The 67,468-nt window shown below is 36.4% G+C and overlaps 1 protein-coding gene across 1 annotated transcript; it reads left to right on the forward strand.

Moving 5' to 3' along the window:
• Positions 1–11,515: 11,515 nt before the first annotated feature.
• LOC113470615 (peripheral plasma membrane protein CASK-like) lies at positions 11,516–17,435 on the forward strand. Its single transcript, XM_026829182.1, has 2 exons — positions 11,516–11,685; positions 17,291–17,435. The coding sequence occupies exons 1-2, from the start codon at positions 11,536–11,538 to the stop codon at positions 17,393–17,395; spliced, it is 255 nt and encodes an 84-aa protein (XP_026684983.1). The 5' UTR covers positions 11,516–11,535; the 3' UTR covers positions 17,396–17,435.
• The last annotated feature ends 50,033 nt before the right edge of the window (positions 17,436–67,468 follow it).

Consider the following 67,468-nt stretch of genomic DNA (forward strand, 5'->3'; position numbering starts at 1 on the left):
TATGGCTTCTCACTTAAATTTCTCGTGAAATGACGATTTTTAGCTGGATTCTGACAGAAAAATAATCAAATGGCCTAATAAGGTCAATCGTTCCACCACCTTAGGCCCTTTTCTCATTCTTCGACCCCCTTGGGACCGTTAATACATTATATCTGACCCATTTTGTGTCACGATGGAAAAAAAAGAGACATATACACAGCACATAATTTTATATTAGGTAGGTACACGTCTAAATGGGTTTAACCTGTCCATCAGAGTAACCCTATAGGAAATAATTTTGTCTCCCAGTATTTATAAATTGCACGAGCAAAGATTTATTGGAAATAATCTGTCCTCGTGGTTCTATATTACTTATACTGGATGTCCCAGAAGTTCTAGTAGGTAGGTACCCCTTAACTTTTGAACGACTGGAAATTTTTTGGATTCTGATTGAACTAAAGAAGGAGCCTATGGCTTCTCACTTAAATTTCTCGTGAAATGACGATTTTTAGCTGGATTCTGACAGGTAAAAATAATCAAATGGCCTAAGGTCAATCGTTCCACCACCTTAGGCCCTTTTCTCATTCTTCGACCCCCTTGGGACCGTTAATACATTATATCTGACCCATTTTGTGTCACGATGGGAAAAAAGAGACATATACACAGCACATAATTTTATATTAGGTACACGTCTAAATGGGTTTAACCTGTCCATCAGAATAACCCTATTTTACCCTATTAGGTTCAGTTGAATAAAATTGTGTAAACTTCTAAACATAAATTAAACCTACATATGCGTTTGTGGTTTAATGTTGAAATACCTAGTAGGTTTAGACCCGCGTATTTTAGTTATTTAGCCAACACCTGAGAGCAGCCTAAGACGCGTTTCGTTCTTGTGGTCAATCGTTCCACCACCTTAGGCCCTTTTCTCAATCTTCGACCCCCTTGGGACCGTTAATACATTATATCTGACCTATTTTGTGTCATGATGGGAAAAAAGAGACATATACACAGCACATAATTTTATATTAGGTAGGTACACGTCTAAATGGGTTTAACCTGTCCATCAGAGTAACCCTATTTTACCCTATTGGGTTCAGTTGAATAAAATTGTGTAAACTTCTAAACATAAATAAAACCTACATATGCATGCGTTTGTGCTTTAATGTTAAAATACCTAGTAGGTTTACACCCGCGTATTTTAGTTATTTAGCCAACACCTGAAAGCAGCCTAAGACGCTTTTCGTTCTTGTTGGAACTCCTCTCAATAAATCCTCCTTGTATAATATAATTTTCCTACATCTAAAACTTGTATTTTCATTTCGCTACAGGTACAGTTGAATAAAATTGTGTAAACTTCTAAACATAAATTAAACCTACATATGCGTTTGTGGTTTCATGTTGAAATACCTAGTAGGTTTAGACCCGCGTATTTTAGTTATTTAGCCAACACCTGAGAGCAGCCTAAGACGCGTTGAGCGTCGTGCCCTATAATAATGAAATTTCGAATTTTATTTAAAAATGATTAGGTTACAAAATAAAAATATTGTGCATATGGATTGGAAGTCCACCCTTAATTTCATTTCAATAAATATTTTATCATTCCCCCGTCAATGACTTTTTGTAAAGGCGCATTTTTGTAATCCCATCAGAAAATTTGTTTGAGAAATCAAGACATTAAGAACCTCCAAAATAAAAACATTCTCAAGTTGTAAGTATCAAGTGTTGTTGACTTGGAAGATCAAAAGGTTTACCTTTACGCTGTTGAGACATCACGAGAGGTGATATTTTTCGCGTGGCTCAATTAACTTTCAGATTCTTCAAGTTACATTCATACCTATGTATTTGAGATTTATATAATTTCATTTGTTTTCGCACAGGTTTAAAGAATGCAAACTGTATTAAAAGATTTCTCATTTGAACAAAAGCACAAGGAAAGCTCGTCTCGCTTTTGCTGTAGGTATCTAGATGTTTAAACTTTTCATACAATGAACATTTCTCAGCCCCTCTCAAAAGTCGCTTTTATTCCATTATTTTATTATTATTTCAACTTCATGAATTTCACATTATTGTTAAACAAAGCAAAAACTTTGATTTGTTCAATACAGCAGGTATAGATACTTTACCTTACTTCATGAATCAGGCTTATTAATCAGCAATAACTTATCGGCAGCAAATCTTGTGTACCGAAATAAAAAGTTGTCCGAATAAACTTTTGAATTTTCAACTTTGTTTTGCTATTTCTGAACCCTCTTGACGAAACAACTTCGTTAGTCTCTGATGTCTGGTAGAATCAAAGTACTTCACTTATGGAATTATTATTATTATTTTTTAATATGAACTTTGCAGTTCATACTTTGTTTGGGATATTCGATGAATTGAAGTTCCTGGTACTAGGAATATTTCCTATAAGTACCAGAGCTTCTCAGTTATTATTCCACTATTTGTACCTTGCCTTTTACTAGTATATGAAGTTCCAATACCGTTTACCTCAGCCATCCATTCTTAGTCTCCTGTGATTTATACATATCTGCACTATGTGGCAAAACAAAAGATAGAACAGCGGAAAATGAACGCTAGTACCCGTAATATTATAAGAACCTCTAATAACGACATATTGTTTCTACTTTGCAAGAACTTCTTACATTTCTGAAAATACTTGAGAAAAACGTCTCTTGTATAAACTCTTCGTTGTGTGTTCTTAGTAGAAACTTCGTTTATTACATTCTTTTCCGTCATAAAATTTTCTATAAAGTATGTTATGTTGGGTATGAAAAAGAACTGACTAATCCCCCTTCCACCCGCCATCTGCCATTTCTGTCTCTGGTTTTGTTCATCTTCTTCACTTTGACTCGAACAACCAAACTCCAAATCCGCGCTAACCACTACTCCACTGAGGTTGTGAGGATGACATAGGTAATACCTATACCAGTTTAACGTTACAAGTCAGAAGTTACAATCAAGATAAGAGAACAAAGCTGTCCTCGGTCGCACTGAGAAGAAAAGAAGGGCTGCTTTGCTTTGTTCCTAGTCCCTTGTCTTAATTAATAAAAATTAAAACAAACTCTCTAACTTCTCGTTGTACTGTCTAGTTTTCAGCGTTTTGTTTTCCCTGGGAAATTTCCCTTGCTCTGCAGGCGTCATTTAACACTTTTCCCATTTTTCTCTCATTTGCCTCCAAGTTTTAAAACGAGAAAACAGGTAGGAGAAAGAAAAAAATGAGATAGAGAGAGAGAAACAAATAATTTATTGTATCTTTATCATGTGTGTAGGAATAAGAACCGAAGTGATTGAATAACTTAATATTAAATTTGGCTTCTCTCGTTTAGCGGTTACTCATAGAACAATCCCAAAGTGAAAATGTGCATGGAAAATCTTAGAATACCTAGATCATGCGAGAAAATAAAAGTACCTCGTAATGCAATGAAAGGGGGGCTATATACGTATAATCGTTTCCAGCGCTAACTTCAATAACATGAGATACATTACTCTGTTCCTGAATCCTGATTGTAAAATGTCAGACAGACCCTAGTATATCACTTGCATGCGAGTCATTAGTGCAGGCTGAATGCAGTTGTTACACTATCAGCAGAGTTTCATCTAGGTGGAAGGAAAATCTTGCAATGCGGAGGTCAAATACATTTTCCCAAACAAACATCGGCTGTCAGACACAGTCATAAATTTATGATTCTTCAGGAAGTGGAGATACCTCTAAATTGGATTTGTTACTTCTATACAGGATGACTCGTACAGATATAAAGTTAAAGGTTGTATCATTTTATGTTTTTGAGCGTCTCTAAATTGGATTTGTTACTTCTATACAGGATGACTCGTACAGATATAAAGTTAAAGGTTGTATCATTTTATGTTTTTGAGCGTATTTTGAATATCTTTGCAGTAATGTACCTACATGAGAAATGTTTCTAAAAGAATTACAATTATTTGTATGCTTAGACTCAACTGGGTTAACACAAAGAGCGTTGAGTAATTCCTCTCCACTCTCAAATTAACAGGGAAATATTTTTTTCATAATATTCCTCAAGTGATAAATGGGGAAGTAACAAAAGTCATTAGTTAAATTACAAGATTTTTTTTCTTTCTTTTACATTTCTGGAAGAGGACAGCCTCTTCACTCTCAAATTAACAGGGAAATATTTTTTTCATAATAATCCTCAAGTGATAAATGGGGAAGTAACAAAAGTCATTAGTTAAATTACAAGATTTTTTTTTTTCTTTCTTTTACATTTCTGGAAGAGGACAGAAAAAAAAATCTCGCTTCTATTCCTTTTTTTCCTCTTTTAAATTCTTTCCTACAATATTGCAGTTCGTTCTTTTAAGGAAGAGGACAGAAAAAAAAATCTCGCTTCTATTCCTTTTTTTCCTCTTTTAAATTCTTTCCTACAATATTGCAGTTCGTTCTTTTAAGTTTTCATTTTTCAATTCCATTGTATGCTCCAACAAAAGAAACCCTCGCTTATAATAATATTTTACTTTCTACTTTCTGTATTTATCTTTCAAGTTAAATGGGAAAAGTATAGTTTTCCACGAGCTAGTTGGCCCTAGTATTTTTAGTTTTCGGATTATTATTTTTTTTTTTTTTAATTACTCTGATGAGGAATAAGGAATGCACGTGTGTGTAAACAGAGAAAATATTTGCTGACCATTCTTATTTTTCCAAAGCACCATAGTTTGTGGTGTTGAACCCCCATCCCAAAGATAATTATGTTTTAATGGCTCTTTTAATATTTCATCTACGAAGAAAAGCGAGAGACATGATTCAGTGGCACACGAAACTTGATTTAAAAGGGGCCATATATGTATTTCATGAAATACATATTTCATGCATATGTAATTTTCACCTTTTAATTTACAATGGTATTCAATTTGAGTCTCGGTCTAATCGTTGTCATATGCAATTTTCACCTTTTAATTTACAATGGTATTCAATTTGAGTCTCGGTCTAATCGTTGTAAATTCAGAGATATTTTTAAATACAATATGAATGAAATATAAGTAAAGGAAGTATTTTTTAGAAAGACGTAGGTGTTTTAAACGTGGCTTCCTAGCATATGTAATTTTCACCTTTTAATTTACAATGGTATTCAATTTGAGTCTCGGTCTAATCGTTGTAAATTTAGAGATATTTTTACTTATGAAATATAAGTAAAGGAAGTATTTTTTAGAAAGACGTAGGTGTTTTAAACGTGGCTTCCTATCCTTCAGAAATTTAAGCCCCTTTTAATACAATATGAATGAAATATAAGTAAAGGAAGTATTTTTTAGAAAGACGTAGGTGTTTTAAACGTGGCTTCCTATCCTTCAGAAATTTAAGCCCCTTTTCACATCCTCTCCGAGAGTACTTAAGCCATTCTCTCCTTTCCTATACTCTATGGCTCTTCACTTCCAGCACATTATTCTCTGTATACTGTATAGAAAACCGCATTGTTGATTCAGCTCGTTCGAGTGAAAAGAAAATTAGCATTAATTTGATAACGGGGCTCTTCAGCTTTCTGTTGTGACGCAGTGGGAATAGGGTGAAAAATCTTGAAAAAGTAGACTGGAAATTTGGAAAAAAAATGGACTGGAAAACCGGGAAAAGTCAGGGAATTTTATTTTTCCATTTTGGTAGACACCCTGTCGTGTGTGGAGGTTCATTACTCACAAAAACAAGAAGATAAGCATATAAAACTTCGATTTTATTCTGGAGATTAGGAATAGAAGCAAACTTAAAACGTCTTCCTCGTGAGATAACAGCCGTGAAAGTTTAGTGGTAAAACAAAACATGAGTAGTTTCACATGAGGCTGAGGGAAAAGCTAAGTATATTAGCTTAGAATGCTTAGATGAATCCTGTCATTGTAATGTTAATTTATTGCAATAGAAAGCATTATATCAATCAATCACATAAAGTCACATGTAACAGACTCTTGTCTTTGATGCTCTCTTGTGAAAACAAAGACCCGGGGGAAGTAGACACTCCAGTAAGTAAACAGAGAATTCTAATGCATCACATAAATTCACATGCAGTATTCAAAACAGACTCTTGTCTTTGATGCTCTCTTGTGAAAACAAAGACCCGGGGGAAGTAGACACTCCAGTAAGTAAACAGAGAACATCAATCAATCACATAAAGTCACATGTAGTATTCAAAACAGACTCTTGTCTTTGATGCTCTCTTGTGAAAACAAAGACCCGGGGGAAGTAGACACTCCAGTAAGTAAACAGAGAATTCTAATGCTTGATTGAAGACTCGGTAACTTTGTGAAGGTCCATTGTACCCATAGGATTTTATGGGAAACGAAACTACTTCACTTTTTTTGGCTTACTGTGCTGGCTTTGCCTGGTTGGAGGCATTTGTGGCCGTGCCTGGCCGGAGGACAATTGGACTTAGTGTGTTGCCCAAGATGATGTCTTCTTAACCTGAGAATTTCTAGAGTTGGAAACTGGAAAACTTGACTCACCTATTGATTTTCTTTTGATTGCAGGCGGTGCTCCAAGCTCATGACGTTGTGGCCCAGGAGATTTACGGTGAGGAGGCGGTGAGGGTGACCCCGCCCTGGCTTACTGTGCTGGCTTTGCCTGGTTGGAGGCATTTGTGGCCGTGCCTGGCCGGAGGACAATTGGACTTAGTGTGTTGCCCAAGATGATGTCTTCTTAACCTGAGAATTTCTAGAGTTGGAAACTGGAAAACTTGACTTTCTTTTGATTGCAGGCGGTGCTCCAAGCTCATGACGTTGTGGCCCAGGAGATTTACGGTGAGGAGGCGGTGAGGGTGACCCCGCCCCCCATTCATCCCTACTTGAACGGTTTCAAATTTACTCGGGGGACTCTGCTAAAGAAGATATTTTCACCAATTTCCCGATTTCAAATGAGCTATCCCGGTACCTTCTTACACAGTAGGTTCCCTGTTAATAATGTAATAGAAAGTAAAAAGTTGGGAGAAAAGCTCAAGTTGAGAAGGATGGGCTCAAATTTACTCGGGGGACACGGGGGACTAAAAAAGATATTTTCACCAAATTCCCGATTTTAAATGAGCTATTCCGGTACCTTCTTACACAGTAGGTTCCCTGTTAATAATGTAATAGAAAGTAAAAAGTTGGGAGAAAAGCTCAAGTTGAGAAGGATGGGGAACGATAGGAATGAGTGGGAAAGAATGGGAGGGGTAATAGATTATTGTTTTCGGAGTTTTACCAGCAAGTTTGGTTATTTTTCCTTGGCCTCTTCTGTGTTTTCGAAATGGTGTGCACTTTCCGAACTATAAAATTTCAAATCGTACATCTATACGCTAAAATTTGCTGTATTATCCAAAGATATTAAAATATCGGGTGTACAACAATAGAGGGTTAATGCATTTCTTAATGACCTATCAGATAAGACAAAATTGTGAGATCCAATTTTACAGTTGTCTGGTGCATTTCTTAATGACCTATCAGATAAGACAAAATTGTGAGATCCAATTTTACAGTTGTCTGGACTGAAATTACGTCAAAAAATTTCCTTGGGGTTTGAAGAGGCACCATTGAAACACAAGCAAGAAACACCCTTGATCTACTTTAGATACTTTTTTCGAACTGAAAAAAATAAACCAAAAAAGTTTTTCTTCTTTTATTAAATTTGATATTAAATATATGATCCGGATATGCAAAAGTGATAAGTCGGATTGGGAGTTATACGCCAGCAAATGTGAGATATACAGCTTTGACGTGCATGTTTTATGGATCTTCACTCAGACTGCAAGATACTCCTAGGAAGCACAAGTACTAAGTGTTCTGTTATTCATTCCAAGTTGTGATGTATGGAAAACAACTTACTGCTCTTGATGCAAGTAGATGAGAGGGCTAGGTATCTACTAAGTGTTCTGTTATTCATTCCAAGTTGTGATGTATGGAAAACAACTTACTGCTCTTGATGCAAGTAGATGAGAGGGCTAGGTATACTGCAATATATTCCTCTTTGTATATTTTTTTTCCTCTATTTAATATGCGGGAGCATGTTTCGACCTTAGTGTGAATCTCAGCATTACCAGCAACTGAAACCTTGGCACCAATTCCCTCCCTCCCTCCCTCCCTCCTCAAATTCTCCTATTTTGTAGAAGCCAGTTACCTAATTCTTATTCTTATCTTTGTACATTACCTAAGCCCTTTCACTTCACTCCCTGCCTCTCTTTCCCCTTGGCCTTTTTCTATGTTGGATGTACGTAAATGTTTGAACCATTTTTCAGAAGAGATCGAATAAATCGAGTGGACTGATAGATGAAAAGTTGAAAAGAAAAACGAAAAACAAAGAAAAGAAGAAAAGGGAAAAAGCGAGAGCCTATACCCTGTTCAATACAAATGAATAATACAAGACCGAAGTACTTAATTAAATATTTTGCGAAGAAAAGGGAAAAAGCGAGAGCCTATACCCTGTTCAATACAAATGAATAATACAAGACCGAAGTACTTAATTAAATATTTTGCCTGAAGAGATACGAGTACATATTTCTCCCTCTTGCTCCCTTTTATTCTGCAAGGTATTGATTTATTTCCTTGTAATTTTGCTTCAAGAGAAAATCTTTGGAAATCCTCTATTTAATATGCGGGAGCATGTTTCGACCTTAGTGTGAATCTCAGCATTACCAGCAACTGAAACCTTGGCACCAATTACTCAAATTTATTTATGTTTCTACTGGCGCTGCTTTTTATTCGATGGTCCTTAAGAGACCAAGGGCATCCTTTGCTTGTGTATAATTTGTATAAAGGCTGTAAAAGCTTCGTGAAAGTCTGCGAACTTCGGAAGTCGAACGGTTTCGGACTGCATGAAGGTCCATTGTACCCATAGGCCAGAGACTTTCGTCATATGAATTTGATGGCACATTCGTTCTCTTTTGACAAAATTTTTGATGGCAAATTCGAGGAAATCAGGCTGTATGTCAAGAGAAAATCTTTGGAAATTAAAATAGAATGAGCTAGATGTAAAAGAGAAACTCTCTCTCCCTCCGCTCACTTCTCTGCCTCTATTTTTAGAAGAAGGTAGGGGAAAGTGTGTAGAATGACGAAAAAGGCGATTGCCACATTTCTTGGAAAATCTCCTGAAGGGAGCAAGCAATAAACCTGTAATAAACATCTTATACCTACTTATTCGATGATGAAAGCTTTGTGCCTCTAAAAAAATGAAAGAAAATCCTACAGGTCGTAATCTTATGTAATCCAGAACTAGGAGGGAAGGCGCCGGGAAAGGGATGCCCAAGCACAAAAACTCACCCCCCAATTATCTTCTTTTTGAGCCGAGGCTTAAGCTTTTAGTCTCAGCTCTTGGGGCCTCTCCCTCCTTCTCCTACTCTCTTTTATCTCTTCCTCCCTCCCTCTTTCTCTTCCCGCTCTCCTTTTCTTTCTCCCTCCCTCACTCTTTGTTCTCCTCTTCCCTCCTCTCTCTCTCTCTTTTCCTCTCTCTCTCCCCCTGTTTCCTTCTTTCCTTTCTCCTTCTCTCACTCTTTCTTCCCCTCCTCTCTCTCTCTCTCTCTCTCTCGTCGATTATCTGACGCTCCGTTCGCATCAGCTGATACAATATTTATTCACTCGCTTTAACTTTCTACTGGGAAAACATTGCCGACACCTCACACTGAGGGGCTTATGGGAAGATTACGTGAAAAACAATGCTTTTGTACGAGTTTCCATTGAGACCATTTGGACTTGAGGAAAATAGAGGATATAGGTATCTTATATGAATGCCTGCTATTTTATCTTTGTATGCAACTATGCAATGTGCTCTACAAAAAATTGCCCATGCTTACCACTTGACTTTTTCTTGTCCTATCCTACTTTAACATCTTCGTATCTACCTATCTAGACGTGTATTCTTTCAATATAGTTTCTGTAATTTAATCTCCTCATTAATGAAGAAAGTATCCGGAGGAATTCTAAGATAATAAAAAGTAAAAACAAAAGAAGAAGCCTTTCTATACTAGACCATTTGGACTTGAGGAAAATAGAGGATATATTTTATATGAATGCCTGCTATTTTATCTTTGTATGAAACTATGCAATGTGCTCTACAAAAAAGTGTCCATGCTTACCACTTGACTTTTTCTTATCCTATCCTACTTTTAACATCTTCGTATCTACCTATCTAGACGTGTATTCTTTCAATATAGTTTCTCTAATTTAATCTCCTCATTAATGAAGAAAGTATCCGGAGGAATTCTAAGATAATAAAAAGTAAAAACAAAAGAAGAAGCCTTTCTATACTCTTTTCCTATACTTCAAAACCCTCAACCTATACAACCTAATGTAACCTAGGGATATCAGCGTGAACGACCTACTGCCCGTAGAGTTAAAGCGCTTTAAAGGAAAAAAAAAAGTCTCAAGTTTCATCTGCACTGTTCTACCTGATCTCCTGTGTCCCCCTGCTTTTCTCTCTATTCCTTCCTTCCACTCCTCTATTACGCCCACCACAATTGAATTCCTGGGTGTGAAACTTAGTCAACTCTCTTGGGATTTGTTCGGTAAAGTTTTTCCATTAAGGTGGTCCTTATTTGCCTCCCACGAGGTCGTTTACCTTCTATTCTTCCTACAATGATTTTGGGTAGGAGTGTTCCATTTCATCCACGGAGTATGTGACCAGCGCCCACCACAATTGAATTCCTGGGTGTGAAACTTAGTCAACTCTCTTGGGATTTGTTCGGTAAAGTTTTTCCATTAAGGTGACACTCCCATCCCTGTGTTGAGCTTTAGGTCATCCCATTATTCATGTATTGTGATTATTGATTGCTAACTCATACGACCACTCTGGATTGGCTGATATATTTAGTAGACCGGCCGTCGCGTCGCGTCAATCGATGTCGACTGAATCGTTCACACTGCCTCGTCAACATAGATTTATCTCGATCGATAGCCGGTCGACTATGTTTGGACACACCTTTACTGAGCGCCAGTTGTGTGTTATTCGAGTAGCTGGACTGCTTACAGGCCTCGTGCAATCCAAGGTAGCTCTATATTTCTTCAATAATGTCTCTCCACTTTGCTCTGTGTAGACCGGCCGTCGCGTCGTGTCAATCGATGTCGACTGAGTCGTTCACACTGCCTTGTCAACATAGATTTATCTCGATCGATGGCCGGTCGACTATGTTTGGACACACCTTTACTGAGCGCCAGTTGTGTTTATTCGAGTAGCTGGACTGCTTACAGGCCTCGTGCAATCCAAGGTAGCTCTATATTTCTTCAATAATGTCTCTCCACTTTGCTCTGTCTTGCGTTAGCCTCCTGATTGCCCCGTGTGTTGCTCCATTCCTTGATGTCATCCATCCATGTCCTTATCTGCCTCCCACGAGGTCGTTTACCTTCTATTCTTCCTACAATGATTTTGGGTAGGAGTGTTCCATTTCATCCACGGAGTATGTGACCAGCATATCGTAACTCTCTTTTCTTTATTATCCAGCCATTACAATCTACATTAATTTCTTTTTCCTCTGTTCCAGGGCATCACTCTCAAGATGAATGATGAAGGGAAGTGCATAGTGGCGCGCATCATGCAATCTACATTAATTTCTTTTTCCTCTGCTCCAGGGCATCACTCTCAAGATGAATGATGAAGGGAAGTGCATAGTGGCGCGCATCATGCATGGAGGTATGATACATCGTCAGGCCACACTGCATGTGGGAGATGAAATCAAAGAAATCAACGGCATACCTGTGGGCAATCAGAGTGTCAACGCATTGCAGAAAATATTGGTGAGTACCAATAGGAATAATAATAGTTCTTTTTTATACTGCTCGCATAGGACTGAAAAGTTCTTTTACTCAAGCAGTAGGCTATTACAAGACCCCGCCCCCCATTCATCCCTACTTGAACGGTTCGGATGATCCAGATGATCTGGACACACCCAATGGAGACATTGACATTGATAACGTGACCCGGGTCCGTCTTGTACAGTTCCAGAAAAACACCGACGAACCAATGGTAAGTTGCAGTGTTTATGTGTGTTGGTTTCTCCCGGGACTGAAGTTCTGAGAACCGCTTTGAGCTTAGACCCTAGATTCCTAGAATATCAAAAAAAAACTGATCTTCGAAAATTTTGGCCGAATAAATTACTTTCCTTCCTACGCAATAGAATATAGGATAAGGAAAGTACAAAAAGGCCAACACTTTTTGATTTTTTATTATTATTATTATTTTTTTTTTTAAGGATCAATTAAGTTAAGGCTCCCGGCTCCCAGGGATTCTCATCCATTCGGAATTTATTCATGGATTCGTGGACTTTTCGTGTGTAGACACCATTTATTTCATTTGACTCCATGAGACCATTTGGACTTGAGGAAAATAGAGGATATAGGTATCTTATATGAATGCCTGCTATTTTATCTTTGTATGCAACTATGCAATGTGCTCTACAAAAAATTGCCCATGCTTACCACTTGACTTTTTCTTGTCCTATCCTACTTTAACATCTTCGTATCTACCTATCTAGACGTGTATTCTTTCAATATAGTTTCTGTAATTTAATCTCCTCATTAATGAAGAAAGTATCCGGAGGAATTCTAAGATAATAAAAAGTAAAAACAAAAGAAGAAGCCTTTCTATACGCAGTGCAGAGAACATTACCTCGATTTCAAATGTTGCTCTATGTTTAGTAATGTTTATGTATATTATATTTTGATTCTAACTTTGTGTTGCCATGGCAACGTGTGCGAGGAGACTGCGGGGTCTGGAACGTGATGTATGGAATTGAAAAGAAAGAACATCAAAGTGTTACCGGAGTTATGATAATAGGTGGACGTGGGACTTTGAAGTTTTCCGCACAAATGACCCTTAATTAAGAACATGTACGAAGTTAAGGAAAGAGCTCTCTCTCCCTCCCACTCAAACAAATCTGGGTTGCTGAATGTCCAAAAAAGGGTCAAGGGGATGTTCACAATTTCAATGCAAGGTGCAAAATAAGTTGTAACATCAGGGATCAGGGTAATGAGAGGTATATTTTTCTGCTCCATTATTTGGAGTCTAAAGGGGTCGGCATTTAGCCAAGGAAAATTCCAGTTACCTATAAGTATATTTGTGTGTGCAACATATTGTATCGTGAATGATAAAGTTAAGTCCAATGTCTGGCCGTAACATACGATAGCGTGTAATATTGTATAAAGCTCACGGGGCTTCCTACATTACCTAATTAAAAATTTCGTAATCTTTTCTATGGGATTTTGCAAGTTTTCTATTTTCTAAAAGCTTGCTCTCATTCTTGACCCTTTGGATGGAGATGAGTTTAATTATCTCTCTCTCCCTTCCTCCCCAAATTCTCCTATTTTGTAGAAGCCAGTTACCTAATTCTTATTCTTATCTTTGTACATTACCTAAGCCCTTTCACTTCACTCCCTGCCTCTCTTTCCCCTTGGCCTTTTTCTATGTTGGATGTACGTAAATGTTTGAACCATTTTTCAGAAGAGATCGAATAAATCGAGTGGACTGATAGATGAAAAGTTGAAAAGAAAAACGAAAAACAAAGAAAAGGGAAAAAGCGAGAGCCTATACCCTGTTCAATACAAATGAATAATACATATGGAAGACCACATCTAACGTCTTCTAGAAATCTCTCTCCTTCATATTTATTTCCATATTTCTCCTTCGTTTCCTTTTTACATTATCTATTTTTGTAATATCCTTTACATAAGTTTGTATCTCTCTTCTCATAGGTACACCCATTTTCTGCTCTGTCATGAGTCTCGCATTATGTGTCAATCTGTCAATATTAGTGGATGTGTCACTTTAACTTTCCAAGGTACTTTCCAAGGTTTTAAATCAAATAGTTTGGGTATGTGTTACCTTTACTGCCGGAAGCTATGTAGGTATATCAAAATGGTGGATGTGCCATATCCTTTACATAAGTTTGTATCTCTCTTCTCATAGGTACGCCCATTTTCTGCTCTGTCATGAGTCTCGCAATATGTGTCAATCTGTCAATATTAGTGGATGTGTCACTTTAACTTTCCAAGGTTTTAAATCAAATAGTTTGGGTATGTGTTACCTTTACTGCGGGAAGCTATGTAGGTATATCAAAATGGTGGATGATGTGTCAATCTGTCAATATTAGTGGATGTGTCACGTTAACTTTCCAAGGTTTTAAATCAAATAGTTTGGGTATGTGTTACCTTTACTGCCGGAAGCTATGTAGGTATATCAAAATGGTGGATGTGCTACTTTTACGTCCTAAAGTCGGGTATAAGTGTATAACATTAGTTCATAATTTTAGATGTTTAGGAACCACTGCTCAAGATCATTTTGTCTTTCAGAATAGATGAAGTGTTGGAATTTCAATTTCTTCTTTTCTCTCTTTTAATCCTTTACTCCTTTCTAGTTTGGATCTCTACTCTCTCCTCGCTCTCTGGCTTGCAAACACATTCTTCAAATTTTTGTATAATTTAATTAAGTGTTTGCCATTTCGCCTTTGATATTGAGCTACTAACTAGTGAAGTATTTTCTCCTTTGATCTTTCTCCTGACCTTATCTAGATTCTCGTGTAACGTTGAAACATCCTTCCTTTCTGATCGTGAGATACATAAAAAAATAAGTATATTATAAGCTTCTGCACTTAGAGAGGCCAACGTATCTTGACACTCACATGGTCTCATTATCGTTTTAAACAGGAAGGCAACAAGGACTCGAGGGGCGAATTCCTTCGAACTTTATTACTATGGTTCATCCATTTGAATATGGCAGCAAGGATTCATCTAAAAAGTAGGCTACGTTGCCAAACGTGTCAAAGGTTCAACGGAAAAAGCGAGAGCCTATACCCTGTTCAATACAAATGAATAATACAAGACCGAAGTACTTAATTAAATATTTTGCCTGAAGAGATACATATTTCTCCCTCTTGCTCCCTTTTATTCTGCAAGGTATTGATTTATTTCCTTGTAATTTTGCTTCAAGAGAAAATCTTTGGAAATCTCTCTAGTTTAGTTTCCATTTAATCGTTGACATTGTAACATTTTTGATCAATCTAGAATCTAATGGGATCTCTCTTTTATGAGATGTTTTATCTCTCTAGTTTAGTTTCCATTTAATCGTTGACATTGTAACATTTTTGATCAATCTAGAATCTAATGGGATCTCTCTTTTATGACAAATCCTTTTTCTATGAAAACAACTCATAAATAATATTGTTCTAGTTCTTGTACTTTTTGACTCGTGAAGTTTCTTCCTAATGAGATATATTCGTACAAGCTTTTATCCTGCCTCGGTGGCGTAGTGGTCAAGACGCTCGCCTGGTAAACAGGAGGGCGTGGGTTCGATCCCAGCCGAGGCATGGAATTTTATCCTAAAAAAAGTTTGCACTGCACAGTATACGTCTAAAAACTAGCACAACCCGAAAATGCATTTTAATATGCTCGTTAAATTTAATGAAAATTACATTTTCTACTTTTTTCCTCCCATCAGATATGCTCCTTATTGTAGAGCTTTACTAATGAAGATAATGGCTGAACTTTTATGAAACGTTGTGCATTTGAAAAAAGTTTGCACTGCACAGTATACGTCTAAAAACTAGGTTACCACATTTTCTACTTTTTTCCTCCCATCAGATATGCTCCTTATTGTAGAGATTTACTAATGAAGATAATGGCTGAACTTTTATGAAACGTTGTGCATTTGAAAAAAGTTTGCACTGCACAGTATACGTCTAAAAACTAGCACAACCCGAAAATGCATTTTAATATGCTCGTTAAATTTAATGAAAATTCTTCAGTTTTCCCATATCCTGATAAAAGTGTAGGTGGGAATATTATTTGTTTTGGTACGTTTGATCATTTTATACCGATAGTGTTTATTCAGGTTATACTGATACTTTTCATTTATTGATCAAACATTGTTCGCCTTTGAACAGTCCTTTTAATGGACAGTTTTTGATTATTAAATTTTAAAAAAGTTTAATATCATCTCATGCATTCAAAATTTTATAGATTTTGCGAATCAAAAGGGTTAAACACATAATACCCTGTCCTTCCCATTCAATCCCTTTTTATTTCTGTCCTCTCTTTTTCCGCCTTTTCTCTTTTCCCTCCTTTCTTCTCCTTCTCCTCTCTACCCTTTCTTCCGTTGATCAAACATTATTCGCCTTTGAACCATCCTTTTAATGGACAGTTTTTGATTATTAAATTTTAAAAAAGTTTAATATCATCTCATACATTCAAAATTTTATAGATTTTGCGAATCAAAAGGGTTAAACACATAATACCCTGTCCTTCCCGTTCAATCCCTTTTTATTTCTGTCCTCTCTTTTTCCGCCTTTTCTCTTTTCCCTCCTTTCTTCTCCTTCTCCTCTCTACCCTTTCTTTCCGTTTCTTTTGTCTCAAGTATTAAAGTGCACTTTGTTGTTGGCACATGGCCATGTCATCTTGAGTCCTCATGTAGACATTTGTGTTTTGTTTATTCCAAGACCTATTCATTTGTAAAGCTTTAGGAACCTGCTAAGATGGAACATTGGAACACACTATGTTCATGAGTATTTCAAGATATTAGGGACATGATCAGAAAACCAGGTCACGATTTTTTATGTCATGAAAAGTAGAATAACCTAAAAATTGAAAACTTTATAAAGTGACAGATATAGGTATTAATTGAGCATTTACGAGTTTATTATTTGGATTTTAGAGTGCACTACATTCACTGTAAACAGTTGGAAAGAAATGAGAATAATTACCAATGCACTAGTGTTCATGAGTAAAGCCTGAAGAGGAAAGATTTGTTCATATGTATAGGAACCTGTGCGCCATTATGTATATTACCTAACTTTGCCATTGTAAGAAGAAAAAAAATGTCTCCTCCACCCTTTCAAAAAAGTTATTGGAAAAAAAAGTTGCCGAGTTGAGAGAGAAAAGAGAGAAAATCTGGGGTACAATGGGAATGGGGTATTCGCAGCATGACATCAGAATGATGCTCTCTGAAATCCGAAACAAAATGCGGGTCTTACTAATAGGATACGCAGAACTGGGGATCCCGGGGGAGGAAGGAAGGGAGGGGCACCCATTTTGTACAAAATTGAAATTCCCTTTCTTCAGCATAGATGCTTGGGGTGTTGTGTCCGTAGTCTCTTTTCTATGTTGTTCTCTTTTATGGAATTTTATTTGCTCTTTTTATTACTGGTATCCTTCTATCCTCGTTCTAATCCATTTTTCTTGAATTTAACATTGACATCGTATCAGTGGGAATTCAAGATGCCCTTCATTGAAGCTTTTATTTCGTTTAACGTTAAACAGAAAAGGAAAAGTCGTATTGAAAATCCTTTGTCCTCCAATATGTGCGTTTGTCATTTTACATACCTAACTGTGTTGAATATTTTGTTTGTTTCAGAGGGAAGCTCGAGGCTCGGTTACGTTCAAGATAGTTCCTTCATATCGAAGTGCACCCCCTCCCTGTGAGGTACAAGTAAGCCTTTTCTTTTCCTATTTGAGTTAGTTTGATTTTCAAAGTATAATAGAATTAATAATGTATGAATTTTTAGATTTACCCAAGTACGTACAGTCCAGCCTATAACAAGTATAGCACTTGTATTTTTTTATTAAAATTACCTACGCTTTCTTTTATAAATAAAGGAAGGACGGACTAAAAATTGAGCTCCTAGTCATATGTAGCTCCAATCTAGCAGCCCTATACTTACTTGTAATTAAATTATAGAATTAATAATATATGAATTTTTAGATTTACCCAAGTACGTACAGTCCAGCCTATAACAAGCATAGCACTTGTATTTTTTATTAAAATTACCTACGCTTTCTTTCATAAATAAAGGAAGGACGGACTAAAAATTGAGCTCCTAGTCATATGTAGCTCCAATCTAGCAGCCCTATACTTACTTGTAATTAAATTTATACATTCAATTGGTTACTTTCCATTACATTATGTGTGGGGAACATGTATAAGGTAATCAGAAAATATTGAAATCGGTCCAACTTTTCGGTATCGCAAAGAGGTGGGAATTTGAACGTACTTATATTTCCGTTTAGGGTCCCTTGAGTTCAAAGAAGTAACTTTTAGGCCATGTTCTTTACCTCTGTACGTAATATGTGTATTCCGAGGACTAGACTGTAACAATGTCGTAATCATTGTTCGCTCATTCGTCCATATACTAACAGTAGACATTGTTGCTTACTTGAGTGATCACCAGCGCCAAGCCTTTGTTATATTGTAAAAATGCCTTTGAACTAATGAATGCATAAAATTCTAGACATTGTTGCTTACTTGAGTGATCACCAGCGCCAAGCCTTTGTTATATTGTAAAAATGCCTTTGAACTAATGAATGCATAAAATTGGTAGTCAACTAATAGTCAATGACCATAGAGCCATAGACAATGACCATAGGGCCATAGACAAGAAAGCTATGATATGAGGTAGGAATAGAAAGTCGTGTGATGTTCATGACCATAGAGCCATAGACAATGACCATAGGGCCATAGACAAGAAAGCTATGATATGAGGTAGGAATAGAAAGTCGTGTGATGTTCACACTAGATTTTTGTCAGGTCCGTATTTCAAGATGCTCTGGGGTGAAATGAAATGCGAATTTTTTTCCATGCAAAAATAATTTACCCATATCTCATTTCTTAATTCAGCCCTGCTCAATACCCACACTGACTCTTATGTTCATACAAAGCCTCGTATTATTCATACCCATTGGTGTGGGCGTGTTCTACATATTGGGAATTCCATACCCTTGTATGCTATGCCGTAGTAATATATGAAAATCAAATGTGTGAAGTGAATTTTGAATGGAGCTTTGAATCTGTGGCTTTTAAGTTCTGGGAGGTGGGAATATTTTCCAACTTTGTGATGGAAATGAAGGAATGTGATGATGTGTTATGTTTTGATTGTACTGGTAGCCCTTTAAGTCCAAATGTACCAAAGCTCCCCAAGTTACCCTGTATGTTTTATAAACATTCTCTATCGGTAGCCCTTTAAGTCCAAATGTACCAAATTTCCCCAAGTTACCCTGTAAGTTTTATAAACATTCTCTATTTCATACCTGTGACCCAAAGTCCTGAACAGAAATTATTACTTCCTAATTATGTGCTAGAATATGTCGCTGGTAGCCCTTTAAGTCCAAATGTACCAAAGCTCCCCAAGTTACCCTGTATGTTTTATAAACATTCTCTATTTCATACCTGTGACCCAAAGTCCTGAACAGAAATTATTACTTCCTAATTATGTGCTAGAATATGTCGCTCCCATGTATGGTAACTATGTTATTAACATATTCATGGCAACGTGTTTTAGTTGCACTAAATTTTAGTTTAGCCATATACAAACTCATCAGCTTTCTATTCATTGTTTTAAAATTATGTTTCTCCTATTGAACGTAAATTATTTGACCACAGCTATGGCTGACCCATTTCTACATAAGCTTAGAGAGTGCAGGCACCTATGTCTATTACTCATCGAAGCTTTTGTGTTGGGTTTACCAATGTTTCTCTTTTAACCTTCACCCCCTTCATGTTCTTTCCATTGACCGATAGGCATTGAATATTCTCGAAAGGGTATAAATTTGGATGGAGCCTTGGAAACTGAAGAAGACAAAAGGGTAAAATGCGATCTTTTTATGAATTATCACGACGGAATAATGCTTTATAGGCTCAATAGGAAGGAAAAGGAGATTGGATGGATGAGACTGAGGGAGAGAGAGTGAAAAGGGAAGATGAAGAAGGGAAAGTAAATGTTTGAGTAATTTGGAAGTGTTTTGTACTCAATACCACAGACTACAGTTTTAGGTTTATATTACTCATAGAAGCTTTTGTGTTGGGTTTACCAATGTTTCTCTTTCAACCTTTACCCCCTTCATGTTCTTTCCATTGACCGATAGGCATTGAATATTCTCGAAAGGGTATAAATTTGGATGGAGCCTTGGAAACTGAAGAAGACAAAAGGGTAAAATGCGATCTTTTTTATGAATTATCACGACGGAATAATGCTCTATAGGCTCAATAGGAAGGAAAAGGAGATTGGATGGGTGAGATTGAGGGAGAGAGAGTGAAAGGGGAGAGAGAGAGAAAAGGGAAGATGAAGAAGGGAAAGTAAATGTTTGAGTAATTTGGAAGTGTTTTGTACTCAATACCACAGACTACCGCTCTATAGGCTCAATAGGAAGGAAAAGGAGATTGGATGGATGAGACTGAGGGAGAGAGAGAGAAAAGGGAAGATGAAGAAGGGAAAGTAAATGTTTGAGTAATTTGGAAGTGTTTTGTACTCAATACCACAGACTACAGTTTTAGGTTTTAGCCCATGATTTATTAGGAGCAGTGTTTAGCACTTGACAGAATATGAAGACCAATTTTCTCTCCTCCCCCTCCCTCTGTATCTCTTCCTAACCCACTCTGTTTTCTCACAAAAACTCTCGAACTTTAAAATATTAGGCTCCGATATGATCGACATTATACAGCTATACCAACCCTGACTTCGTCTTTTTTTATCTAATTTATTCAAAACAGATATTAAGTCTAAATCTCTAAATACCAAAATAAATTACCTAGTACCCCATGAGCGCTTTCTAAAATCCTATATTTTTTTTATCTTGACAAACGAGACTTTACGGAGCTTTCCAGAGTTTTATTTTATGTACGCTGAATTTAAATTGGCATTCAACCTCATAAATAGTACAGGCTTTAAATCTAACATCTAAAATAGCTTTTTAAGCCCCCTATTATAATGACCTTAAAGTGAACATTTGGTAGTAAAGATAATGATAAAATGAAAATTGGAAACAGGTCCTTTTAGCTCCTCATATCTACTAACACACAAAAAAAGTGAAACTTACAATCCTTTGTTGTTATTTTAACCAGGAGAGAACAGGGATTCTGTTAAGCAATTCTTGGGTTTTACTTTTACTTCATTTAATCTAATGGTTCTCGAATGATGAATCTTCTCTCCCTCCCGCCTCTCCACACTCAAACACACACTCTAGTTTTTCTCTCATTGGGTAATTTCCTTTTCATTTTCTGCCTTCTCCCCCCTCTTCATTTCAATTCCTCCTTCTCTCTTTTTTTACTCCGACTGATTTCTTTTCTTCGTATGTTTTTCTTTTTTCTTCACGCTCGCTCGCTCGCTTTTTTTTTTTTTTTTTTTTTTGATATAAAAGTAACCAGACTTACTTGACTATAGTACATAGTATACAGTACTTTATGTAAAATGTGAAAGTAGGGCGTGGAGTCCCATTAGTTCAACAGCTTGGGGTTATACAAGGACAATTTTAAGTGGAGCACTCCACTGCAATTTTGGCTAAAACGTATACTATTCGATTAAAAACCGACTCTAATGAGTTTAAATTTGAAATTAAATAACGCTTGGTTTTAATTAAATTATTTATCATGAACATGTCTCCCTCTATCCTCATTTCTATCTTTCTCACTCCTCTCCCCTCTTTCTTCATCCCCGCTTTCCTTTATTCCTCTTTTTCCTTCTTCTACGGTCACGTAGGACTGCGTTTTTCTTTAGGTTAATTTTAATTGAAAAGTGAAAGTGAAACACTCGGGTTTACATAAAGAATTAGCTCCTCAAGAAATGAGAAAGGAAAAGGAAGAGATTCAGAAGGCAAATGAAGAGCCGGAAGAGGAAGAAGAGAGATAGAATAGGGTTGAAAAAGGGCGAGGGAAAGCGAGGTAGACAGACATAGCGGATAAGATAAGGTTGGAGAGAGTAAGAAGAGAGACAGGAGAAAGAGAATAACAGGAACAGCGAATGAAGTAGGAGGTAGTAGAAAGGATACCTATAAAGAAAAGAGAGACATGAACCAGCGGAATAGAGAGAGAGAAATTAGTGACGGAAAGATGGTAGGAAGAAGGATGGTATTACAGGGGTATGCAGTGAGTATTACGGGTATTACAAAGCCGAGGGAAAGAGAAATATCATTTGACTTAAATTTGCATAAACAAAGAAGATGCCGTTTTCTCTTGACACATACAAATCACCTATTTGCTTTAGTTTTTAACCTTTGTAGCTTTGTACTTTGTGCGTTAAACTCCAGATTGAAATCTGACGAGACAGAGAGAGAGACAGACAGACAGAGGGAGAGAGATAGAGAGAAAAGATAGAGAAAGATGTATAGCTACAGAGAGAGGGAGAAGACTTTGAGCTTCAATAGTCTGTTCTAAAAAATAAAATGAGTACCTATGTACTTGTCTGAATAACTATGCTAGTTCTAAGAATCATTAGCAAGATAACGAGTAATGATACCCAATGTTTTCACTAGTACAGTGCTTGCTTACGCATACGGACCAACGGACCTGTTTGTTTGGAAAAGAATATAATTTAAATAATACGTACAATATTAGTACGAAAGTAGTCATAGATGGTGCATAGCTAGATATTTAGTATCTAGCTATGAAGAGGGGGGAGACCAAAACTGAGGTGGAGAGATAAGGTTGAGGAAGACTTGAGAGAGTTGGGGATGGCGAAGAGGCAATGGCGGAGTGGATAAAGGTGTGTAAGGATATACGTAGGTACCTATATGTATTTTATTCAAAACATATTCATAATTAAATTACAAAATTTTGTACAACCCTCGTCTCCTTTGAAAATCAAACCTCAACTTTCATCTTTAATAAGTCTTCTTGAATGTTGAAGCATTTTGCCTCCATACAGCATCAATTTTTCATGAGAAATTTTATCGTTATGATTTTATTTTTCCGTCATTCGCCTGTACCTATGTACATATTATCCTATTCATAACTTCAACCTTTCAGGAGAATTTAAGGGAAACGACGAATCACAAATTCCCTCTCTTTTTTTTCACAAATGCATGACTTTATTGACAAGGAAAGGACTCAAATACCCCGACACCTCAATCATTCTTCTTCTTCTCCTCCTCCTCAACATATTCATACACATAGGAAGCTACGGAGGAACACCAGATGAGTCCGAGAATCCCAAATCATCCGATTTGCATCCCAACCCAAAGAAACGAGAAAAACGCTCAGGTAGCTCAAGGACGCAACTCGGATATCACAGTCGGGACTCAAATCAGATCCCCCCGAAGCTACATAATACTGAAAAGTTGAAATCCTACTTGAACTTTCTTAATACGATGTTTTTGAAAAATTTAAATTTATTTGACGTCCCAACCCAAAGAAACGAGAAAAACGCTCAGGTAGCTCAAGGACGCAACTCGGATATCACAGTCGGGACTCAAGTCAGATCCCCCCGAAGCTAATACATAATACTGAAAAGTTGAAATCCTACTTGAACTTTCTTAATACGATGTTTTTGAAAAATTTAAATTTATTTGACGACGTATTTACCACAAATGCATGACTTTATTGACAAGGAAAGGACTCAAATACCCCGACACCTCAATCATTCTTCTTCTTCTCCTCCTCCTCCTCCTCCTCCTCCTCTTCCTCTTACCTTGTTGTGTTTGTCAGCTGAAATTATTATCCTCACCTTGCCTTTCGTTCTGTCGTTAAATTCGGCGGAGGTCGACAAAATGCATCCATTCGAGAAACTCCGCTCTAACTTGTTTTTGTCGTCAGTTCTTTGGGACCAGCTTGGAGAAGACTAACCAAAAGTCCTGAAATTTCGTACCTTTCTATTCCTTTCTCTAAAATAATCTTGTTCATGACTATTACAACTGTGGTCAAATTCTCAAATTATTTTGAGGGTAAAATTCCTGCTTGAGTGACATTTATTAGTACCAATCCTACCTACTTATAAAATTAAATATGACCAAAGAATAATAGTCTGAAGAAATACTTTCCTTCCTATAGGATAAGAAAAAAATACAAAAAAAATTGAAAAAAAAAAAAAAAATCTTGTTCATGTTCAGTCTTCATTATAACACACACGGTTCCATAAAAAAATTAGAGTTGATGTTTAAAGACAAAAGGTAACTTTATAAGGTAACGCTCTAAAACCAAAAGGTAACGCTCTACACTATGTGTTGAGATTATTCTAATGAGTTCTATCTTAGTAATACTACTGTAGTATGTTCCAGTATTGTCAGGCCATCACACAGGTATGTTACCTGTGATCCGCAAGGTTGACAACCTCCACCGTTGAAATATTGTCACCCACTTTGTGACGGGTGCGGGTGTCATGAATATCAATCATGTTGGCGTGACGTTAGGAACACGAAATTGGGGCAACCAGGCGCGCTCGCTCGAAACGTATTAATTCTAGAAAATAAATCAACGAATTTCAATATTTTTCGCCGTCGACAAATGAGAAAAAGCACTCCATCTCTTAAAGCACTCCATCTCTTAAAGCACTTCTTCATCTCTTCCCTCAGTTTCGTCTCTCTTTCTTTCGGATTTTTCTAATCTTTTTATCCTGCTTTCTATACGCAGTGCAGAGAACATTACCTCGATTTCAAATGTTGCTCTATGTTTAGTAATGTTTATGTATATTATATTTTGATTCTAACTTTGTGTTGCCATGGCAACGTGTGCGAGGAGACTGCGGGGTCTGGAACGTGATGTATGGAATTGAAAAGAAAGAATATCCAAGTGGTACCGGAGTTATGATAATAGGTGGACGTGGTACTTTGAAGTTTTCCGCACAAATGACCCTTAATTAAGAACGTGTACGAAGTTAAGGAAAGAGCTCTCTCTCCCTCCCACTCAAACAAATCTGGGTTGCTCAAAGTCCAAAAAAGGGTCAAGGGGATGTTCACAATTTCAATGCAAGGTGCAAAATAAGTTGTAACATCAGGGATCAGGGTAATGAGAGGTATTCTAAAAAGGACCTTTTCAAGTTTTCACACTTTTTAACTATTACTACAAGGAATAGTGAGAACGTAGCTTTGTATAGGTTCGTTATAGGTATGTATAACTTTTTGCTATTTGCTTCCTTGACCTTTTCCTTACCAATCTTTTTTGCTAGAATTTGTTGTTGTCAGCGGCGTACCCATACTTTAGGGATACACAATACCTATGGTTTATTGCACTTATCTGGTCGAACAGATTACCATAACGAAGTGCGGGAGTTCGATGTGCGCTAGATTTTAAAAAATATCTATCTACTACCAACGACTTTCAGTCTAAAAGTTTTAGATTTGTTGGTAATTTTCTCAATTCTCAAGACTTGAAAAAGAGTCACGGGACTTCCTACATTACCTAATTAAAAATTTCGTAATCTTTTCTATGGGATTTTGCAAGTTTTCTATTTTCTAAAAGCTTGCTCTCTTTCTTGACCCTTTGGATGGAGATGAGTTTAATTATCTCTCTCTCCCTTCCTCCCCAAATTCTCCTATTTTGTAGAAGCCAGTTACCTAATTCTTATTCTTATCTTTGTACATTACCTAAGCCCTTTCACTTCACTCCATCAAAGTGTTACCGGAGTTATGATAATAGGTGGACGTGGGACTTTGAAGTTTTCCGCACAAATGACCCTTAATTAAGAACATGTACGAAGTTAAGGAAAGAGCTCTCTCTCCCTCCCACTCAAACAAATCTGGGTTGCTGAATGTCCAAAAAAGGGTCAAGGGGATGTTCACAATTTCAATGCAAGGTGCAAAATAAGTTGTAACATCAGGGATCAGGGTAATGAGAGGTATCCTCTCCATCCAACACATCCTTGCCTGCCTCACACATGCCCACATCCGCTCCTCTTTGCCCTCACCTCCCTCCCTATTTGACGATGTTGAAGGGGTTGATTCTCTTTTCCTAATGAGAGGTATATTTTTCTGCTCCATTATTTGGAGTCTAAAGGGGTCGGCATTTAGCCAAGGAAAATTCCAGTTACCTATAAGTATATTTGTGTGTGCAACATATTGTATCGTGAATGATAAAGTTAAGTCCAATGTCTGGCCGTAACATACGATAGCGTGTAATATTGTATAAAGCTCACGGGGCTTCCTACATTACCTAATTAAAAATTTCGTAATCTTTTCTATGGGATTTTGCAAGTTTTCTATTTTCTAAAAGCTTGCTCTCATTGTCTCAAGTTTCATCTGCACTGTTCTACCTGATCTCCTGTGTCCCCCTGCTTTTCTGTCTATTCCTTCCTTCCACTCCTGTCTTCCCTCTACTTTCTCTCGTAATGTTCTCTGCCGTTGACACTTTCTAACAGATTTATGCAGAGTAAAGAGAGGTAGGTAAGGAAGTGATCTCTACTTTCTCTCGTAATGTTCTCTGCCGTTGACACTTTCTAACAGATTTATGCAGAGTAAAGAGAGGTAGGTAAGGAAGTGAAATTCCTCCCTCCCCAAATTCTCCTATTTTGTAGAAGCCAGTTACCTAATTCTTATTCTTATCTTTGTACATTACCTAAGCCCTTTCACTTCACTCGGACAAATGAGAAAAAGCACTCCATCTCTTAAAGCACTTCTTCATCTCTTCCCTCAGTTTCGTCTCTCTTTCTTTCAGATTTTTCTAATCTTTTTATCCTGACAGCCATCCTGAATTGACTACTGCATTATCTTCCTACGTTGAGGTTTTCGAAAGTTCTGTTCTGTGCGTGTATAACTGACTTTTTGAATGCTCTGTATGGTTGTATTTCGATTATTTCGAACAAAATGTTGAAGCTAAGAAATTTGAATTCTGTGCGTGTATAACTGACTTTTTGAATGCTCTGTATGGTTGTATTTCGATTATTTCGAACAAAATGTTGAAGCTAAGAAATTTGAAGTGCTCGTCCTTTAGGAACCTAATATCAACAAATCAACATAACTTTCACTTACACCTACCTACATAATTACACGAAACCAGGGAGTTATAATTTGATAAAATGGAGCTTTTTACTGTTAAAGAATTTATCCAAAGCATCTACTTAATCTTCAAAATTAAGTTTCTAATCTTACTTGTTATGCTTAAAAAAACGCACCTACCTACATAATTACACGAAACCAGGGAGTTATAATTTGATAAAATGGAGCTTTTTACTGTTAAAGAATTTATCCAAAGCATCTACTTAATCTTCAAAATTAAGTTTCTAATCTTACTTGTTATGCGTAAAAAAACTTTTGTCAAAACGCTGATGTTAACAAACTACGGAGTAAATACAAAGTTGAAAAGAGGTAATTTAGCTCGAAAAAAGTCGGTGCCGTAAATTTGAACAAATGAAATAAAAATAAACGATTCATATTATAGAAAAAGTAAAAAAACTTTTGTCAAAACGCTGATGTTAACAAACTACGGAGTAAATACAAAATTGAAAAGAGGTAATTTAGCTCGAAAAAAGTCGGTGCCGTAAATTTGAACAAATGAAATAAAAATAAACGATTCATATTATAGAAAAAAAAAATAAGGCAATTATACTCCCGGGAGCGAAAGAGAAACGTAAATAGCTTTGGGAAGTATAGCGTATAATGGCCGTATAATACCAAATGGAAGACCACATCTAACGTCTTCTAGAAATCTCTCTCCTTCATATTTATTTCCATATTTCTCCTTCGTTTCCTTTTTACTAAGGCAATTATACTCCCGGGAGCGAAAGAGAAACGTAAATAGCTTTGGGAAGTATAGCGTATAATGGCCGTATAATACCAAGTTAGCCGTACATGAAACAATTAATGGGGCATAATTCTTCTCCTAATGTGCTGGCTACATACAAAGGAGCTTTCCCATCTCCTATTCCCATTGTATGACCACAGGGTCATGTTAGCCCTGGGATACACTAAAGGGGTACGGTATGGAATGCATGAATTAGGATTGTGTTGTATTTCCTTTTCTATTGTGCATACTGCACATTTCAGGTAACTAGGAGAGGGTTTGTAGTTTTGTATGGCACTGAATTATATTGGTATGTATAATACCAAGTTAGCCGTATATGAAACAATTAATGGGGCATAATTCTTCTCCTAATGTGCTGGCTACATACAAAGGAGCTTTCCCATCTCCCATTCCCATTGTATGACCACAGGGTCATGTTAGCCCTGGGATACACTAAAGGGGTAGGTACGGTATGGAATACATGAATTAGGATTGTGCTGTATTTCCTTTTCTATTGTGCATACTGCACATTTCAGGTAACTAGGAGAGGGTTTGTAGTTTTGTATGGCACTGAATTATATTGGTATGCAGATGCAGAGTACAAATTGTTGCACATTTTGCAGATTATAGATTTAACTTTTACTGTGGAGTAAACTCTCTGACAAATGCTAAAATAGAGATAAGGTTCTTGCTTTTTTCACAATGATCTCAACACCGAAGAAACTTTTTTCTTCGTTAAGAATTAAAAGCTATAAAAGTTGTAGATACTGTACATACTACTTTCAAAGAACAATGAGGTAAAGATAAAGTTCTTGCTTTTTCCACAATGGTCATAACACCGAAGAAACTTTTTTTCTTCGTTAAGAATTAAAAGCTATAAAAGTTGTAGATACTGTACATACTACTTTCAAAGAACAATGAGGAGCTGAGCCGTAAAGTGTTTTTTACTTTCCTTATTAATGTTTGATCTCCATTTTTAATGTGTACAAATAACTTGAATCCTCTTTATTGTTGCTTATGAGTAATTATTGTGCCTTGTTCTATTCGGAAAGAGAAATTGAGATTTACGAGTCACAAGTTTGAGGTGGAATTTCTCATAGTTTCACTCTGACGAAAGGAACCTCAATTGTGTTTTGAGTGTCTGTCACAAATGTTGTTCCTGGATTTCGTACATCTTGCTAAATTTCATGACTTGGCTTGGATGTGAACCATCTACCTTGAAATTCAAAGTCCATTGGATCACAAATGTCAACAGCTTGCAACATCAGTGTGATTGTTACCTTTTGTATGAAAAGAAATGCTTGTAACAGAGTTTGAAAAGAGCTAATATTATTATAATAAGACCAAAATAAGTAACACTTGGTAAAACTTTCAATATGATAAGAAATGCTTGTAACAGAGTTTGAAAAGAGCTAATCCTAAATAAATACAGCCCCTTGTGTAACTGACTGACTGACTGACTGACTCACTCACTCATACTAATTCTAACCCACTTCTAGATGTGTTATTGAAACCAAAACTCAATGAAGACTATGAGGAACATTGGAAAAATAAGACGGAAAAACAAGAAGATAATTACAACCAGCATACAAACAGAGATAAAGTTCTTGCTTTTTCCACAATGGTCATAACACCGAAGAAACTTTTTTCTTCGTTAAGAATTAAAAGCTATAAAAGTTGTAGATACTGTACATACTACTTTCAAAGAACAATGAGGAGCTGAGCCGTAAAAGTTGAATCCCTTTTTGAGGACAAAGAAGAGATGAGAAATTGAAAAGTTCTTTGGGCAAAAAGGTTCGGCTGATAATAGAAAGATAAATTGTCGAGGGAGAAATGGTCAGGAACGGCCATTTGTTAAAAGGAAATAGAATTGGGAGTAAAAGATAAATTAGAGATAATGTAGACATCATAGAACTTCCCTAAGGACTAATCTGTAAAAGAGACTTTTGCGGTATAATTGCCTATCTACAAATCTCCAATTTTAATTTCATAGAACTTCCCTAAGGACTAATCTGTAAAAGAGACTTTTGCGGTATAATTGCCTATCTACAAATCTCCAATTTTAATTTGCCATGAATTGTAATAAATTTGGGTGTCTGAATTTGTCGGTCGCATACTTTATCATTAAGATTCATATCTAGCTTCTTGTAACATTCATTGGAGTGAGAAGCATTAGGTGAGTGAAAAATGGAATGAAGAGGGGAAAAAAGAAAAGAATTTTGAAAAGAAAACACACCGGTAGATTCAGATTTTGATGATTGTCAAAATGAAAATCGAATCTACCGGGTGATTTTGACGTAAAACATTCTTATAGCATTTCCATCTCCATCACATGCAAACCTACTGTGTAATTCAGTTATACATACCCAGCCAACGATTACCACAAAGAGCTGCAGATATTGCGCTTTACAACGGTAAAACGTTCTTATAGCATTTCCATCACATGCAAACCTACTGTGTAATTCAGTTATACATACCCAGCCAACGATTACCACAAAGAGCTGCAGATATTGCGCTTTACAAATGTAAAACGTTCTTATAGCATTTCCATCTCCATCACATGCAAACCTACTGTGTAATTCAGTTATACATACCCAGCCAGCGATTACCACAAAGAGCTGCAGATATTGCGCTTTACAAAATGCAGGTAGTTTATAGTTACACTTACTTGTGGTAAAGAGATATAAAAGTAACCAGACTTACTTGACTATAGTACATAGTATACAGTACTTTATGTAAAATGTGAAAGTAGGGCGTGGAGTCCCATTAGTTCAACAGCTTGGGGTTATACAAGGACAATTTTAAGTGGAGCACTCCACTGCAATTTTGGCTAAAACGTATACTATTCGATTAAAAACCGACTCTAATGAGTTTAAATTTGAAATTAAATAACGCTTGGTTTTAATTAAATTATTTATCATGAACATGTCTCCCTCTATCCTCATTTCTATCTTTCTCACTCCTCTCCCCTCTTTCTTCATCCCCGCTTTCCTTTATTCCTCTTTTTCCTTCTTCTACGGTCACGTAGGACTGCGTTTTTCTTTAGGTTAATTTTAATTGAAAAGTGAAAGTGAAACACTCGGGTTTACATAAAGAATTAGCTCCTCAAGAAATGAGAAAGGAAAAGGAAGGGATTCAGAAGGCAAATGAAGAGCCGGAAGAGGAAGAAGAGAGATAGAATAGGGTTGAAAGAGGGCGAGGGAAAGCGAGGTAGACAGACATAGCGGATAAGATAAGGAAAGAGAGAGTAGGAAGAGAGACAGGAGAAAGAGAATAACAGGAACAGCGGAGGGAGAAGGGGGTAGTAGAAAGGATACCTATAAAGAAAAGAGAGACATGAACCAGCGGAATAGAGAGAAATGAGAGAGAGAGAGAGAGAGAAATTAGTGACGGAAAGATGGTGGGAAGAAGGATGGTATTACAGGGGTATGCAGTGAGTATTACGGGTATTACAAAGCCGAGGGAAAGGGGAAAGAGAAATCTCATTTGACTTAAATTTGCATAAACAAAGAAGATGCCGTTTTCTCTTGACACATACAAATCACCTATTTGCTTTATTTTTTAACCTTTGTAGCTTTGTACTTTGTACGTTAAACTCCAGATTGCAATCTGACGAGAGTGAGAGAAAGAGAGACAGACAGAGGGAGAGGGATAGAGAGAAAAGATAGAGAAAGATGTAGCTACAGAGAGAGGGAGAAGACTTTGAGCTGCAATAGTCTGGTCTAAAAAATAAAATGAGTACCTATGTACTTGTCTGAATAACTATACTAGTTCTAAGAATCATTAGCAAGATAAGGAGTAATGATACCCAATGTTTTCACTAGTATAGTGCTTGCTTACGCATACGGACCAACGGACCTGTTTGTTTGGAAAAGAATATAATGTAAATAATACGTACAATATTAGTACGAAAGTAGTCATAGATGGTGCACATAGCTAGATATTTAGTATCTAGCTATGAAGAGGGGGAGACCAAAACTGAGGTGGAGAGATAAGGTTGAGGAAGACTTGAGAGAGTTAGGGATGGCGAAGAGGCAATGGCGAAGTGGATAAAGGTGTGTAAGGATATACGTAGGTACCTATATGTATTTTATTCAAAACATATTCATTCATACACATAGGAAGCTACGGAGGTACACCAGATGAGTTAGAGAATCCCAAATCATCCGATTTGCGTCCCAACCTAAAGAAACGAGAAAAACGCTCAGGTAGCTCAAGGATGCAACTCGGATATCACAGTCGGGACTCAAATCAGACCCCCCCGAAGCTACATAATACTGAAAAGTTGAAATCCTACTTGAACTTTCTTAATACGATGTTTTTGAAAAATTTAAATTTATTTGACGACGTATTTACTATGCTATACAAGTACATACTGTAAGGCATATACAGGTTGTGCCTAATGATTTCTACAGTACAGCTTTCTATGAGAAAACGAAGCTATGAACACCCTGTATGTGTTACCTGACTATAAACATACAATAACACACTCGGGGGAGAGAAAGAGAGCAAGAACTGACTACCTAATATCTACATGCTTGCATCTCTGGAGATTTCTTTCATTCCCTCCCTTTCTCTCTCTTCATACCCTCCCTTTCTCTTCAATTTTGGGAGGGGGGGGGGAGAAAATATGGCTTGTTCTATCGTGTTGAAACCATGTCCAGGTTTATGAAATATACATTCAATTGGTTACTTTCCATTACATTATGTGTGGGGAACATGTATAAGGTAATCAGAAAATATTGAAATCGGTCCAACTTTTCGGTATCGCAAAGAGGTGGGAATTTGAACGTACTTATATTTCCGTTTAGGGTCCCTTGAGTTCAAAGAAGTAACTTTTAGGCCATGTTCTTTACCTCTGTACGTAATATGTGTATTCCGAGGACTAGACTGTAACAATGTCGTAATCATTGTTCGCTCATTCGTCCATATACTAACAGTAGACATTGTTGCTTACTTGAGTGATCACCAGCGCCAAGCCTTTGTTATATTGTAAAAATGCCTTTGAACTAATGAATGCATAAAATTGGTAGTCAACTAATAGTCAATGACCATAGAGCCATAGACAATGACCATAGGGCCATAGACAAGAAAGCTATGATATGAGGTAGGAATAGAAAGTCGTGTGATGTTCACACTGCGTGTTCTACATATTGGGAATTCCATACCCTTGTATGCTATGCCGTAGTAATATATGAAAATCAAATGTGTGAAGTGAATTTTGAATGGAGCTTTGAATCTGTGGCTTTTAAGTTCTGAGAGGTGGGAATATTTTCCAACTTTGTGATGGAAATGAAGGAATGTGATGTATTATGTTTTGATTGTACCGGTAGCCCTTTAAGTCCAAATGTACCAAATTTCCCCAAGTTACCCTGTAAGTTTTATAAACATTCTCTATTTCATACCTGTGACCCAAAGTCCTGAACAGAAATTATTACTTCCTAATTATGTGCTAGAATATGTCGCTCCCATGTATGGTAACTATGTTATTAACATATTCATGGCAACGTGTTTTAGTTGCACTAAATTTTAGTTTAGCCATATACAAACTCATCAGCTTTCTATTCATTGTTTTAAAATTATGTTTCTCCTATTGAACGTAAATTATTTGACCACAGCTATGGCTGACCCATTTCTACATAAGCTTAGAGAGTGCAGGCACCTATGTATATTACTCATAGAAGCTTTTGTGTTGGGTTTACCAATGTTTCTCTTTCAACCTTTACCCCCTTCATGTTCTTTCCATTGACCGATAGGCATTGAATATTCTCGAAAGGGTATAAATTTGGATGGAGCCTTGGAAACTGAAGAAGACAAAAGGGTAAAATGCGATCTTTTTATGAATTATCACGACGGAATAACGCTCTATAGGCTCAATAGGAAGGAAAAGGAGATTGGATGGGTGAGATTGAGGGAGAGAGAGGGAAAGGGGAGAGAGAGAGAAAAGGGAAGATGAAGAAGGGAAAGTAAATGTTTGAGTAATTTGGAAGTGTTTTGTACTCAATACCACAGACTACAGTTTTAGGTTTTAGCCCATGATTTATTAGGAGCAGTGTTCAGCACTTGACAGAATATGAAGACCAATTTTCTCTCCCCCCCTCCCTCTGTATCTCTTCCTAACCCACTCTGTTTTCTCACAAAAACTCTCGAAATCTAAAATATTAGGCTCCGATATGATCGACATTATACAGCTATACCAACCCTGACTTCGTCTTTTTATCTAATTTATTCAAAACAGATATTAAGTCTAAATCTCTAAATACCAAAATAAATTACCTAGTACCCCATGAGCGCTTTCTAAACGAAGTCAACATGCATGTGATATAGGGATGCATATCAAAAAACTCGAGCATGACATTACATAAGATAGAACAACTCAAAAGACAGTTTTTGAGAAAGTAGAAAGTGTTAATTAGAAAGAGATTATGAAAGTTCTGTAGTACTTGGAGCAAATCTACGAATAAGAACACAGAAAATGTAATGACGAACCAAGATTAAAGAAAGGGTGAGAAGATCCGATTTTAACCAAATTGTTACAGTCGCGTCCTTGGACCATACCGGTATATCATACCAAATTTCATCGCTTTATGACTAACCGTTCTTGAGATATTTTGTATACCACCTTTTCCCATTTAAACCTGTAGTACACACATACGTGCGTGCGTGCGTACATACATACATACGTACACACATACGTACATACATACATACGTACACACATACGTACATACATACATACGTACAGACCATGGGCTGAAAACCACTTTTTTGGAATCAGGGGAGGTTCGACTGATAATAGAAAGATAAATTGTCGAGGGAGAAATGGTCAGGAACGGCCATTTGTTAAAAGGAAATAGAATTGGGAGCGCTTTCTAAAATCCTATATTTTTTTTATCTTGACAAACGAGACTTTACGGAGCTTTCCAGAGTTTTATTTTATGTACGCTGAATTTAAATTGGCATTCAACCTCATAAATAGTACAGGCTTTGAATCTAACATCTAAAATAGCTTTTTAAGCCCCCTATTATAATGACCTTAAAGTGAACATTTGGTAGTAAAGATAATGATAAAATGAAAATTGGAAACAGGTCCTTTTAGCTCCTCATATCTACTAACACACAAAAAAAGTGAAACTTACAATCCTTTGTTGTTATTTTAACCAGGAGAGAACAGGGATTCTGTTAAGCAATTCTTGGGTTTTACTTTTACTTCATTTAATCTAATGGTTCTCGAATGATGAATCTTCTCTCCCTCCCGCCTCTCCACACTCAAACACACACTCTAGTTTTTCTCTCATTGGGTAATTTCCTTTTCATTTTCTGCCTTCTCCCCCCTCTTCATTTCAATTCCTCCTTCTCTCTTTTTTTACTCCGACTGATTTCTTTTCTTCGTATGTTTTTCTTCACGCTCGCTTTTTTTTTTTTTTTTTTCTGGAGTCCTTTTTTGCTGGAAAATTTCTCCAAGATTGTCCCGCCTTCCTCTTCTTCTTCTCCACTTCCTTCACTTTCATTTTCTTGCTCCTCTCTCTGTAAACAGCTTTCTCTTTTCCTGTCTCCCTTACTCCTACACATGAGGAGGGGAGGAAGGGAGAAAGAAGTCTTTTGTTTCATTGAGTGTGTTTCTTTTTTCTTCTCTCTCTTCTAAAATAACAAAAGAAGTTCCTACACCTTACTTCTCTCTCCCATCGTTCCTTATATCTCCTGTCTCTCTCACATGCCTGTAACTCTATCTCACCCTTCCTTTACTTTCTCCCTCCTTTTTCTCTTCCTTATTTTCCTTGTCAACTCTTTCACTAGCTTCCATAATGTCTGATTATTCCATCCTCTACCATTTTTAATTGCCTTAATATCGTGTTTTTTCTCTACCTACTTTAAGTGTGTTGATAGTAGAACAGCAGGGACATGCAGAACGCCTGTAACTCTATCTCACCCTTCCTTTACTTTCTCCCTCCTTTTTCTCTTTTTTATATTCCTAGTCAACTCTTTCACTAGCTTCCATAATGTCTGATTATTCCACCCTCTACCATTTTTAATTGCCTTAATATCGTGGTTTTTCTCTACCTACTTTAAGTGTGTTGATAGTAGAACAGCAGGGACATGCAGAAATTTTAATTTGCCATGAATTGTAATAAATTTGGGTGTCTGAATTTGTCGGTCGCATACTTTATCATTAAGATTCATATCTAGCTTCTTGTAACATTCATTGGAGTGAGAAGCATTAATAGGTGGGTGAAAAATGGAATGAAGAGGGGAAAAAAGAAAAGAATTTTGAAAAGAAAACACACCGGTAGATTCAGATTTTGATGATTGTCAAAATATTTAAGCTGACATCTAAAATATTGTTCAGCAAGCCAGGCACAATTTGTGTACATCACAGGCAACACTCAGTATTAATGCATTTGCTAGGAGTGATATGGAGCCATGCAAATGTATGTATACCGATATTATTGCTCTCTTCTTTTTGTTTCTTTAGTTTTGATTCTAAAGGTGTATGTGACGGCCGTCGACTATGTGTGAACACACCTTAATATTCTCCAACATCCTTAATCTTTCTGATCCCACTCCCCCTCCCTCTATCTTTTCTCCCTTGCTTTCTTGTTCTGCTCCTATTACATTACATTGAAATGGGGGTCTTTTCTGACGAAATCCCTGTGTACGGAGTCCAGTATGTAGGACTATTGCACCCCTGTTCTGCTTCTATCTTCAACCTTTTCTCACTCATTCACTCTGTCTCCTCTATCGCTTTTTTTTTCTCACCCCTCCCCATCTGCTCCCCCTCCATTCCCAATCTTTATACATCCCCATATCCGGGCACCACCATAATTCAGTCCAAACACACTCTCTTAATTAGAATACTCATACATATGAGCCTATCTTCAACCTTTTCTCACTCATTCGCTCTGTCTCCTCTATCGCTTTTTTTTCTCACCCCTCCCCATCTGCTCCCCCTCCGTTCCCAATCTTTATACATCCCCATATCCGGGCACCACCATAATTCAGTCCAAACTAGGGTCTCCAGATCAAATTTTTAAAAAGTAGGACATTTGGTTCCAAAAACCCGGACATTCCATCGAAAACCCGGACATTTCCTAGGGTCTCCAGATCAAATTTTTAAAAAGTAGGACATTTGGTTCCAAAAACCCGGACATTCCATCGAAAACCCGGACATTTCCCAAATTTCAAAATGTAGAGTTTGCACCAGTGCCCAGGGTCCAGAGAACACTGCATTTGCCTTACTTAAGTTAGACACGATCGTTCTTCTTCACATTCCGATGAAAGCAAACATTTTTACTGGTTTTGTTGATGTTTCATGAATACGAATGTCCATAATGTAAAGACAATCATTAGTCATGTAAAATACACATGACGTCAACCTATGTATAAATTGTAGGTATAACCTATGTATAAACCTATCGATCTTTTTTTTCCAAATCTTTTCTCAAAAGAATGAAAAACGCTTTAATATTATTGGAGTCTTATCATCAAAAACCCGGACATTTCCCAAATTTTCAAAAATCCCCCCGGACGCCGGACAAACATGTAAAAACCCGGACATGTCCGGGAAAACCCGGACGTCTGGAAACCCTAATTAGGAGGGTATACCTAAAAAACTGATTACACAAAATTTAACTGATTGGCCATAAGGAGTGCGAAAATTAGCTGACTGACCAGAAGCCAATATGAAACACACTCTCTTAATTAGAATACTCATACATATGAGTAGCTAACATAACATTGAAGCTTCTTTTTTTTGTCCCTCCCAGACTTTTTTTCTTTTATCTCTGAATGCTTTTCATAAAACATCACAAACTCCTACACAGTGTGTTTCTACTCTCCTACTCCTTCTCTCCCTCCCCCCCTCTAATTCTATCCCCCCCTCATTTTATCTCCCCTCCACCTGTCCGTTCTCTCATCAACGCCTTTAACCACCCTCCCACTCGTTAGTCATCCCCCCATTTCCTCTTTGTAATTTTCATCTGCAGACTTGTCTCTCCCCATTCTTTCACTCACTCTCCCTCCCGATAAATTTCTATGGAATTGAATATTGGTTTTCCCTGTTTTCGCGGCCAAAATGTGTCACCAAAGCGAATTTTTTTGTAGGTTTATCATAGGTAATAAATTTTGTACAAGGTGTACATAATGTCCTCCACTATCCTTTGAGTGAATATTGGATGGGTGGCGTGAGGATCTGCTAATTAACCAATGTATCCTCTGGTACTTGAGTTGTAGTGATATGGATCCACAATTCGTGATGTGAAATTTGTGTACTTGAATAGTGTAATATTGCGTTGGGATAAGGCCAAATATTAATTTTGTTTACAAAGATACAGTCATAATATTGTATTTGAAGTCAAGGGGAGAGATGAGGGAGGACACGAGGGAAAATTAAAACTTGCTACGCAAAACTATGGCCGACCTTTAACATAACGTTAGGTACTTACAGGCTGGCGGCAATGTTGTGTCACATCATTCCGCGAACCGCCTCGGCAAAACTTGCGGCAAATGCGACAACTCTATTCGTTGAAATTCAATCTCCTGTGAGTGGCTGAGGTTGAAAGCATTACTCACCATTACCATCTCTATTGTATAAATGTGCGAATCACTGTACCTATATTTAACTGTTTGATTTTTGAATTATAGAGATGAATTTAAGTTTTTTGACAAGAATTGTACCTACAAAGGTCTCCAGATGAAACTGGCACACATTTGGGATTTATCTGTATCAAACTCTCAGAGAAATCGTAACGTAAGTAGCCGTGTACCAGTGTACCTACAAAGGTCTCCAGATGAAACTGGCACACATTTGGGAGTTATCTGTATCAAACTCTCAGAGAAATCGTAACGTTAAGTAGCCGTCCTAAGTTATGGACAAAATTGAGACGACCTCTATGTTAATCTAGACAACGATAGAGAGATACATAGACAATTAGACACCTATACAACTCGTTTGTATGACAAGGACACTCACATCGGGGACGCATCCTTAATTAAAGTTGTGGTACGGCGGGCGCCTTTGGAACACCCGTGTTACGTTGGGTTACATGTTAATCTAGACAACGATAGAGAGATACATAGACACCTATACAACTCGTGTATAAGACAAGGACACTCACATCGGGGACGCATCCTTAATTAAAGTTGTGGTACGGCGGGCGCCTTTGGAACACCCGTGTTACGTTTGGTTACCATGGTAACCCAGGAGAAAATAAATTTCGCTAGGATTCACTTTTGAGCACAACAAGTTTCCAGTTTTGTTTTTATCTCACTCCCTGCCTTTCCTTCCTATCCACTCTCTCCTTCTCCGCCACACACACGCACGAAACAAGGTAGGTTTCCTACCTTCCTCTAGTAGTCTAGTACATATTTGTTTTCTGAATTTACTCTCTCCCTGTACCTCCCTCCTTCTCCGCCACACACACGCACGAAACAAGGTAGGTTTCCTACCTTCCTCTAGTAGTCTAGTACATATTTGTTTTCTGAATTCCATTGTAGAATATAAGGGGGACAAGCGAATTTCATTTGAAAATTTCTTATTATCACTCGTATTTTGTAATGTTCAGCCATCACAGGGAAATGATTTAGTCTCTCCTTCTCCGCCACACACACGCACGAAACAAGGTAGGTTTCCTACCTTCCTCTAGTAGTCTAGTACATATTTGTTTTCTGAATTTTTTTTGTAGGTTTATCATAGGTAATAAATTTTGTACAAGGTGTACATAATGTCCTGCACTGTCCTTTGAGTGAATATTGGATGGGTGGCTTTTGTACCTTAGTCACGTTATTTTCACCGGGGAGGCGTGAGGATCTGCCAATTAACCAATGAATCCTCTGGTACTTGAGTTGTAGTGATATGGATCCACAATTCGTGATGTGAAATTTGTGTACTTGAATAGTGTAATATTGCGTTGGGAGTTGTGACCAAAGTTTTATATGTCCATAATAACAAAAGTTTTATAATCCCCCCACCTCCCTTCAAATAAGCAATTTTTAGGGACATACCTGGCTCCAACAATATTATTGGGGGCATACCTTTCCATCCTGCCACTTTCCGATTACTCCTCTTATTGTACATAATGTCCTCCACTGTCCTTTGAGTGAATATTGGACGGGTGACTTTTGTACCTTAGGCAGGTTTTTTTCACCGGGGAGGCGTGAGGATCTGATGCCAATTAATCAATGAATCCTCTGGTACTTGAGTTGTAGTGATATGGATCCACAATTCGTGATGTGAAATTTGTGTACTTGAATAGTGTAATATTGCGTTGGGAGTTGTGACCAAAGTTTTATATGTCCATAATAACAAAAGTTTTATAATCCCCCCACCTCCCTTCGAATAAGCAATTTTTAGGGACATACCTGGCTCCAACAATATTATTGGGGGCATACCTTTCCATCCTGCCACTTTCCGATTACTCCTCTTCCTTTCTTGCGATGATAAAAAGGCATTCTGCAATATTCAGTGACAACAACACATCACCTAAATGTCTATGTTTTGGCGGAACCTTGTGGCACCATCTCCCACTCACCTTATGGTTTGGTCATAATAATTTACTCGAGGAAAAGTCCTCACAACATTCTGGTCACGTTCCTTACAGCTCATAGAACTTCAAGTCAATGTTTGAACCGAGGAGAGGTGATGGAAATTGCCAGAAATGAGGAGGTACTCACCTTATGGTTTGGTCATAATAATTTACTCGAGGAAAAGTCCTCATAATATTCTGGTCACGTTCCTTACAGCTCATAGAACTTCAAGTCAATGTTTGAACCGAGGAGAGGTGATGGAAATTGCCAGAAATGAGGAGGGGGAAATGGGAGTTTGAAGGAGAGGAGGGAAGAAAAGAGAAGGATAGAGGGGATAGACAGGACACGAGAAGGAGCAGAAGGGTTTTGATGGAAAATAGAAGAGAAGAAAAATCTGGTGTGAACATCACACGACTTTCCTTATCCTATTGAATGATGCTTAATTTGAGTGTTCTTGTTTTTATACCCTAACTTTTACAATATCTCTAACCGTTTAGTCAAAATAGCTGAAAACCGCCAAAAAACGGTCGATAACCGCCAAGAAGCGGTCAAAATGCCGCCAACCGCACCTTCTATCTCAAGTAAACGTTTTGAGTTGCATCCTTGACACATTTGTGAACTACATACCAAATTTCAAGTCTCTAGCTCTTACCGTTCTCGAGATATTTTGTTTACAGACAGACAGACACACGGACCAATGGCCGAAACTTTGGATTTAGGCTCTAAGGACCTCAAAAAAACATGTTTCGGCACTAAAAACTGACCATCGAAAATTTGACCCGATTACATTACTTTCCTTCCTATAGGATAAGGGAAGTAAAAAGGAGGAAAAGGAGCGTGAGAGAACATCAGAAGAGAGGAAGAGACGGTAGGGTGGACAGAGAAAGAATGGAAATAGATAAAGGAGAAGGTAGTAACTTTTTATGTTGAAATGAAAAAGGAAGAAAAAAGATGTTTGCGTATTGGAAAAATGCAAATTTTATTGTACGTTACGGTTAGGTATCCAAGGTTAAGAGGAGGGAAACCCGCAAGAACAGAAGGCGGGATGAGCATTTTCTCACCATTGGAAAGAAATTTTGGAAAAAAGATGTTTGCGTATTGGAAAAATGCAAATTTTATTGTACGGTTAGGTATCCAAGGTAAATAGGAGGGAAACCCGCAAGAACAGAAGGCGGGATGAGCATTTTCTCACCATTGGAAAGAAATTTTATTTGAAAAGCTGTCAGATAAAGTGACAGTTATTCGCTTTCTTCCAGTTTAATGTTTGACAGAGGTGACTTGCAATGAACAAAATATACGAGGATATGTTCTCAAGAACTTGAACTTGTGGTAGAGTTTCTGTCTGAAGAAAATGGCTGAACTTTGTAAATTCAGAATGATTTATAGGGATATGGTGCAGTGGAGCTCTTCTAAAGCTTGAAACTTATTATTAGGATTAAGACTTCAGTGACGCGTAGGTAACCTGAAAGGATGATCTCGTGCACATGAGCATAGAATAATTTGTGAGTACCAAGGCGAGCAATGTTTGGTTCTGGAACAAGCACTATATCCATATATTAGAGTTGATGTTTAAAGACAAAAGGTAACTTTATAAGGTAACGCTCTACCCTATGTGTTGAGATTATTCTAATGAGTTCTATCGTAGTAATACTACTGTAGTATGTTCCAGTATTGTCAGGCCATCACACAGGTATGTGCTAATAGGGAGCGCGCAGCGCGAACTTTCATTATTTTCCACAAGTTCGGCCATGCCTTTTCCACAAGTTTGGCCATGCCTCGGGATGAACTAGCGGGATTCCGGAGCGGGTGAAATGGAATGCCATGCAAAAATAATTTAACCATATCTCATTTCTTAATTCAGCCCTGCTCTATACCCACACTGACTCTTATCTTATATTATAAGAACGAGATCCATTCACATTTCACACACTGATCGCTCTATCTCGAGAACCACAACACCTAGAAAGCTGAATACAAAGCCTCGTATTATTCATACCCATTGGTGTGGGCGTGTTCTACATATTGGGAATTCCATACCCTTGTACCTATGCTATGCCGTAGTAATATATGAAAATCAAATGTGTGAAGTGAATTTTGAATGGAGCTTTGAATCTGTGGCTTTTAAGTTCTGGGATGTGCCTACGAGTATAAGTTGTCTTAATATAGGCAACAATCCCGTCAATTAGTTACTAGTTTTTCAACTTTGACGATTAGGAAATTAAAAGAAGACAAATCTCAGACATTTTCTTTCTACACCACTAGTGTCTTATACTATCCATTACTTCACTCCACGGTTTATTTATTCTCATCTACTTTTTATTTTCCTTCTTCAAATTAAATATTTCAACACCTCCCGCCGACTTAAAACAAAAAGTTGTTTTTTTTCTCCCCAAGGCAACAAACAAAACAAAAACACTATTAATTAAAACAAAAATGGAGAAGAAGGAAACAATAACAAACAACCATCTCCCCAAGGCAACAAACAAAACAAAAACACTATTAATTAAAACAAAAATGGAGAAGAAGGAAACAATAACAAACAACCACTCCCCAAGGCAACAAACAAAACAAAAACACTATTAATTAAAACAAAAATGGAGAAGAAGGAAACAATAACAAACAACCAACGCGCAAAAAAAAACTATGGAAAACTTTTATTTTACTAATGAAAAACAAAGAATAGTAGGAGAGGGAAAAGAAGAGAATGACTCGAGGCAAGAGAAGCAAATGAAGGGGACAGTGAAGTACTAAAGGATGAAAGAAGAGCAAAGGGAGAGAATGAAAACATGTGAAACTATGGAAAACTTTCATTTTACTAATGAAAAACAAAGAATAGTAGGAGAGGGAAAAGAAGAGAACGACTCGAGGCAAGAGAAGCAAATGAAGGGGACAGTGAAGTACTAAAGGATGAAAGAAGAGCAAAGGGAGAGAATGAAAACATGTGAAAAATAAAGAACAGGGGAAGAAGAGAGTAAAGAAGAAAAGTAAGCATATTTTTCAGACATATAAAATGTATCATAATTCTGTGAAGTCAGAAAACAAAGTTTACAGACACGAGAAAGAATGATCTGTTTCGTCTGATTTGAAGATCACACACGACTACCTATTTCATTACGCTGTAAAAGGCAGGACAAAAAATGTGGTCCTGATTTGGGGTCTTAATCATTCAATACACAATTTATTATTCTAAAAGCCATGTACCTCCCGACTACAAAAAATATGACTTTCTGTTACCTATTTCATTACGCTGTTAAAGACAGGACAAAAAAAATGTGGTCCTGATTTGGGGTCTTAATCACACACGACTTTCTGTTACCTCTTTCATTACGCTGTAAAAGGCAGGACAAAAAAATGTGGTCCTGATTTGGGGTCTTAATCATTCAATACACAATTTATTATTCTAAAAGCCATGTACCTCCCGACTACAAAAAATATGTGAAGGATACCACAAGAAGGAAGCAATAAGCCACAAACTACCCACCAGTGTGAATAACTAAACAGTCTTGAATGATGAAAACCATATTAACAAGTTAATTACTCTGAAAAACGGGGAGGAGGGGCGGGCAATAATGATGAAAGCAAAACTGTTGCTGAAACGTTGAGTAGTTCCCTTCAAGGATATAGTCGTATTATCTGCCAGGAGATAAAGATAAAAGCAGACGAACTTTGGAGATGAAATCATTAAGAGCTGAGAGAGAAAGAGAGGGGGAGGGAGGGAGGGTGATAAGAATAAGAAATTACTTCAAATTCATAAATTTTTCATATTTTGTCCTTGGTGAGCAATGACCTTCATTTTAAGGGGGGGAGGGAGGGTGATAAGAATAAGAAATTACTTCAAATTCATAAATTTTTCATATTTTGTCCTTGGTGAGCAATGACCTTCATTTTAATGAGCACGTGGCTGGGAGAGGGGCAAAGAAAAATAAGAACTTTTTGCACTTGTCTTGAGGATGAATCCTTGTAATTGTTTATATTAACACACTGGCGTGCTGAGGCCGGAACTTGGCCTGGCGCACTGCCGTGCGCCTAGATAAACTAGAGAGATCTTTGTAATAGTTTACACTTCTAGAGAGATATTTAAAAGAAATAGAAAACATAACGAAACTCTGAATATTAGCAAATAGATGTACAGGGTGGTTCGTGATTTGCGAACCACGCTTATATCTCAGAAACGGCTGGGAATTAAGGAATGAAATAAACGGCATCATGTAGATGAAATTTTGATGATTAAAATGGCTTTTTTTAAATTTGCAATTTTTTTTGCAAAATGGCCCATTTTTTGCCAAATATAGGTCACTCTTATGGGAACCCCTATTTTTTATTTAATTTTTGGAATCAGCATAAAATTTTAATTAAAAAAATGTATTCACTCGAAAAAATTTGCTCTGCAAAAATTTGCACAAATCGCGATTTTGTGTGCGTCAGTGACCCCAGATTTGATGAACAACGCAGTTGGTCCTGAGTTAGAGCGAAGAATGCCTTACTGTGTACAAACAGATGGATCTCATTTTGAACAGCTTTTATAAATTTGTTTGTTGTTGTTGATTGTTGTTGAAATAGTTAAGTGAATAATACAAAAACTAAAGAAATAATTAAGAAATTGTTTTTCTTTCTCACAGTGTACAGAATTTTTGTAGAGCAAATTTTTTCGAGTGAATACATTTTTTCAATTAAAATTTTATGCTGATTCCAAAAATTAAATAAAAAATGGGGGTTCCCATAAAAGTGACCTATATTTGGCAAAAATGGGCCGCTTTGCAAAAAAATTGCAAATTTAAAAAATGCCATTTTAATCATCAAAATTTCATCTACATGATGCCGTTTATTTCATTCCTTAATTCCCAGCCGTTTCTGAGATATAAGCGTGGTTCGCAAATCACGAACCACCCTGTAGAGATCTTTGTAATAGTTTACACTTCTAGAGAGATATTTAAAAGAAATAGAAAACATAACGAAACTCTGAATATTAGCAAATAGATGACTGATGCACTTTTAGTATCTATCAAAGCCTTTATCTGTTGTAGTGGTTGGGTGGAAGAGCTCCTTTAATCCTGTCACTTGAAAGAAAGCCGAAAAAGAAGATCTTCTTCACAGATGTTACCAAAAGAGTGAATGTCTCTGAAGTTTCCTTTATGAACTGAGAGAGACATAAATAAAATAACGCAATACTGAGAAAAATAATAACAATATTAGAACATGTCAAAAAAAGGGACTAAGGGAGAGAAATATTGTTACAGATAAGGCCAAACAATTTAGAAATTTAAAAAGAGAACAAGCATGGGGGATGATACGCAATACTGAGGAAGAGATGATACGCAATACTGAGAAAAATAATAACAATATTAGAACATGTCAAAAAAAGGGACTAAGGGAGAGAAATATTGTTACAGATAAGGCCAAATATTAATTTTGTTTACAAAGATACAGTCATAATATTGTATTGGAAGTCAAGGGGAGAGATGAGGGAGGACACGAGGGAAAATTAAAACTTGCTACGCAAAACTATGGCCGACCTTTAACATAACGTTAGGTACTTACAGGCTGGCGGCAATGTTGTGTCACATCATTCCGCGAACCGCCTCGGCAAAACTTGCGGCAAATGCGGCAACTCTATTCGTTGAAATTCAATCTCCTGTGAGTGGCTGAGGTTGAAAGCATTACTCACCATTACCATCTCTATTGTATAAATGTGTGTAAAATATAAGGGGGACAAGCGAATTTCATTTGAAAATTTCTTATTATCACTCGTATTTTGTAATGTTCAGCCATCACAGGGAAATGATTTCGAGGTATGTCCTTCTGTCTGTTACCTATTACAGCTTTTTACTGCTTTAAGCTTTGAGCATGAGACTGCCTTTCCGAAAAGACATTTTCCCCCTCATTCTGAGCTTCTCCCATCGGCATTTTTTAATATAGGTACTTCTGCGGACTGACATTTACAAAATAACATTTCCAATGTTCTATAATATTCCCAGTTTTTCTCATTAACCTCTTTTGCTTTTGTCGTCAATTGTGTTGTAGTTGACCAGCTTTGGGACTATAAACAAGCTTCCGCCACACACACGCACGAAACAAGGTAGGTTCCCTACCTTCCTCTAGTAGTCTAGTACATATTTGTTTTCTGAATTCCAGGAAAAATTGAATTTTTTTTATGTCCTGGTTGTCGCTTTTCTCACTAAAAGCCCACTCACTGAACATACTTATTTGTAATGCAATCACACACGGGTTGTTGCTATCGAACTGTTGATTTTTTTTAGCTGTTATGAATTCCAGGAAAAATTGAATTGTTTTATGTCCTGTTTGTCGCTTTTCTTACTAAAAGCCCACTCACTAAACATACTTATTTGTAATGCAATCACACACGGGTTGTTGCTATCGAACTGTTGATTTTTTTTAGCTGTTTGGAGCATCACAGACAACTCGTAAAAGCTGCAAAGGAATGCCAAGGGTACCTTTCTCTACTTCAGTTTGCTTCTTAGATCATCTGTGATATTATCTTAAACCCAGTAGGTAGGACAAACTCTTAGAGAAACCTAAATGGTTGAGGGGATTGAGTTCAACCTGGTATAACTTTATGCTCTCTTCGCATAGCTTGCCAAGCCCCCATTTAAGAGCTGAATTTTTTCATCCCCCACTCTTCTATGACCCCTTGAGAATGTTAGAAAGGTAAAAGACCATGAAATAAGGAGAAATATTTTTGGCAATTTACACTAAAACTTGAAACTCATTCCCTTATAATGAGAGAGCTAGAGAACATTAAGTTGAGAAGGAGAAAACTATGTATAAAAAAACTTTTGTTTGGGTTCTTAGAAGTTGTTTATAAATCACAGGAATGAGTGGGTTCTTGAAGCTTTTTTTCGTTGGCCAAAGCGTTTGTTCTGTTTTTCTAGTGGAAGTTAACGACTCTATTTCTTCGAACTTTTTGATGATTGAAGATTTTAAATGACTAAAAAAAGAGTAGGCTGGGCAGATGTACCTACGCAATCTACGCATAATGGCTGTGAACATGGAAATTTACAGCGTTTCATTTGCCATGAGTTTGAAAGTACAACGCAATAAAGTGATGTAGGCCTGGGTTATGCCTCTAATTGTGTAGAACCGCTATCAGCATGGTTGATGGTAGTCTTGGTACTTTCTTCATCAAGTATGTCTAGTCTTGGGCATCATCTTGTTCGTTTAAGCGTTTCATTTGCCAGGAGTTTGAAAGTACAACGCAATAACTGGGTTATGCCTCTAATTATGTAGAACCGCTATCAGCATGGTTGGTGGTAGTCTTGGTACTTTCTTCATCAAGTATGTCTAGTCTTGGGCATCATCTTGTTCGTTTACTTTTCCTCTCTCTCCCGGAAGCCAAGTAGAACCGCTATCAGCATGGTTGATGGTAGTCTTGGCACTTTCTTCATCAAGTACATATGTCTAGTCTTGGGCATCATCTTGTTCGTTTACTTTTCCTCTCTCTCCCGGAAGCCAATGTATCTAAATCCTTGGTAACAACCCTGAAGTTGAAGCACAAAAGAAATTGTGCAAGGTCCCTTTCCTTTCACAAATTCACACTTTATGATTGATGAAATCTTGCTCAGACAACGAGGAAAAAGAAATGAAAATTTTATTTTCAGGCCCTCCCTCAGGGCTGTCTAAGACTAGAGCTTTGTAATAAATGGAACAAGAGGAATGTACTTGCCTAAAATGTGGAATAGTAAAGTAATTATAGCATAGTAAAGCGACAGAGAAAATTTGCACAAAAAAGGTCACTGTCTGAAGAAAATGGCTGAACTTTGTGAATTCAGAATGATTTATAGGGATATGGTGCAGTGGAGCTCTTCTAAAGCTTGAAACTTAATATAAGGATTAAGACTTCAGTGACGCGTAACCTGAGAGGATGATCTCGTGCACATGAGCATAGAATAATTTGTGAGTACCAAGGCGAGCAATGTTTGGTTCTGGAACAAGCACTATATCCATATGTATTTGTAGTACAAAGTTTTATTCAAAATGCCTAAGCGCTGCGCTGTTTGTCTTCTTAGATGGTATATTAGGTATATTTTAAAATTTTATTTTCAGGCCCTCCCTCAGGGCTGTCTAGACTAGAGCTTTGTAATAAATGGACCAAGAGGAATGTACTTGCCTAAAATGTGGAATAGTAAAGTAATTATAGCATAGTAAAGCGACAGAGAAAATTTGCACAAAAAAGGTCATGGTTTACCACTACCTTGAAAGATACATATTTACCTATATTTGTGATTATACTGATTACGTAATTTCTAGCTAGAAATAATAATTTATTATACCTAAAAAAAAATTGCCCAATATGCTGAATATGTCTCTCAAATCCCAACTTAAAGAGCATAACTACCCCGATTAAAGATGCCGTACCCAGGACATGCTGGCAGAAACAAACATATTACATTTTCTTGCTGATATTATTAATCACCCCTTCTCCTTGTGAGGAATGGGGGATCAGAATTTTTATATCATAATATGTTCTTTCTCATAATGTATTCTTTTGGCACAAACTCATTCCTCTTTGTAAAGAGGAAAAACTCGAGTTACAGTGTGTCTCATGCCGGTCACATGGTGTTCTCATGTATACGTATACGTGTAGAAAGAAAGAAAATTTATTGCAGAAAAATGGAGCGCAATGAATTGTGGCGTTGAAACTCACTTCGCGTTCATTCCTCAAAGAAACTGCTTATCCTGTGAAAATTCTAAATAGAATATTATACGAGTATGAAGACATAATAAACATAATAGCCGTGACAACAATCTGACGGGGGATCAGAATTTTTATATCATAATATGTTCTTCCTCATAATGTATTCTTTTGGCACAAACTCATTCCTCTTTGTAAAGAGGAAAAACTCGAGTTACAGTGTGTCTCATGCTGGTCACATGGTGTTCTCATGTAGGTACATGTAGAAAGAAAGAAAATTTATTGCAGAAAAATGGAGCGCAATGAATTGTGGCGTTGAAACGCACTTCGCGTTCATTCCTCAGAGAAACTGCTTATCCTGTGAAAATTCTAAATAGAATATTATACGAGTATGAAGACATAATAAACATAATAGCCGTGACAACAATCTGAATTTAAACTTGGTTCAAACTTGGTTCAAGTTTAACTCTTTTAATCAATCTGAATAGCTAAAAAGTTTGAATTCAACCAATCTGTTGCTTAATCCAAGAGCTAATCTTGAAGGTTAAACCAAGATTAAACTGAGAATGTGGTCCTGGCCATAAGTGTCTTTGTTTGCTTGGTTCAAGTTTAACTCTTTTAATCAATCTGAATAGCTAAAAAGTTTGAATTCAAACAATCTGTTGCTTAATCCAAGAGCTAATCTTGAAGGTTAAACCAAGATTAAACTGAGAATGTGGTCCTGGCCATAAGTGTCTTTGTTTAGAGAAGGACCCAGTAAAATCTCTTCTCTCGAGACATATTTCTCTTCCAACATTAGGCAGACATGAAAGAGGCAAAAGGAGGAAGTGAAAAACTGCTTATTTTGGTTGACAGGTATGAAATGATGACCTGTCAGAGGTATTGTGTGTCATTCATCATTGAAAACCCTCTGTCACCAACCTCTATGCCTCCTACCCTCCCTTTCTCTCCTGTAGGGTCGATGATGTAGGTGAGTAGGGTAGAAGCTTCTTGACTGACTTGTTTTTGGTCACGAACTTTCAAGCTACCAAAGTTTAAAACTAGGAAAACAAAACTTGTCACTGCAGAAGTTACTAAAGGTGACGGAGTAAAGTAGTTAATGTCTTTTCATGTCAATTTTGCAACGTACAAATATCGAGATTCATAGCTTTACGCACACTTTTCGTGACCTTATTGTATACCGCCCAGGTTTGGAGCCCATGGGCGGCCTTATGCCTTAAAAAAATGAAAAAAAAAAAAAAACCTCAAGCTTTGTAGGAGGGACCCATAAAGGCTAAAGACCTTTAGCGATCGAGACGAGCTATTTTTTTTTTTAACAGAAACATAACATTGATAGAAGTGCGTATACTCAGTGTTGTTACAAAGCATATTCTAAAGTTCAAAAGGATGCTGATAATGAAAACGTTTGTTTAAATTTCTAAACAAACCCGAGTATTCCACAACTGAAAAATACAACAATACTCATTGCAAACTTTGGTTGCAGATAGAGGAGCACAGTGATGGTACTATATGGGAGAGTTAACAGACTTTTTTTGTTTACACTGAGAAAACTCAGAATTAGATTTGAAAAATAATAATTCTCTCCAGTATAATAACTTTTCAACATGTTTGCCCTTTTAAATTGAGGAAAGAACGAAAAATATGGAGGAAAGTGCAAAAAAGTTATTATAATGCCGAGTTTACTCTGTTCCACCACAGACTAGAGAGTATACCATAAACTGACACACAAGCGGGCTTTACCATTCGCTAAAAAACCTGTCTGATGTCGTCTATTTATTTAATCTATGGATCCCTATTTACACGCTTTTCTACTTAAGCCTATACGTAATGACGTCATAATTTATGTCCGTTATTGACACTACTCCTAATTTAAACAAATCCATTCCGCATAGAGCTGTTAAGAGAAGTAAATTGTTTTTCATACTGGGAGTGCAAGTGTGAAAAATAAATGAGAAAACATCGCTTTCCATTTCAAGGTTATCGGAAGTAAAAGCGGCAAACAATTCAGGAAGTCTGGGAGTGCAAGTGTGAAAAATAAATGAGAAAACATCGCTTTCCATTTCAAGGTTATCGGAAGTAAAAGCGGCAAACAATTCAGGAATGTAAAATGTGAAGTTTAGATCTGGGTCATTTGAATTTCTACGACATAAGTAACATTTCGTTGTAAATTTTTACTTTTTTCTATTTGTTTGATATCTAAGCCAAATTTGGGTTGGTTTCTGTGCTCTGTTTTGCCTCGTTTAGGGATGGTTATGTTGGCTACGTAAATATCGTTAAATGTGAAGTTTAGATCTGGGTCATTTGAATTTCTACCACATAAGTAACATTTCGTTGTAAATTTTTACTTTTTTCCATTTGTTTGATATCTAAGCCAAATTTGGGTTGGTTTCTGTGCTCTGTTTTGCCTCGTTTAGGGATGGTTATGTTGGCTACGTAAATATTTTTAAGGCAATCTAGGATTTCCCGCTCTATGCACAGGGAAAGTGTGGGAAGATCATGAGAGAGATTACTTAGAGGTAAAGGGAGGGAGTATTCTATGTATCACAATCATTCTTTCGCCGAGAACGCGTGGGGGGCTGTGTGGAATTCAGAATCCTGAGATTAGACATTAGAAAAAACTCTTTTGTCATGAGACGTAAAATATGAAGCTTTTGTTAAACGTTGTAACCGTTTCAATCGTAACACATAAAACAGATCAAGTTACAAAGTTCAAATTTCTAAACTGAGAAAACTCTCGGGATGTAGACTTGAAAAGGAAAAGTTTCGTTTCAGAGAGAAAGTAAAAGTTCTCAAGAATATGAGAGAACAAAAGAAGGAAACAGTTATGAGCGTAAAAGACAAGGATAGTGCGAAACAAATGAAACAATAGAATGAAATTGACAAGAATGGCAGTAGAGCACCCATAAACTATACGAGTAAAGAGTATCATATTTCATATATGATGTCACTGAACAGCTTGAAAGGACGTACATAATAATGAAAACTGTAGAGTGGTATCGTATACGTGAAAACAAAGGGGTTAATTGGACTGTTTTAATTTTAGCACAAGCTACATAAATTATACGTTAGAAATCACATACAGGTCGTTCATATCAATTAAAACATGTTCAGGCCCTCCTTGGGAATTTCATTGACTTGAAAAGACGTACATAATAATGAAAACTGTAGAGTGGTATCGTATACGTGAAAACAAAGGGGTTAATTGGACTATTTTAATTTTAGCCCAAGCTACATAAATTATACGTTAGAAATCACATACAGGTCGTTCATATCAATTAAAACATGTTCAGGCCCTCCTTGGGAATTTCATTGTAGGTTTTAACTGTTACTATCATGTCAACTTCATATAAGGTGTTTATATGTTTTGTATGACTTGTTTTATTTACCTACGTATTTACTGGGAGCTTCATTGCATATGTGTAGTATAAGTAGATAGATAGGTACTTATATCTAATTCAACTCACATTTGTTTCTGTTTTCTTGTTTCATTTATCATTCGCATATGACATTCGCAGCCGGGTCAGGTATGTATTTCATATGCATCTCCCCAATATGGCTTCTAATATTTTTTAGTCCTTTCTACGTAACACTTAATTTTTACTCCCTTTGTTGTGTTAAGCTGTATCGTATTTCCATCTTTCTCAGACTTTTTACCATTGTTATGTCTCTCTGTTTATTTATCTTTTATTTCCTCTTTCAACTTTCTCGATTTCTCGTGCGTGTGATTTGTAAGATGATACTCGGAACTCGGAAGCATATTCGAGTCAACATCTACTCTGAGACCTCTTCAACGTGAAATGCAATTTAAAAGAAATCCATAAAAGTGTAGTTATTCCTTGGGTTTTTCTAAAATGTGGTGTACAATTTCCAAGTACCTATCTAGCATATAAACATGCTGCTAAGGAGATGTCTTTACATAATCGCGTTGCTTATGTTTGTATTATATTTTTCATCAGATGTAATGAAGAGTACAGGAGATATTTTAATCGACTCCACTAAGACCTCTTCAACGTGAAATGCAATTTAGAAGAAATCCATAAAAGTGTAGTTATTCCTTGTGTTTTTCTAAAATGTGGTGTACAATTAATTACCTATCTAGCATACATATAAACATGCTGTCTTTACATAATCGCGTTGCTTATGTTTGTATTATATTTTTCATCAGATGTAATGAAGAGTACAGGAGATATTTTAATCGACTCCAACAGAGACAGCTAAGTGGAGAAATAAGATGTGTAACTTATTGGGGTGATCAAAACAATCACCTCTATTAATATCTCTGTATCTAGTTTTACATATTTATTACTTTGTTATGTTCCAAATGACGACACAACTCATTAGGACTATTTCCAAATGGTGGATGTGACAACTTTCTCTCCCTTCCTTCGTTTGTTTATTTCTTTTCCTTTGCACATAAAGAGGAAAAACCTATTTAATAGCATTTGGAACGTTCATGATACCTCCCTTTCCTTTTCCTATACATCGTTATCTTTCTATTATCTCTGCTCTTTACAAAATACTTTTTTTCCTTTGAGTTCCTTATTTATGATTTTCCTTTGACCGCTTCCCACTTATTTTCTTCTCCTTAAAAGCAAATTTCCTGATTCATGTTTTCTTGGTAGGTACTCCAATGAACTTCTAATTTCTACATTTTTCATTCTTTTGACTTCAACTTCAAAGTAAATTAATGTTATCAATCTTGTTTGTTCCCCACCCTTGCAACAGGATTTATCATTTTATAGATTTTTGACCCGTATGAGTTAGCAAATTAATGACACACCTCATTACCTACACCACAACGATATGACGCTTGTGGATCCTGCTCTATTCTGAACTGTGACGCATTTCACATTTTTACTGCTTCAAGTATTCTCAACCTTCTTCACCCTCTTTCTATTACACCTCTATAACTTTCTCTTGTTGGAGCTCTTGAAAAACTCATGATAATAGCATTGAGCAATAGATTGAACTTTTCCTTTAGAAAAGAATTGATGACACTCATCATATAGTACTCGTAGCAGAGGAAGGGAAATGTGTAAAATATAAGGGGGACAAGCGAATTTCATTTGAAAATTTCTTATTATCACTCGTATTTTGTAATGTTCAGCCATCACAGGGAAATGATTTCGAGGTATGTCCTTCTGTCTGTTACCTATTACAGCTTTTTACTGCTTTAAGCTTTGAGCATGAGACTGCCTTTCCGAAAAGACATTTTCCCCCTCATTCTGAGCTTCTCCCATCAGCATTTTTTTAATATAGGTACTTCTGCGGACTGACATTTACAAAATAACATTTCCAATGTTATATAATATTCCCAGTTTTTCTCATTAACCTCTTTTGCTTTTGTCGTCAATTGTGTTGTAGTTGACCAGCTTTGGGACTATAAACAAGCAGAACATACACGTAAAAAATTAAAAGGTTTTGACACTTCACCTTCCGACCTTTACAAAATTTAGGATAAAGTTCCCTTACCCCGCAGGTAATATTAGCATCTCTCAGCCATGGATAGGTAGAATCAATGTTCATCACTTCTCCCTTGTCCCTGTTCCCTGGTGTTTAAAAGGTTTTGACACTTCACCTTCCGACCTTGCAAAATTTAGGATAAAGTTCCATTACCCCGCAGGTAATATTAGCATCTCTCAGCCATGGATAGGTAGAATCAATGTTCATCACTTCTCCCTTGTCCCTGTTCCCTGGTGTCTGGACCCAAACTTTCCCCTATCGTATGAGCAAGGGAGATAATTATTCTAATGATGATGTAGGCAACATTTTTCCCTCACTTCCTTTTTTGATATGAACACCACCTTTTTTCTCTCTCCCTTGATACGTATCGAATTTTTTTTTCCCCAGGGATTTTTTTGTTTAGAAAAATCACACTTATTTTCTATTCTTTCTTTTGCATGAATGCGCTGATTTGTTTCGCAAAAAGGTTTTCCATGTTGGAAGCTTCGGAATTCGAATGTGATTTCGTCACTCTGACTTTTTTCAAATTGTAAACAGTATTTTACCTTCCCTCTCTCGACTTACTTATTTACCTGTATTTTCTATCCTCCCTCTCACGACTTACCAATTTACCTGCATATTCTCAGCCTTACTTGGGCTTTGATACTTGTATAGCATTTCAAATACGTTTGGTGTTTGGAGGTGGAACAAAACATATTAAGGAGAAGTGTTGACGTACATATGTGCTATGTGCTCTGTGTAACCTAACATGCTTATTTGATATGCATAGGGTAATTGGGTACGGAACAGATTATACCTTCAGCATTTCAAATACGTTTGGTGTTTGGAGGTGGAAATAAAGTCGTATATGTATATATTGTACCAGTAACAAAACATATTAAGGAGAAGTGTAGACGTACATATGTGCTATGTGCTCTGTGTAACCTAACATGCTTATTTGATATGCATAGGGTAATTGGGTACGGAACAGATTATACCTTTATAGCAGCCCATGTATTTACTTTAGTTATTACTGGATACATTTTAATTATCCCTTGCACCAGTCCCAGACTTTTGCTCGCCATACACTTGTAATTTTGTACAAATAGGTCTGCTCTTTCCTCTTTCTCCCTCTCTGTCCCCTCTCTCTCCCTCCCTCTCCTACGCCCAATAAAGCCCAAGCTTGGTCCTCTAACAGGTTGCCTTTTTAGCCCGTCCTTTCTTTATTATTACGATAGTAATAAAAAAAAGGTAGAGTGGACGGGCTATTGTATTCGCTTCGGTGTCTGTCTGTCCCCATAGAAGGACTTATCCAAACCTTGTCGACCTATGTGTATATCAAATTAAAGGTCTTTTTACCAGGAACACGAAAGGTAGAGTGGACGGGCTATATTCAGTGTCTGTATGTCAGTCTGTCTGTCCCCATAGAAGGACTTATCCAAACCTTGTCGACCTATGTGTATATCAAATTAAAGGTCTTTTTACCAGGAACACGAAAAGGTAGAGTGGACGGGCTATTGTATTCGCTTCGGTGTCTGTATGTCAGTCTGTCTGTCCCCATAGAAGGACTTATCCAAACCTTGTCGACCTATGTGTAATTGTGTATATCAAATTAAAGGTCTTTTTACCAGGAACACGAAAGTGGTGGTGCAAATTTTGTCCAGAAAACTATAAAGTTTTTAAAAACTAGGCTTCCCAGCAACTGTCTTGAGTAAGCATAAGCCCAAGTTACGAGTATAATCAAAGGCTTCAGAGAGATTTTTATTTTTCCAACTTTAACCGAGATCCATTTTAAAATTGTAGGGTATAGACCCAGGGTAATGGTTCAGAGTTTTAGAGGGAGTTTACTTCTATACTGTTTTACAAGGGCTTACAACGCCCTCGCTACCGATATTAGACTAGGAAGTAAAATCAGGAAAAACAACTTTAGATAGGAGAGTTCTCCTCTAGACGTACTCGGAAAATGCTGTGAGTTTGAAGAGAAAAATGATTGGTTTCAGTACACGTGAAAGCTCTTTTGAAATTTGTGCCAGAGAGGATAGCAAGGAAGGAAGTGCTGCGGAATAAATAAATTAGAAAATGTTGAAGAAATGGGCTCCAACAAGATGGTAGAGTTGTAGGTGAAATGAGTTATGTAGTAAGCATAAGCCCAAGTTACGAGTACAATCAAAGGCTTCAGAGAGATTTTTATTTTTCCAACTTTAACCGAGATCCATTTTAAAATTGTAGGGTATAGACCCAGGGTAATGGTTCAGAGTTTTAGAGGGAGTTTACTTCTATACTGTTTTACAAGTGCTTACAACGCCCTCGCTACCGATATTAGACTAGGAAGTAAAATCCCAACTTTAACCGAGATCCATTTTAAAATTGTAGGGTATAGACTCAGGGTAATGGCTCAGAGTTTTAGAGGGAGTTTACTTCTATACTGTTTTACAAGTGCTTACAACGCCCTCGCTACCGATATTAGACTAGGAAGTAAAATCAGGAAAAACAGAACTTTAGATAGGAGAGTTCTCCTCTAGACGTACTCGGAAAATGCTGTGAGTTTGAAGAAAAAAATGATTGGTTTCAGTACACGTGAAAGCTCTTTTGAAATTTGTGCCAGAGAGGATAGCAAGGAAGTGCTGCGGAATAAATAAATTAGAAAATGTTGAAGAAATGGGCTCCAACAAGATGGTAGAGTTGTAGGTGAAATGAGTTATGGAAAAATTATTGATTTCAGTACACGTGAAAGCTCTTTTGAAATTTGTGCCAGAGAGGATAGCAAGGAAGGAAGTGCTGCGGAATAAATTAATTAGAAAATGTTGAAGAAATGGGCTCCAACAAGATGGTAGAGTTGTAGGTGAAATGAGTTATGAGATAACAATAGGAAGTAGGAAGAATGGTGTTGTAAACGTAGTACCTACAGAACACGTGTAGGTACCTATTAGCAATGGATAAAATTATAAGAAGGTAAAAAATGTAGAGTAAAGGTTTGAAAAAAAAAGTGGCATAAATCGGTATTGTATATTAATTAAAGTTATGCATTCACATTTAACAACAACAGTTTTAATAATAATATTGTTGAAGTAGGAAGAATGGTGTTGTAAACGTAGTACCTACAGAACACGTGTAGGTACCTATTAGCAATGGATAAAATTATAAGAAGATAAAAAATGTAGAGTAAAGGTTTGAAAAAAAAAGTGGCATAAATCGGTATTGTATATTAATTAAAGTTATGCATTCACATTTAACAACAACAGTTTTAATAATAATATTGTTGACCCAAAAAAAATGTGAAAAGGTTGATAAAATATGCTAAAGAATTTGATACAGAGAATGAGAGGAAAGAAAAAGAGGGGAAATTATTCATGCTACAAAAGACTAAACAGGAATGAATAATTTCACATTTTTTACAGAAAAAAAAATTGAAATACAAGTTAATGTTACCGAAGCTCACCGGAAAACTGAAGGGTTTCCTTTGAAAAGAAAAAAAAGGTTCAAGTCTTGAAATACAAGTTAATGTTACCGAAGCTCACCGGAAAACTGAAGGGTTTCCTTTGAAAAGAAAAAAAGGTTCAAGTCCACCTTAAGGCATGAAAATATATTAGATGATCCAATAAACATAGTAGCAGACGCTCCAGTGAAATTAATATACGGACGGACTGTCGGTCTGTTCCCATAGAAGGACTTATTCAAACCTAGTCGACCTATATATCAAATTAAAGGTCTTTTTACCGGGAACACGAAAATGGTGGTGCAAATTTTTGTCAAAAAACCAAAAAAACTGGTTTTTGGGAGATTTTTTTCACATTTTCTCACACAAATGAGCTCTGATCTCGAAATTTGTCGCGACGATCAAATTAAAGGTCTTTTTACCAGGAACACGAAAATGGTGGTGCAAATTTTTGTCAAAAAACAAAAAAAAAAAACTGGTTTTTGGGGGATTTTTTTTCACATTTTCTCACACAAATGAGCTCTGATCTCGAAATTTGTCGCGACGACCTGTAATCACTGCTTTCAGAGTATGTACATACAATTTCAATTTCCAGTGATATGTTTTTGGACAATACTGAGATGTGGAGCAGTTAAGAGGTGAAACATTTTAATTATTTGTAGCAAGACTTTTAATATCACTGCTTTCAGAGTATGTACATACAATTCCAATTTCCAGTGATATGTTTTTGGACAATACTGAGATGTGGAGCAGTTAAGAGGTGAAACATTTTAATTATTTGTAGCAAGACTTTTAAAACAAGGGGCGAGCATTCTGGAAGCTTACATGCTTCCATTGCCAAGAATTAAAACAAAATTATATACAGAAAATAAAATATTGTACTACGTTTTAGTCCGTCCTTCCTTTATTATTACAATAGTAATAAAAAGGTATAAGGGACGGACTATTGTATTCGCTTCGGTGTCACTTATCCAAACCTGGTCGACCTATATATCAAATTAAAGGTCTTTTTACCAGGAACACGAAAATGGTGGTGCAAATTTTGTCCAGAAAACCATAAATGTCAAAAAAAAAAAAAACTGGTTTTTGGGGGATTTTTTTTCACATTTTCTCACACAAATGAGCTCTGATCTCGAAATTTGTCGCGATGACCTATGAACTCAAAGCGAGACAGTTTTAGATAACACTTCAGTCGTTATTTTAAGACCGGTTTAAGACATCGTACAATTTCGTATCAAGCTCGTAGGAGAAAGACACAATCATATTATTACCTTACGTTGACGAACAAAATACAACAGAAATTAACCAACTAATTAACAATTCCATTTATCTAGATATCTAAATTAAAGCAGCGCAACGCTATACGTACCTTCATAGGTGTGCACATTCTTTTAACGAAATTATAACCAAAAGAATGAGAACAAATTTAATGATATGCACGTGACAAAATGCACATGAAAATAGAATGTGAAAATGAACTTAAATGGAGACACGAAAAATAATAAAAGAAATGACAAAAAGAGTAAAAGATTGCAGTTAAGAGAGATATAACTGTGAGCTGCGTGGCAAGGGAAAGAATAGAAACTAGAGAATATCCGGTACATTAGCAATAGAAGTTGTAGTTACTTTACACAGGAAGTTATTTAAGATGGAAAAAAGTAAATAAATTTAGCTGGTGGACATGAAGTGAGAAATGGAAAAGACCTCGGCATAGATCAAGAGACTGTTGTGATTAATGTGAGTATTTAGAGTGATAAATAAATAAATAAAACGAAGTCAACATGCATGTGATATAGGATTATAGGGATGCATATCAAAAAACTCGAGCATGACATTACATAAGATAGAACAACTCAAAAGACAGTTTTTGAGAAAGTAGAAAGTGTTAATTAGAAAGAGATTATGAAAGTTCTGTAGTACTTGGAGCAAATCTACGAATAAGAACACAGAAAATGTAATGACGAACCAAGATTAAAGAAAGGGTGAGAACATGACTTGTTTTCACCATAAATAGGTACATCTGTCAAGAGCTGAAGGTGGACAAGAGAAAAGTATTAATAATGTAATTATTTAATAGGGTATACATACTATTACATAGGTACTACGAGTAAATAAATTAGTAATAATTTTACAGCAGCTGAAGAGCTACAAACAAAGTAAAAAAAAAAAAGAATATTAAAGAAAGGCTACTACGATGAAATAAGTCAACTAAGAAAAGCTAATAAGAAGTAAATTTGATAAAGAAAGGCGAATATTAAAGAAAGGCTACTACGATGAAATAAGTCAACTAAGAAAAGCTAATAAGAAGTAAATTTGATAAAGAAAGGCAAAGAGCAGGGTTCATAACTTACTATGACGGGAAGTGGCTTGATCCTGAACAACTGTAGGCAAAACAAACAAAACATAGGTATCAGTGAAAGTCCTAAACCTTTCTGAACAGAACAGTAGTATACACTGTATACATAGTTAACATGGAAATGTGAATATTGCCTAAAATTGTCACGAAAGAGTTGACTATGACTATGCCTGAAGAATCAACTTGGTCTTGTCTTTTGCCTAATTTTTGTTGGTATTGATTTCAACTTCCGAGCTTACCACGGATTTTTTCCATCCAAGTCTTTCTCCCTCTCCCTCTTTCGCTATTCTATTCTACTTTTATCTTCTTAGACGTTCGACATCATATTAATACAAAATGTTTTTCTATTTCACTATGTTACCTCAATCACACAAAATATCTTAGTTCCCAATTCCAAGATTTGTATCACTGTTTTTGTTTTGCTCTGATATTTCTCTTGTCTTTCAGATTAGGATAAACTTTGTGTTGTTATTTTCCTTCTTTTATATCCTTCTCATATTATTGTTTCATTTTTTCCCTTTGTTGTGTTAAGCTGTATCGTATTTCCATCTTTCTCAGACTTTTTACTATTGTTATGTCTCTCTGTTTATTTATCTTTTATTTCCTCTTTCAACTTTCTCGATTTCTCGTGCGTGTGATTTGTAAGATGATACTCGGAACTCGGAAGCATATTCGAGTCAACATCTACTCTAAGACCTCTTCAACGTGAAATGCAATTTAAAAGAAATCCATAAAAGTGTAGTTATTCCTTGGGTTTTTCTAAAATGTGGTGTACAATTTCCAAGTACCTATCTAGCATATAAACATGCTGCTAAGGAGATGTCTTTACATAATCGCGTTGCTTATGTTTGTATTATATTTTTCATCAGATGTAATGAAGAGTACAGGAGATATTTTAATCGACTCCAACAGAGACAGCTAAGTGGAGAAATAAGATGTGTAACTTATTGGGGTGATCAAAACAATCACCTCTATTAATATCTCTGTATCTAGTTTTACATATTTATTACTTTGTTATGTTCCAAATGACGACACAACTCATTAGGACTATTTCCAAATGGTGGGTGTGACAACTTTCTCTCCCTTCCTTCGTTTGTTTATTTCTTTTCCTTTGCACATAAAGAGGAAAAACCTATTTAATAGCATTTGGAACGTTCATGATACCTCCCTTTCCTTTTCCTATACATCGTTATCTTTCTATTATCTCTGCTCTTTACAAAATACTTTTTTTCCTTTGAGTTCCTTATTTATGATTTTCCTTTGACCGCTTCCCACTTATTTTCTTCATAATTTCTACATTTTTCATTCTTTTGACTTCAACTTCAAAGTAAATTAATGTCATCAATCTTGTTTGTCCCCCACCCTTGCAACAGGATTTATCATTTTATAGATTTTTGACCCGTATGAGTTAGCGAATTAATGACACACCTCATTACCTACACCACAACGAAATGACGCTTGTGGATCCTGCTCTATTCTGAACTGTGACGCATTTCACATTTTTGCTTCAAGTATTCTCAACCTTCTTCACCCTCTTTCTATTACACCTCTATAACTTTCTCTTGTTGGAGCTCTTGAAAAACTCATGATAATAGCATTGAGCAATAGATTGAACTTTTCCTTTAGAAAAGAATTGATGACACTCATCATATAGTACTCGTAGCGGAGGAAGGGAAATGTGTAAAATATCACTTTTGTCCCTTTTTACCTCTTGATAAAATATACGATTGTGTTCCATATGTTTTGATATACGTTCTTCATTATGGTATACATATGTAATATTTTATCGTGCTGTATTTCTTCGAATATTTTTCCCTTTTGTGTTTTTTCAAATCTTTCTTATTCCCATCTCCAAGCAGTCTACATGTTATCTTGGTTTTCTTCTTGCTTTTCTTTCATCTTGATATGAATTCCCGTAGACTGAACGAGGGTAAACATTGGTCTGTGCGTTCAATTGGAAATGAATCACTGGCATAAAATATAAAGAAAATGTCTCTCTTCTAAAAAAAAAAAAAGTGGAGCATGGAGTAATGTAGATTATTACCCCATTGTAACCGTGAACTCTAAACTGAAAACAGTGCTTTGCTAACCACTTATGTAGGTGACATTTGTACTAGAACGCGTTTGGAACATGTGGTTTGAGTGAGTAAATGATGTGGTTTCAGAACTTTTCAGTTATTAATGAATCTGAGGTACACACGATAAGTGCAATCTGTGTATAAATTAGCTTCAATCTTCATACATACTTACGTACCCACTTCGAGGTGCTATGTGTCCAAGTTAATTGATTCAATTATTTTTAAATTGATAACAGTCAGTTCATCAGTCATTAAAAAACCCCCTATAATAAATAATTTTATGGAGTAGGATCAATCATAAAAATGTGTATTGTGTACATATGATAACAAAGCATAAAATATTGGGTGTACAAAGAAAAATAATTCTTCATGAAAATAACGAGAGTTACGAGCTCCTGAAAAGCAATAAAAAATACATTTTTTATTGTAGAAAAAAAATCTCTCTGAAGCCTTTGATTATACTCGTAACTTGGGCTTATGCTTACTCAAGACAGTTGCTGGGAAGCCTAGTTTTTAAAAATAAAAAATGAAATCTTTCTTGTCCGTTGGCTACGCTATCCAGATCTCAAAACGCTAACTTACTGCTTACAGAACTTCCTTTTCCCTACAACATAATATTAATATGAACTACGTTTTCCACTCTACGTACAAGTTTTCGCTGCAAACTGTTCAAAGGAAAAACATTATTATAATTCGCTTTCTCTTCCGGAGTATTTTTTTGAGGAAAACCTTTCTGACCTAATAAAAAAGAAATGCTCAATTTTTTGCTTATGAAAGAAAGGCGAGGTTTTTCCCGAGATGAAGTGATACATACATGATACATCACATAGTAGGTGCATGTACCTACATCACGCGGGAATTCTTTCCAACTTTTTCTTTCCTATACCTTATCCATTTGAATATGGCAGCAAGGAGTCATCGACCCAAAATGAAAGAACCAATCAGAATGCGAGAACTCCTTGCAGTCTTTCACGCAGTCTTCTTTTCCGTCTCATTCTTTTCATAACTTAAATTCTTTTCAAAAACTTTTTACCTTTTTTCTTTTTGGAAATTGTAGAAATATAAAATTGGTATTCTATCGATTTTCTTTCCCCCTCTACTCCGAAAGCTCGCTAGGCAACAACGTGCTTTGTTATTGTAGAAATATAAAATTGGTATTCTATCGATTTTCTTTCCCCCTCTACTCCGAAAGCTCGCTAGGCAACAACGTGCTTTGTTTCACGCAGTCTTCTTTTCCGTCTCATTCTTTTCATAACTTAAATTCTTTTCAAAAACTTTTTACCTTTTTTCTTTTTGGAAATTAATTTTCTTTTAAAAGGAGAGGAATAAGGAAACTTTTTAATCAAACTTTTATAGGTACTTCCTACCTGCGTCAAGTTGGATTAGCATCATAGTAGAACTCGAGCGTTCTTTTTTTTTCAATGCAAAATGTTATCAAGAGTAGTGAGAGAGCGATGCAATTTTGACATCGAGGCAAACATACATTTTTTGAAGTGAATATCACATTATGACCAACATTTACAATTTTACATGTGTACAATGTACATACTTCATATTAATTATAAAACGACTACAACCGACAACTACTGTTATTCGGAATCTGTGCCTCTAGATTTTTTTTTACAACTGTTAAGCGTCACAGCTCATCTCATATTTACAATTACGTGGAAAGCTTTTTATCAAATGACAATGTCAGAAAATACGTGCTTTGCTATGTGAACATTATGCGCTATTTTTCGTATTTAAAGAACATTTTTCTATGCTGGTATTTTAAAGAAAATTATTCGCAGTCCATTTTCTGACATTGTCATTTGATAAAAAGCTTTCCACGTAATTGTAAATATGAGATGAGCTGTGACGCTTAACAGTTGTAAAAAAAAAAAAATCTAGAGGCACAGATTCCGAATAACAGTAGTTGTCGGTTGTAGTCGTTTTATAATTAATATGAAGTATGTACATGTACATTGTACACATGTAAAATTGTAAATGTTGGTCATAATGTGATATTCACTTCAAAAAATGTATGTTTGCCTCGATGTCAAAATTGCATTGCTCTCTCACTACTCTTGATAACATTTTGCATTGAAAAAAAAGAACGCTCGAGTTCTACTATGATGCTAATCCAACTTGACGCAGGTAGGAAGTACCTATAAAAGTTTGATTAAAGGTTCAAGTCCACCTTAAGGCATGAAAATATATTAGATTAGATGATCCAATAAACATAGTAGCAGACGCTCCAGTGAAATTAATATGTAAACTGAAAAGATGGAAAAGGGGGAATTTATTGTACTCTCATCTATAAAAAAAAAAAAAAATGTTACAGACCAAGTTGATTCTTCAGGCATAGTCATAGTCAACTCTTTCGTGACAATTTTAGGCAATATTCACATTTCCATGTTAACTATGTATACTATTGTATACAGTGTATACTACTGTTCTGTTCAGAAAGGTTTAGGACTTTCACTGATACCTATGTTTTGTTTGTTTTGCCTACAGTTGTTCGTGACTTTGTATGAAGGTACTTGGTACAGAGGAAAATTGGCAAAATTTGTGTGAATGCCTGCTAACTATTTTGAGTGCCGAGACCAGTGACTTTGTATGAAGGTACTTGGTACAGAGGAAAATTGGCAAAATTTGTGTGAATGCCTGCTAACTATTTTGAGTATGCAATGTGCAACACTTAAAACATTAATTCTTGTATCTTGGTCACATCCACCATCAAATCATCACTACACAACTACAATACATGATTCTTTAAATCTCTCCTTTCTCGTATTCTGCTTACTTTTATTCAATTTATGAATATTCCATCTTACAATGCAATTGACACCGAAGAGGACAAAGGGAGAAAAACAAAACGGAAGAAAAAAAATGCAGCATGACTTTTGTCCCTTTTTACCTCTTGATAAAATATACGATTGTGTTCCATATGTTTTGATATACGTTCTTCATTATGGTATACAACTTGCAGCATGATGTTGTAACTAGTTCATGTTATAAGTGTGCAATGTATATGCATCATATTATGTGAAATGGTAATAGAATTAATGCAGCATGATGTTGTAACTAGTTCATGTTATAAGTGTGCAATGTATATGCATCATATTATGTGAAATGGTAATAGAATTAAATTACTATAAAGAGCATGAGCATACTGTATGCACACTAAAGTACCCCGACATTTTCCACTTTGTTTAGTTTTCTATGAACATTGTCCCTCTCTTCCTCTGAGATTCCTGTTTGGGTATGCCTAGTGCCTACAATACATGCCTATCTCTACTCTTGAACAAAGCTGGGATATACTGTATGCACACTAAAGTACCCCGACATTTTCCACTTTGTTTAGTTTTCTATGAAAATTGTCCCTCTCTTCCTCTGAGATTCCTGTTTGGGTATGCCTAGTGCCTACAATACATGCCTATCTCTACTCTTGAACAAAGCTGGGATCAAAATCATCAAGCTAAGAGAAAGAAGCGTACTCTCATTTATGTTAGACTACATATTATACAGTCATTAAGGGATATGTTTGTATGGTCGCATTAAAAACTAGTTTTTTTGATCTGTACACCTCTGCGTCTCAAAAAAAAACTTCCAATTTCGTACGTACAGTTTCAATCAACGATGCTATTTAAAAGAATAAAAATCTCCTTTTCAATGGAATAAAAACCACACTTCAAAGAGTTCAAAGCTAAGTTCCAATTTCTTTATTTCGAAATGCTCATTCTTTTGCCTTTTTTCCAACTTCAGAACTATTATTGATTTAGTGATTTCTTTGGCTCTCTCCCTCCCCTTCCTCCTCACCTTTCTATTCTATTCCCCTTCATCCCATATTCTTAATTCAGTCTTCTCTGTCTTGTATCTGCATAGTGTGATGCAAATTTTAGCTTTGTTGATATCCGCGAAAGCTGTTATCAAGAGCTTTCACGGGTTTCCAAGTTCATTTTCTAGGTCAATGGCGTATGGGTGCTATACTCTTATCAATAATATGAGAAGGATATAAGAGAAAGAAAATAACAACACAAAGTTTATCCTAATCTGAAAGACAAGAGAAATATCAGAGCAAAACAAAAACAGTGATACAAATCTTGGAATTGGGAACTAAGATATTTTGTGTGATTGAGGTAACATAGTGAAATAGAAAAACATTTTGTATTAATATGATGTCGAACGTCTAAGAAGATAAAAGTAGAATAGAATAGCGAAAGAGGGAGAGGGAGAAAGACTTGGATGGAAAAATCCGTGGTAAGCTCGGAAGTTGAAATCAATACCAACAAAAATTAGGCAAAAGACAAAAGTGAATGGTCAGCCATATTTAAAATTTCATATCAATACAATAGTAAAACATTTTGTTTTCAACAATGGAAAGCCAAACCCATTGAGCAATATTTTGTGTGATTGAGGTAACATGGTGAAATAGAAAAACATTTTGTATTAATATGACGTCGAACGTCCAAGAAGATAAAAGTAGAATAGAATAGCGAAAGAGGGAGAGGGAGAAAGACTTGGATGGAAAAAATCCGTGGTAAGCTCGGAAGTTGAAATCAATAAAAACAAAAATTAGGCAAAAGACAAGAGTGAATGGTCAGCCATATTTAAAATTTCATATCAATACAATAGTAATACATTTTGTTTTCAACAATGGAAAGCCAAACCCATTGAGCACTATTTTACATAAGTATATTTTACCTACGTATACAATATCCGTGGTAGGTAAGCTCGGAAGTTGAAATCAATAACAACAAAAATTAGGCAAAAGACAAGAGTGAATGGTCAGCCATATTTAAAATTTCATATCAATACAATAGTAATACATTTTGTTTTCAACAATGGAAAGCCAAACCCATTGAGCACTATTTTACATAAGTATATTTTACCTACGTATACAATACATTGTTTGCGGGGAGGATAGGTACTTTTTTCAATCTCATCCTAGCTGTACGAGTATAAACAAGGTATATTCTATTCTATAAACAAGGTATTATTTCGCGCTGTTCTCAGGATTCTGAATTCCACACAGCCCCCCACGCGTTCTCGGCGAAAGAATGATTGTGATACATAGAATACTCCCTCCCTTTACCTCCAAGTAATCTCTCTCATGATCTTCCCACACTTTCCCTGTGCATAGAGCGGGGAACGAGTATGAAATATTAAATACTTTATCCAGCTCAAAACATTTTTTTAGTGCTGGTGTGAGTAAGAGAGAGAGAGAGAGAGAGAACATCAAACTTCAACGGATTTTGTTTGTTGGTGGATGTGCACAATGCACAAGTGCTACAAATGGAGGAATGCATGTAGCAAATGTTGCACATTGCATAATCAAAGCAGTTTGCAGGCATTCATAGAAATTTACGACTTCAGGTGCTCTTTTCCTTTTTCCAAGTTTCTCTGTAATCTTATAAAAATAATGAGAGAAGGTCTGAAGGTCAAATAGTCGAGTGATGAAAACAAGGAAATCCTAGATTGCCTTAAAAATATTTACGTAGCCAACATAACCATCCCTAAACGAGGCAAAACAGTTTTCTTTCCAAGTTTCTCTGTAATCTTATAAAAACAATTTTCTCTCCCGCAGTCTCTGCACTCTGTGTATTTCTTATGGTGATTTTAGCGATCAAAAATTGATCATATCTCGGGA

The sequence above is a fragment of the Diaphorina citri genome, unplaced genomic scaffold (genome assembly GCF_000475195.1).
Source record: "Diaphorina citri unplaced genomic scaffold, Diaci psyllid genome assembly version 1.1 scaffold1697, whole genome shotgun sequence".
Classification (NCBI taxonomy): domain Eukaryota; kingdom Metazoa; phylum Arthropoda; class Insecta; order Hemiptera; family Psyllidae; genus Diaphorina; species Diaphorina citri.

Coding starts and splice junctions, on each gene's coding strand:
- LOC113470615 (XM_026829182.1), top strand. CDS start 11,536: ATGAATGATGAAGGGAAGTGCATAGTGGCGCGCATCATGCATGGAGGT. Junction 11,686..17,290: donor ACGCATTGCAGAAAATATTG/GTGAGTACCAAT, acceptor TGTTTGTTTCAG/AGGGAAGCTCGAGGCTCGGT.